Source organism: Rhineura floridana, chromosome 4 (genome assembly GCF_030035675.1).
Source record: "Rhineura floridana isolate rRhiFlo1 chromosome 4, rRhiFlo1.hap2, whole genome shotgun sequence".
NCBI lineage: Eukaryota > Metazoa > Chordata > Lepidosauria > Squamata > Rhineuridae > Rhineura > Rhineura floridana.
Window position 1 is genome coordinate 32,901,210 of NC_084483.1, and position 72,089 is coordinate 32,973,298.

A 72,089-nucleotide genomic window follows, 5' to 3' on the forward strand; every position below is an offset into this window, starting at 1 on the left:
AATGTGTCAAAAACACCAAAGCAGTTTACAATGAAATAGCAGTACACAAATATTTTGTATAAATAAATAAAAGGTAAGCTACACGTCAGCCTTAGTGAATCAGTACCAGGTGATGGGAGAAAAAAAGAGAAAGCTTGGGAGATGTTTGTATCAGGAAAAGAGCCTATGTCTGATAGCCAACAGATTACACAATAATGCTCAGTTTCTCATGTGCATGCACTTTACTACACAGAGTGTGATGTGAATTGTTAGCTCTGTAGACAAGATATACATATGTATGTATATCTCATCTACAGAGCTAACAGTTCACATCACACTCTGCATAGTAAAGTGCACGCACATTAGAAATTGGGCATCATTGTGTATTCTGTTGGCTATCAGCCATAGACTATATTTTCCACCATTCATTTCTACATATATTTGTCAGAATCATACCATGTCTGATTAGACCTTGACCTTACGTGCTTTTTTGTATTTGGTCTTTGGTCAAGGATTATTTTCTCCATGTTAGGTTTTTGTATCAGAAAAACAACAAAAGGACCAGGAGATCAGCAGCAGCAGTCTTACACCAGAATCTGCTGTTTGTGCAATAGGTAGGTGATAGGTGCGGGACCATGGCTTGAAGCTCAGTTTTAAGCTTAGCCATAGATGGGATTAATAAGTAATAATTGCATTTACAATACACCCATCCTCTAAGGCAGCCTTTCCCAACCAGTGTGCCTCCAGATGTTGTTGGACCACAACTCCCATCAGCCTCAGCCAGCATTGCCAATGATCAGGAAAGATGGGAATTGTGGTCCAACAACATTTGGAGGCACACTGGTTGGGAAAGGCTGCTCTAAGGAGCTCAGAGCAACCAATCACTGGGTGACCTTGGGCCAGTCACTGCCTCTCAGCCTCAGAGAAAAGCAATGGTAAAACCACCTCTAAATACGGCTTACCATGAAAACCCTATTCATAGGGTCGCCATAAGTCGGGATCGACTTGAAGGCAGTCCATTTACATTTTATCAATATTTTTAAAGGAACTATCGATAAATTATTATTGTTAAAATTGATTTTTCAGAGGCAGATTTTTTAAAAAAAAGTATATTTCAAAATTGGCCACGGAAATTCGCTACATTAAAATCCAATCCTCACCTATTGAAAATAAGCAAATTAATGAAAAAATCGGTACCAAATCTGAATTGGGCAGAATTCTAGCACATACCTACCTTACAGCCCTGTATGTTAGGCCAACATTATCCCCATCTTTCAGAGACTGAGACAGAGAACAGTAGCCTACCTTAGGCCAGGAAGCAGATTTATGGTGAGAAGAGATCTGAATTTGGGACTTCACAGCTCACATGCTTAACCAGTAATAATAATAAGCCAGTGTGCTTATATCATCACCAAAAGCTTCTACACGTCATCTGTGTTTAAAGGAGTATGTCTGTAGAAACATTTGCCTTTCAAGTCTAGTAAGACCAGTTCCAAGCAGAAGTCTTTTCAAAACACTTTTGTAGCAGTTATCACCGCTATTAAATTCGCCAATCCTCTGCTAGCTTTACAGATGACCTGCAAACGTTGACCACCATAATGCAAAATGAAGTTCTTGACCTCAGATACTAGCACTGTGGTTGCTGAACAGCACTGGGCAGTGGACCAGCAAGCATAAAAAAGTCACAGAAGAGGCTATAGGATGGGCTTGTGAGAATGAGTCCTAAATTAATTAGATGGGTGACAGAAATAAGATTCCCCCACTCTGTTACTACTGGGGCTAGCTCAGGGGTGTGCGTCCTGTGGTGCTCGAGATTTTGCTGGACTACAATTCTCATCATCCCTGATCACTGGCTATGCAGGACGGGGCTGATGGGAGTTGGGAGTCCAAAAAACTTCTGGAGAGCCACAGGTTCCTCATTCTTGGGCTAGGAGATCAAAGTATGTCATGTAGATGGCTTGGGCCCTCTTCAACCTATCATCTGCCTGCCATGCTCCAACAGCAAGAGACACCCAGAAAGGTGCTACTGGTTGCTGCTCCTAACTTGGATTCCCTTCACTTGGAGAATGGTTAGATCTAGGGGCCTTCTCATTTCTTAGTACCAGGAAAGCTGCTTCTCTTTGCCAAGATGCCACACTTCTGCAATCAAATCAGTGCCCCAGAAACATGTGAGCAAGGCCCATCCCGTGGTTCTTTTCCACCCAATTATAAGCTGGTGGGGAAGGAGGACAACAACAGAGACGGCAAAGACCCATATGATGGGCCCCACCTCACCATAGTTCCAGAATATCAACACTAATGGCAACAGAAATCTTGCCGCTGAGGGAATGAAAAGGATCTCTCAGCCTATGTCTGTTTCAGGACTCTTGACCACTACACGACCTTCTTATCTGCTTTGGCTTCCAATGGTGAGGGTTAGAGCAGATATGAAGTAAATTAATTTGCATTCAAAGCCATTGGTTGCATCAGGTTCTTTTAAACCTTACTACGTGTCCCAGATTCTATGAATGTAATGGGTTGAGAACTGGAATAATATATCTGCCTCTAGTTGCCTAAATGCATTTGTATGCATCAGTTATAGAGAAACCTTTGGACCTCCAGATGTTGCTGCCATCAGCACCAGCAAGGATGGCCAATGTCCAGGGATGATGGGAGTTGTAGTTCAACAACATCTGGAGGGCCAAAAGTTCCCCACACTTGCTATATACACCACTGTAGACGTTACCACCAATTTGTGACTTAGTGCAGCATCATGCATGCAAGAATTTCTGAAAGATCCTGGAGCAAAACCATAAGCATTCACCAGTATTGTCACATTACCGTTATGTATAACTATATGACGTATATATGTCTGAAAAAAGTGCAGAAACCCAGCTGTCCTTACTGTGTCAAGTAGGAAAGTTCAGGCCTACATAAGGGCAAGGCTTTTATAAATCTGCCTCATATTCAGAAACTGTCTCCTTTAGCCAAAAGGTTTTCTTCACACCAGCCTGAAGCAGTCCTCAGTGTTTAATATAATTCACTGCAAATGAGCAACCATTAGTCAGCCACATTTTTATATAATTATTGGCAGTGCAAAGGAAACATGCACACTTCTAACTATTTCCACCCAAATAGAACAGAAGCTGCTCTCACAGACTCCAAAAGAAGGAGGTGGACTGAAGTAAGAGGAGCCGGGGTGGTGGGGAATTCAATTCCTCTCGCCCAAGCTGCTTTTTGTTGAAAGGAGAAAAGGAATCACAGTCTGCTTTTAAAAAACAAAGCACATTTATTGTAGGAGTTTAACTGGAAAGAGTTTCCAGCAATTTAAAACTCTGGCTGCATTTACAAACTAATTTCTCTCCAAGTTTACATATTAATGATTTTTTTTCTCTGCTGCCATTCTGATGAACAATATGAAACTGTAAAACAACAACAGTTGAGGCGGCAATAATTATGCCAAAAGTCACAAGAAAAGGAAGCACTGTGGGAGAAAGCTAATCTGCCAGATTGTTAGCGATGTGGGGTATACCTGTGAGACTTGATAGACTTTTTTAAAAAAAACCTGAGGAACAGTGGCAATTGGGTGTTCTGGCCATGACCAGTCCCTCAGAGTAGTGGAACTGATAGAATCTGAAAACTCTTAAAAAACTTACTTCCATGTTGCCTAGAAATTGCCCTCTGTTAGGCAACTATCAAACAAAATGGATGAACAAACAATTATTCAAAAAATTAATCTCAGTTATCAACCTTTGGTGTCAAAATATTTAACACATTTTGCTACGTGTATCTTGAACCTCCAACTAAAATGTGTCAAGATTAAAATCTGCCAAACAGCAGTTTCTTGGGTGGCGGGTGGCAGCATCTGGCCCGATGAAGCTTAATTCTGAATTGCACCCTGCATAAGCAGGATTGTTGTATTTTAAAATGTACTGAATACGCTCTAAAATAAAAGGAACGTTCTTAAATCAGCATCTAAGCAAATCAAGCTTGAATATTGTACAAGAAGAGTTAAAATTCAACGTTTTCAACTGGGACTCTAATTCAGATTTGCTCTAGTATTCAAGTCTGACTCATTTATTTATTTTTTTAAAAGTTCATAGGCAATGTCCTTATTTGGATTCAGACCACTGGTCCATCTAGTTTAGTATTGCTTTGTCTACACCACCTGGCACAGACTCTTCAAAAAGTGTCCTTCCTAGCCTTACCTGTAGATTCTAAGGAGTAAACTTCAGGCCTTCTGTGCGCCAACCATGTGCTCAAACCATGTGGGCCTTTCTCCTTTATACTTTCAGAATCTTGCGTATCTACACCTCCAAGTCATGGCTTAAGGCTGCTTCCTGCAAAGTATTGTTATCCCCAGCTGAGAAAGGTCCTAAATTCAGACTGCAGTATGGAGACAGAGGACTATATTGCTAAGAACACAATCCAGCCAAAGCTGAGCACTTTTAAATCCCACTGAAGAATTATAGTGAACATCTATGCTTGGCTACTCAGAAGCCAGCTCCCCTAAGTTCAATCGGACTTACTCCCAGGTGTGCTTTAAAGATATGCTTAAGGGTCCAGTCCCTAGCCAGTCTTACAGAACTAAGAGTGCAGTCCTAACCCTGGCCACCGCTTGACGGGGCGTAACAGAGCAACAGGGCCACTACTGCATCTGCCGTCCTGCTGTGCCTGCCAGCCAGAAGTTGGGGGCCATGCAAATCCCAATGGGAAAGGAGCCATAGCTCAGGGGCAGAGCATTTGCCTTGCATGCAGAAGGTCCCAGGTTCAATCCCCGGCCTCTCCAGGAAGGGCTGAGACTCCTGCCTGAAACCCTGGAGAGCGGCTGCCAGTCAGTGTAGACAATATTAAGCTGGATGGACTAATGGTCTGACTCAATATAAGGCAGCTTCCTATGTTTCAGTGCCAACATGGAGCTGGCAGAGCAAACAGGCCCAATGCTAGCATGTTATATTCACCCCATCCCCCAGAATGTTTTGTTTGGGGGCTTTCTACTGGCTGCTGCTGGTGGTGATGCCTCTGCCTGCAGCACTTCTGCCCATCTGCTGGAATGGAAAGCTCCATGCTGGGTTGAGTGGCATTGCTGTCCCATCACAGGGGGAGGCTAGCAGGGCTGGCCAAAGAGACACCTTCACTCAATCAAAAAGTCCTGCATAGCCCAGCACAAAGGGAGTTTGGGTTGCATTCCAAGACTCAGTGATAACGTACTTCAGGTAAACATGCATAGGACCGGACTTTACATCCTTCCCACTGGCAAAGAGTGCTCAATTTTTGCCAGATGATGCCTCAAGGCTACAAGGCTAAACACACAGACTAGGAAATGGCTGACTCAAATGGGGCCAATATCCAGGTAAAGACGTTTATGCTGCAAATAAGCAAAGAAAAATCTTACCACAACAGTTAGGTTTTGGGGTTGTGGTTTTTTTGTTTTTTTAAGAAAATAGCCTTCACAAGTCGAATTTAGTTAAATAAGCACTATTTTGTTTATTGAAGAGATTAGGACAAAAAACATTAAACCAAATACAAGACAAAGCACCAGAGGCAGTAAAATCCCACCATGCACATCACCAATCTTTCCTCCTACAAGTTTATAAAATAATAAACGTTTTTTAAAAAGTCCCTCAACACAGCACCATCTTCAGAGCGTAAAAACATTACTCCTTTATATTCTTAGATACCAAAATAGAACCAAGGCAGGTCAGCTGCAGCTTTGTCTCTTGATAAGGAACTGTGGAACTATCATCTTGACAGTGGGATCGAAAACTTCCTGCAGGGCAGGCAAATAGCATCCATACGTCAAATGCCAAGTAGCTGTACGCACATGCCACATAACTATAATTAAGCACAAAATTCAAGTAACATTTACATACTACATAGTCCACATGTACCTATCCAAAAACATGACCACTTCACAAAAAACGCATACAGGCAGTAACATCAGAACGACTGAGGTACTGGAAACACAAATATTTATGCCAGGAGATTTTCATTTTGTTTGTTTGTTTTTTGTCATCCGCTCCCCCAAATATACAGCAATATAAAAGCAGTAATAAAAAAATCATTTGCCAGTCTAAATCAAAATGAAAGCTCTCTAAGGAAGGTGGTGGCGATGGGGGCTAAAATAATGGTAAAAATAAAAGTATTATCATTCAGGGACAGCAATACCTGAAGAGAAAAATAGAAGTGTGTTAACTACAACATGTAACATGTCACCCCCAAGTCAACCCGTAATTGAAGTACTGGCTTTATTCATCACAACTGTGACAGTTTCATCAATAAATAAGTCTTGACAATACAAAAAGGTGCATATTACTGTGTACTTTTTAGGAGACAGATCTGTGTCCTAGTAATGTTCAGCTTATTAACAGATCAATGAGAAGAAAAGTAAAAACCGCATCTTTTTTAGAAAATAAAAACAAGAAAACCCAAGGCATGCCTCTCCACAAAGTAAGGGGGGGCAGGGGAAGAGAAATGCCATTTTTCTCTCTCTTCAGTAAGAAAGAGCTCCCCTGATCATGTTCGGGGATGTCAAGAGAAAAAGTTGGTTTCAAGGTTAGGGTTTCTTTTCTCCCTTTCCTTCTTTAAGTGATCTTCCCCAAATAATGTGGTCAAAATGTATTTGCGGTATGGTAAAGTGGAAGCCAGGATTTCCAACCCTGTTTTTTAAAAAACCCGAAACACAACCAAAAGTAGAGACAAGTGTTCTTTTGTCTTGTTAGTAAAACAATCAAACACAACTGAAAGTCTGATTTGTAACTGCTTCCTGCCACAAAACCATTTGACCAGGAAAAAGGAAATCAAACCAACCAAGAACTTGTGAAGGGACAAGCCCTTCCCACTTTCAAGTGATGAAAAGGTCATTTTATGTGTCATTTCTCCTGACCGAAACAAAAAGTAGTTTTATTTAAGAGAACCGTGAATTTAAAAACTAGCTATCAAAAGACATGAACTAAAACCTGGTTTAGCACCCACTTGTCATGTCTTCCTTCGTGCACTTCCCACCCACCCTGCTGAAAACGAATCCCACTGTAACTATTAAACATTAGATTTAAAAAAAAAAACAGGAGAATAAAGAATGACATAATAGCTAATTGTACCTTCCCTGAATAATGGCTGAAGTTAAATATTTAACAGTGCGATGCCAAGATGCAAGTTGAGGCAAAAGTTTTTATTCACTGGGAACTGTAAATATATCAAACGAAACGGAATCAGGAGTGGATTCGTGGCTGCACTGTAGCTTGGATGTACAGTGTCCTTGGCTCCATAAAGATGAGAAGCTACAGTTGCTCCATGCTGCCTCCTCCTTTTTCTGTCAATCCAACTTAATAGCAACAATTCCTCCCATCTAACCATCCACATGCTACATCTGTTGTGTTAGCTCATTTCTTGGGCATTCCTTCTCCAACCAAAAAAAAAAAAAAAAGAGCTCCAGGTTGTCTTTTTTTGCTATCAAGCCAGGCTGAGACAAAGATATAATTCTGCATGATCAGAAAGGATTCTCTTCATGTTGTCCTTTCCAGACCATGCACCACCCAAACTCTAGTCCCAATGCTCAGTTAAAGAACGGGTCCGAGTCCTCTTCCATATTGACGTCAGGCACCAGCTGATCTGTTACTTCCTTAGCACCGTATCCTGAATTAGACACATTAAAATCTGTAGAAAACCAAGGATGGTCCAGAATTTCCTGTGAAGTCAGCCTTTCTGAGGGCTCCCGGCGCAGGATGCTACGTATAAGGCATTTTGCCTTGGGGGATAAAGTCTCTGGAATGCTGAACTGCCCACGGCGGATCTTGCTGAAGAGAGAACTAGGCTCAATGTCATGAAAAGGATAGCGTCCAACTAGCATTGTGTAAAGCATGACTCCTAGACTCCACACATCTGCTGCCTTGCCAGAGTAGCTGCCATTTGTGTTCAAGATCTCTGGGCTTACATAGGCTGGGCACCCATGTTTATCAGAAAGCGAGTCGTCATTTCCACGCAAAATGTAAGCATCTTCAAGGCTCTCCAACTTAACTCTAGTCCTGTAGGGCAAGAAAAAAGAGGCAACGATTAGACTCATTGACAATTACCCATGCAGTTGTCATTTTGTGGCAAGACAAAGGAAATGCAAGAATGCTCAGAATCTTTTTGATGTCTTGGCCCATCAGAGAGGTAAAGTATACAGGGACATGCAGAGCATCTTCCATCCAATAAGCAGGGGTGGCAAACCTCAGGCCCAGAGGCCAAATTCAGCCCTCCAGATTTCTCTAACTCGCCCTCGGAACTGTCTGCAGACCTTGACCCTCACTGGCCCATTCTTCGCATCTCAAGTATTTTTGCCTAACTGGAATGTGCTTTGAACTCTGATAATGCCCCTTGCTTATCCAGATGGATGATGGAGATGGGTGTGTGAGTGTGCAGAAACTAGCCTACAGTACAAAGGTATTACATTCGCTGCTTCATCCTCTTCTGCCTCTGGCCCTGCACTTGCCCAGAAGGGAAAGCAGTCCTTGGGCTGGAAAAGGTTCCCTACCCCTGCAATACAGCTGGGGACAGAGTAGTTTTTAAGAGAGCTGAAAGTAGCTTGAGAGAGGCTTTGCTTCCCCTGGTGTGCATATGTTTCTTTTGCCTCAATGTCACCTTTGCTCAGATAGGAGTTACTCAAAGGCAGAACAAATGTGCATGCAGGATGCGCATTCAACTCTGAAAAACATTGCCTTTCTGCAGCCTTAAAAAACCATCCCTTGCCATGTGGTATGCAAGGACATTTCCGAGTTACTCTGCCTTTGGGTCCACAAATCTGGGCTGGCCTTGGCAGCCAGCTATTATCTGTGGTTGTACTAGCTCCATCCCTCCTGCAAGCCCTTTACTGCGCAAAGAGGATTCGGGGATTGGAGGGAGGTGAGCTCAATCTCTCCATTTCACACAGGGATGCAAAAATGTCCCCAAGCCAAGAGAGAATCTCTTTCATTTTGAAAGGATAGTGCAAGACAGATGACACTACCCTTTCCTTAAGTTCAAGAGGCCTTGGGAAAGGAGAAAGGCCATCCTCCCACTTCATAATGGGCTTTGGGAGTCATCAGCAGATACAAACAGCTTCTGGCTCAGTGCAATGAGCACACAACTCCCCCAAGCTCAGAGTTCTCTGCAAAGCAATGCTTCTCTGATATCCTGCTTATCTATAAATATGGTTACCAGGAAGATCTCTGGTTCTTGGTGGCAACCATCTTTAGAAAGTCTTGACTTCCCACCCATATGTTAAATCAAGTGAAAGGAAGTAAACCAAAAGAGACATGAAAACAGTAAACTGAGAATTAGCCACTGTTCTTGCCAAAATGCCAGAAGCTGGTCAGGCAAATGAATATCTAGGGAGTGAAGGCATGAACTGACTATTTCAGAAGTTTCCTTTCGAACCTCTCAAGAGACTTGTTGGAAAGCAGCGTACAATACAGGTTGAAAAAAGCATCATAAAGCAATTATATGCAACCCAGCAAGTTTAGAACACTGATTGCTTGCAGAAATCCATACAAGCCAAACCAACGATGATCCTTTCCATTATTTACTTTTACACTCTTTTTTAAAAAAGAAAATCAACACCACCACATATATTCAAAAGATATCAGCGTAGCCAATATCCTAACACACTTTCCCTCCAGGGCATTTTTACCCGTTAGTCATAATCCACATTGCTCAGGTTTATTCTGGATTTTACTTAAGGAATTTATTTTAAAACTGGGAGGAGGCTGAGCTCCATAGACTAGGTGCCAGGAATTAGGAAACCTGATCTGCTGTAGTCAATGACAACCTGAGCAAATTGGGCAGATTCATATGGGAGCAAATGGCCCACATTTAGAGGGTCAAAGATAGGCACTTTAATTGGCCCTAAGAACTAATTAGGAGTCAATGAAGATTTGGAATACCAGAGTAATATACTTCTTGCCAACAGCACCAGTTAAAACCCTTGCTCTTGTATTTTGGACCAGTTATAACTACTGAAACGTTCAGCAGCCCCACATGGAGGGCACTGCAGTAGTCTAACACAGATGTTACCAGGGCATGAATGACAGTGCCCCAAACGTTCCTGCCCATGACAGCATACAGCTGGCATACCAGCCCAAGCTAGTAAGAAGCACCTCCTCCACCACCTGCGTATCCAGGAATAAGGTGTAACCACGAACACTCCCAATATGATCTTTAATGGGGAGCACAACCACATCCAGAACACCTACCCCAAGATCATCCGATCCACTTAACCAACAATATTTTAGTCTTGCCTGATTTTCAGTTTACATGCTCTCATCCGGTTCATCTCTGAGTCCAGACACCTATTCAGAACCTCCAGTTTCGATCAAATCATCATTCCAACCAGTTTGCTGATAAAACCCAGAGATAAATGTGCACCTACAAAAAAGGTGTTTCCTTCATATCTTGTGTGAAAGAGACATAACTCCAATAACTTCCATTAGAGAGCTCCCCATCCATTAAATTACTTTCCTTCAGAAATAAAATATTCAGTTAAAAGTTTCCAAGCAATGGAGAAAATCCACAGCTGCATAGAAGTGTTGCAGAGTCCTCCCCTCCCCCCAAAACTAATGTTTGTATTGAAAAACAGGAAATTTGTTTTAAAGGGAGGAAGACCCTGAAGATGATTCCCAGGCAGTCACACTCTATTCCCTAGTCCAGAATTTTCTGGAACTCTATGCAACAGCTTACTGTGACGATCAAAAAGCTTAAAGAAAAATATGAGTGAATTGCAAAGAAGGGGCTGGAATAATAATGCAGTAACAATCTTTAGTCTTCCTGGCCCCTAGGAACACTAGTAACAGAAGTGGCTGGCATCCAAATAGACAGGGGTGAGGGAAGGGAGGGGAGAAGCCCCAAGATGCCAGGAAAAAAAGGAACGCAGGTAATAAAATTCCAAATGAATTTATTGAAAAAATAAGCCCAACGCATTTCGACCACATAAAACTCGGCCTTCGTCAGGGGCGAACGTGGAATCTGTATCGTTGGGCTTATTTTTTCAATAAATTCATTCGGAATTTTATTACCTGCGTTCCTTTTTTTCCTGGCATCTTGGGGCTTCTCCCCTCCCTTCCCTCACCCCTAGGAACACTAACCAACTTTCTTTTTTTCTGCTCATAATATTGGTGGAATCTAAGCTTTTTGTTGAATGCTGCTTAAAGCAGGGCTTAGAGTGGATCCACCGTAGGTTCTGTTTGGTTTTGGAAGGTCTACTGATCCAAGGAGAGCAGACAATTCACAAGTTAGACCAAATAACTTTAGATCATGGTCACTCACATGGGCATTTTCACTTGTGCAAAGCAAAACAAAACATTTATATACCAATGTGCCTTAGTGGTCAACCTAGCCTCATAGACCTAAGTGCAGAAAACGAACACAAAAGAGTTGCAATGCCATCTACTTGTTTAAGTAGCAACTGGCCTCTGCAATGGCCTAGCAAACTCCAGGTAAAGGCAGAATCTGGACAGGGCACTGGAAATATCGCAGAAATCTAGCCCCTGCAATACAGGGACGCTTGACTTATTTTATTAATTGACTTTTTCCTCTAGCTTTCACCAACACCGACTTATATCTACAGACAACTGAGCGCTGGCTCAGAATTCTACCATCAGAATGTTAGGTAGCTTAGAATACAGATAATGAGAAAAAGTCTAGTTGCACCAGGTCATATCTGCACCATTCATTTAAAGCGCATACCCCTCCCTCCAAGAATCCTGGGAACTGTAGTTTATTCCTCACAGAGCTATAATTCTTAGCACACTTAACAAAGTACAGTTCCCAGAATTCTTGAAGTGCGCTAAGAATTATAGCTCTGTGAGGAATAAACTACAGTTCCCAGGATTCGGGGGGGGGGAGAAGAGAGAAATTGGTCAGCTATGTGTTTAATAGGACCAAGAAAAAGAATCTGACAAGATTTTGCTATTCTTAGAAGCCTACCCTAAAACATCCAGACACACATCAAACTTAAAAAACAAACAAACATTCAGCCATATTTACTAGCAAATCCTTTTGGCAAAGATCCCTTGGATATGGGAGTCATAAATACATTAATTTACAACAACTGTCTCCTAGCTAACAGGATGGAAGCTAGCATTTCCGCTATCCAAAGCAGCTATTGTTGATGTCTCCCTCAGAGTATGTGCAGTAAATTTTTCTGCATCCCCAAACCTGCTCACAAGCAGTAATAACTGATACCGCATGGCACTAGAAGTCAACCTCTGGCTCTCAGTATCAGTCAGGAAGCAATAAACTTGATGTGATACTGTCCCAGCTAGTAAATCATCATAAAAGTGTGGGGAAAGCCAGTGGTAAGGAACACGGCCCATCAGCTTTCATAGGGCCTATTAGCTTATCATGCTACTTGTCCTATTACATCATAAAGGAGGACCTCTACGTTTGAAGAACCTTGCACATGCGTATGTGACAAACCAGTCTTTGGAAACTTACAGATGCATTTGTGCAGTGCTGAGGTTGCCTATGTCCTGATTCCAGATAAGGTGGCAAACCTACCACCACAACAGATGGCGGTCACATGACTGAACGCTCATGCATTCAACAGAATTTCTTCCACACAGGGAAACTAGAATATCAGCATGGCAACTAATATTACTTTTGTTTTAGTTTTGTGCCATTCTTACAAAACACAAATTCCAGAAATGACTTTTTTTAAATAAAAAAAAATAACCTCCAGGAAAAGCTTCTTTGATTGCTTTGGTCTTCCTACCCCCAAAGGGCTCGTTCACGTTTACCATCTGGAAATACTATGTGAACAAAGGGCACCTAGTCCACATGCGTCATTTACCCTGAGGAAGACACAAAGTATCAGGTAAAGCACATGGCCTATTTCTATTGCTTGCCCACTTCCAAAACGAGGTGGAAGGTTTGCAGAAATCCAAGTGCGGCTGTAGTGACATGTGTCACACATTTTATTAGATGCAGAAGGAAGGGCCGCCAGCCTGCTGTGAATTTCCAGATGGTAAACACACAAACCAGCTCCAAGTGAAAAGAAAAAAAAGGAAATAAACACAGAAGTAAACTATTACTGGGCCCAGCCACCGTCCATTTAGCCACTGCCAGGTATTGCTTACCCCAAGGATAGCCAAGTGGTGACACGCAGGATCTGAAGCAAATTGACCTGGCTCTACCGAATTTTAATCAAGGCGTACTTAAAAACTTGTTTTCAGCTTCACTTGTAAGGCTGTCTCCTTTACTGATGGTTTTGCAGATGGAAGCTTAACACACATCTGTTCACAGAGGCATTCGAAGGAGGATTGTGTATTAATATGGCCGTTTCAGCTGATACTGCTGAATTATTCTCAATAGTTGTTATTAGTCTAGTGTGATTCTAATTATGTTTAAATTAATTGTTTTATTATCTATGTTCACCGCCCTGGGATCCTCCGGGATAAGGAGCGCTTTATAAATGTAAACAACAAAACAAGCAAATAAGACAAAGGAACGACACTCCATGTGTTTTTCGTAGAAGCACAACTATTTGTATATCTCACATACAATCTGGAAAGCAAACAGGCCACTGCCTATCTGTCCTTAAGAACGTAGGAAGCTGCCTTATACCAAGCCAGACCATTGCTCTATCTAGCTCTGTTTTGTCGGCACTGACTGGCAGCAGCTCTCCAAGGTTTCAGGGACAAATCCTTTCCAGCTCATGCAGCAGATTCTGGGAACAGACCCAGGGTTTCAGACAGGCCTTTCCCAACCCCACCTGGAGACACCAGAGATTGACCCTGGGACCTGTGCTCTCCCACTGAGCTACACTTCTTCTCCACGCTTGAGATCTCAGGCACAGATGATGTCCCCATATAATTCAAGCATGTGAGGCCAGTCTCTTTGAAATCCCCACCACTGGATGACACCAACTTCACAATGGTCAGTCCCATCCCAACAATGGTCACTGCAGACAGGTCGATTGTCTCGGTCCCCGGACTAAACTATTATTTACATGCCCTTTAAATTAAGCATGTATCACACCAAACACGCTAGCAGGAGATTTGCTTTATTCTGTTTATCTCCAGGCAGTTTATGTATTCATTTTTGCGCCCCCTTTGCCAGCCTCCCCCAATTCATGTCTGCTGCTGTCAATCAACATGGAATGCCCATTATTGCCAGAGAAAAGAGACGAGAAAGCAGAGTGCTGTTCATCCTAGCCTTGATTACCTTTCCATAAGGTTTATGAACTTTACATGCCTTTCTATCCTTCAGTATAAATCTGACATTGGAAGATCAGAAACCCTCCCCTTCGCAGCTCTCCTCGTCCTCTTGCCTGAAATATCTGATGCGCCAGATTAATGTACTCCAGGTTTGCTGAATAAAAGTGTGCTCCTTTGTTACATTTCTGACTCCTGCCACAAAGCAGACTGGAATACCAAACTTGACTCCATTTGATTCTTAACACACAGACACACAGACACAGACACACACACACACACACACACACACACACACAGAGAGAAAAAGACAGGGGGAAACCGCTCCATACTGTACTGAAGACTCAAGGACCTGCTTTCACAGGAAAGCAGTTTTTGTTTAAACCAGGCCACTGAATAACAGATAAACTGGCCTTTATCTGCTTGTTCCACCATCATGCCTCACAGGAGGAGCAGCCATGTTTTCATCCTGCTGAATGGATTAGGCCAGAGGAAATACCATGAGGATCAACGTTTGGGTAGCTTTCTTTCTTTCTTTCTTTCTTTCTTTCTTTCTTTCTTTCTTTCTTTCTTTCCATATGTACACACACACACACACACACTTCATTCGACATCAAAATGGTTACAGAGAGAGTCCAAAAAGTACCAGGACCCGGCCTTGTGTTATTTAGTAAATAGACAACTGCTGCCCTACTTCACCCAAAGAGTAAGAAAAAACAAAATGCATTATATGATATGATTAGGAGTTGCAGTCAACATGCCACTGTCCACAATTTTGGCTGGCTTGGCACCTCCCTGATGCCGGAAGAGGCTTCATGCAAGACGGTGGGGAAGGTGGAAAGCAATGACCTTCTCTAAAGCCCAGCACAACTGAATCACCACCTCTCTCCAAAGTTGCATATGCACAGAAAAGTGCATGCCTGAGGCCTCAAAGAGGGGGTAGACATTAGTTTCTAACGCTTGGCAAAAAGTGGAGGGGGGAAAGCCAAACCTCTGCACCCTTCAAAATTATCTGCAATGCATAAAGAATAATCTACTTTGTGCCAAGCATCCCGGATAGGTGAAGGCAGTAGTGACTAGGGTTAAATTTATGGCACCACCTGCAATTGTTTTTCTGAACTACTGCCAAACACGTTGGAATAGGCAGGGCTGACACAAGTAATATTTCAAGCAGCTAGTCCTCAGCACCACATTTTAGATTACAATCTAAATTTAGAATATATTTTTTTTCGGGGGGGGGGGGGAGAAATCAGATTCCCCTAACCTGAACTTCAGTTTTTCAAGACATCCCAGCAGCCAGTTGTTTGCAGTTCTCCATCCAACTCTGGCCATAGAAATAGTTGCACTAAAATTAGTCAGATAAATACGGGCTTCCACAGCTAGATAAGATCAGCTTTATAAAACTTACTCTATAATTGCAAAGCTTTCTGTCAAGGCCAGTGTAATTAGAGTATATCATTTCAATTCGGAAGTGGAGATGGAAGAGGCACTTGGAAGGACAGCATTATGCAGCTCTCAGATCACTGATAGAACCCTGCATTAGTCTAATGCTTTAAAAAAAAAAGAAGCAAGCTTGAATCATTGCTATTTAAAAAGGGGAAGCTATTCTGCCTATGAATGCTTTCCCATTACTGGTGAATGAAACCACAGAAGTGCAATCAGAGGGCAGCAAATAGCACTCAGACGGGAAATGCGTCTTTGTCCCCATAGAAACCGTCAGGGAAGCCCATGAAAAACAATACTATTCTGAATTTCTTATCAATATGCCATTCATTACTTGAGTGCATTCAGACTTGGCCCTTTAGCAATGAAACAAAACCTGATCAATTAAGCATTTTCCAAAAGGACTTTCAAAGTAAACTCCTGAGTTAGCATCCGTTTCTGGAAAACAATCAGCATGTCCTAGACATTTTTTTCTCCCTACAGTGGTTCACATTATTTTTCCCTGATGAATTTGAGGGTTACAAAAAAGATTCTGACTCACAGGGAAGTCCTATCCTTGAATTATACCCACTGAGCACAATATAATTACCCCAAACTCCCACCATATTGGCAGAACACTTATGTGACACTAGTTTGGGGCAGGGGTGGTGGTGGGGAATCACACAATCATAACAATGCAGTTGATCTGGAAAAAGGCTACCACAGGAGACTCTGGCAGTGCTAAGGGAAAATCATGGTGACTTTGCAGGCATGACAAGGAAAGAAGAAAACGGGTTAAGAACCTGTGGCCCTCTAGATGTTGTTGGATTCCATCCCCAATCTGTCCCAGTCAGCATGGCCAATGGTCAGGGATGATGGGAGCTGTAGTCCAACATCATCTGGAGAGCCACAAGTTCCCTCATCCCTGGGATACAAGTCAAGTCAGAATTCGATGGTGGTTCATGGTTGGCTCCATGATGATAGTCTTTTAACATTCTGCTTTCAAACTATAGCAGCATAACTTTACACACTTCTCCGTAAGTCAATAATAAATAAATTAAATAATAAATAAGTCAATGGGGCCCTTCCCAGCCACCACAATGAGACAACAGGATTCTAACTAAGGACCCAATCACAGCACTGCACCAGGGGTACATGGAATGTAGAAAGAGATATCCTATCAAGATCCACAGCATGGGACTACATCATTCTCATCACCATATGCATTCATATCTCTCTAGACAAATGCGTTTTTGGCAATGGGGCACTTCAGGAAAAAAACCCACTCAACAGAAGGGAGTTAAAAAATGTATCAAGGACAGATGAAAAACTCGTTTCCTCCAAACCCTTAACATGCATCATGCCTCAGGACTCCAGACACCAACAATCACAGCTCCATTGCAGCCAACTGAAGGTGAAAGGGCACAGACAAGCCTAGGGCCAGAGTCATGGTCAGGCAACTGCCAAGAGCCCACATTCTACCAAGGGGCCCACTGACCTGCAGCAGTGAGCAGGGGGAGCGTTCCCAGAGGGTGCCTTGCCTATGGGCCCTCCAAAATCTCCTGGTATGCCAGGAGGCGAGGCAAGATCATGCCCTCAAATATTTCCCCACACCTCCTATATTCAATTCCACCAAGCCTCCCAATGCCACTCTTGTTTCTTGTTTCACTTATGCTTAAATTTTCAGGGTCTTATAAAAACAAATGGCTGGGAATGAAATAAAGAGGAAGTGTAATTCTACCCTGAAATCTATCTTACTTATAATGCAAGGACCAAGCTGGTGTTTACAGAGCAGATACAGCCAAGCTCCTCAGAATGTAAGTCAAGAAGTCACTATTCATAGCTTTCCTCAGCCATGAACCCGCTTGTTGGCCTTAGGGAAAACCACGATTTTCCTCAACTATAGCTCCCCAAGTGGCAACATGTGGCAAAACAACAATGCCCTATTTTAGAGGGGCTTTTTAAAGATGACTGAAAGTACGAATGTGATGCATGTTACACACTGGAAGTGTGCTACCAAAGGTTTTCATCAGGCACTCCTGAAAGGCCCAGTCATCCATAGCGTCTCGGCAGATGGCTCAACTAATTTTTCGATGGCAATTCCATGTGATGGGGTTACTCAGCTGCCACAGCAGATAGATGCCAGAAAGGCCCTAGTATAGCACAATGCGGTAAAATGATAGGCAATGCTCTTGTCTAATGGTTTGCAGTTGCAAGAGTAGAGCTGGAAAAACTAAAAAAAAAGAGAGACAAGGGCAACCCTCTTTTACATATATTTTATTCTTAAATATTGTGAGCCCTGCTTTGCACCCAGGATTAGGAAGCAGGTTCTGAACAAACAGGCAGTTGGTGGACAACCTTAGCAAACACACAAAACAAGACACCAATTTTTACAATAGGAAAGAAATTGCTGTGAACCTTTGTCACAATCACACAACTCCTTTGTTTAAGTTACTGACACAGAGAATGCGATTCTCTAGGGCTCAGCGCAAGTGCCAGGGAAAAAGCAGATAAAACCTTAGTTCCTTGAACTTCCAGGAGCACTAAACCAAGTGAAAATGTATTTTTAAAGCATTCTATTATTTCCAGGTATATAGGGCTGGATCCAGACTTGCTCCTGCATGAACAGGGAACTGGGATTCAGGGGAAGCTCCCTATAGGAGGAAGGGGCCAGAATGGTGATTTTCACAGATTCCCCTTTCCCCGTGAAGCCCCCAGTGCCATTTCCCATGCTATTCCGGAGGGTCTCACAATCCCTCAGGAGCAGCTTTTGGGGGGGGGGGGCAGACAAGAGGCTGCAAAGGAAAGGAGAAATTAGCAAAAAATTGCAGCACTGCCCCCTTTCTCCAGAGGAAGTGGAATTCTGCTGGCTGCAAGTCAGGATCCAACCCACCGTGCTCAGCAATTTCTGTATCAGCCTTACACACAGGTATAAAAAAAAGTTAACCAGGTAAGAAAAATGTACTGGACCTGGAGTAGCTTAATGGGCTGGGCTGGCAAAATAAACCCATGCAGGTGGGGAGGCTTTCCTTATATAATGTATATATGACATAAATACAGGTGGAGAAGGCATTGTTTTAAGAAGTGTGAGGAAGGGAAACTAAATATGCTGAAAATATACGCATACACACACACACACACACACAATCCATGACGGGATGTTAGAATCCAACAGGAAATCTGTTCATTGAAAAAGTACTCTAAACTTCGATGCCAAATGACGTTGCCTAACTATTCCACTTTCTGTCATTTGATAAATGAGATTTACTGCCTGAGGAGGACAAAAAGAAAGTCTTCCCACTCACTGAAGACTTCAAAAATAATTAGGAAAAGCGGATGTTTCCAATATGAAATCTGTTCTGCGCTTTTACCTTCCACAGCTAAGAAGCTACTCTATTTGACTTTGAAACTTTTTTCTCAGTTCTGAGTTAATAAGGACTAGTCATTTTTTATTTTTATATAACCATGCCTTCTCAACATGTGTACAAACAAGGATGAATGCTATCAAAGAACTAATGAATGCCACTTAATTGTCACTGGAGATATCTGCAGTACTATACAAACAAGTAAAGTGGTCTTGCAGAAGGTATTTGATAAAGCTGTAACAAGATTCAGTTTGATTTAAAACAAACTACAGATGTTTTATTTATTGTTCCCTCATCTTACATTCTATTCATGCTCAAGGTTGCAATTAAACATGCCTTCCAAATGGAGAAGGTTTCCCTGATATGCTGAGTCAGCCAAACCCACAAGCCATCAATGGCTGTGCTAACCCCGGCAGTCCACACAGCAAATCAGAGAGTACCAGAATCAGGTCCCATCTGCACTATACATTTGAAGCACTATTATACCACTTCAAACAATCATGGCTTTCCACAAAGAATCCTGGGAAGTGTAGTTAGTGAAGGGTGCCAAGAATTGTTAGGAGTCCCCTGTTCCCCTCACAGAGCTACAATCCCCTGGGAAAAGGGATTGACTGTTAAGCCACTCTCAGAAGTATAGCTCTGTGAGGGGAACAGGGGACTCGTAACAACTCTCAGCACCCTTAAACTACATTTTCCAAGTTTCCTTGGGGGAAGCTATGATTGTTAAATTGGTATCATTTCAATGTATAGTGCAGATGGAGCCTCAGTGGAGGTGGCACAGCCTATTGGGGTAACTGCTGCACAAAATACCATACTAGTTGATATCCCCCTTCCTCCACACCAGCCTTTCCCAACCAGTATGCCTCCAGATGTTGTTGGACCACAACTCCCATCAGCCTCAGCCAGCATTGCCAATGGTCAGGAAAGATGGGGATTGTGGTCCAACAACATCTGGAGGCGCACTGGTTGGGAAAGGCTGCTCACACACACACACACACACACACACACACACAATTCCAGTTTAAACCCAGCCATAGAGGAGCTGCTGACTAGGCAATGTTGTATGCCCCGTAGACTTAGATAAACCTCCTCTCTTGCTGTGATCTCAATAAACAATCCCTCCCTCCTGCCTCTAATTAATCAAAATAAAAAATGGAGATGTAGTGGCACTCTACAAATTAAGCATAACGTGTCATTTGATCACCAGATCCCTGGTTGCCTCTGCATCTAAAAATGTGACATTAGTATCTAAGACTGGGATAGCCAACATGGTGCCCTCCTGGTGTTGTCTGACTGCAACTCCCATCAGCCCCAGCTAGCATGGCCAATGGTCAGGGATGATGAAAACTCTAGCCTGATAACACCTGGAGAGCATCATGTTGGCTATCCCCAATCTAAGAATTTGTAATATGTGCTCAATCCTCTGTTGGTCTGGCACTCATCATGGTGAATGCTGTCACCTGATGTTGACACCTAGGACTAATTCAGCAAGTACTGGACTTTTAGCAGAGATCCCTGTGAATTAGGTGCCTGTTAAATCGCAAACTCTCCAGAGTGGTCTTTGGCAAGAAACTGCTAGCTTCTGTTCCTCAACAGTAAAGGAGCAGCCTACCACCCAAGGTTTCTGAGAGGGGGCACAATATAAGAAGTATTTTGTGGCAGAACATTACTGCAGAAATTCTGAACAAATTTCAATTAACAGCCTTAAGACCCATCTTAAGACAATCCTACAGAACCTCCCATAGTTCCTCGAAGGCCTTCACACATTTTTTGCTCTTTCCCAAAGCACTGCTAAAAAGGTTACTAGCTCTAACTGCAAATCACTGTAAATCAGGAGGCTGCAATAAAGGGCAACAGGCGGTTAAAACCAGAGTCATTCATTGCTGTGAGAAATCTTACTACTTTACTTGGCAACTAGTAAGAAATGTAACAGCTTGCATCTCTGGTCACATTTTTGTGGGCTGTTTCCTTTCACTGAATTTTCCAAAAACAAACAAACCCTCGAATGATCTTAAAACTATGCAAGCAACTGCAAGATGCTGGTATATAGAGAGAGTGGGGCTGTACATACACCATCAGTCAAGACTTAGGCCCTAAGGGGAAGGGCTGTAACTCAGTGGTACAGCATCTGTATTGCATGCAGAAGATTCTAGGCTCAATCCCCAGCATCTCCAGGTAGGGCTGGGAATATCCTCTGCCCGGCACCATGGAGAGCTGCTGCCAGTCAGTGCAGACAATACTGAGCTATGTGGACCATAGTGGCACTGGGGCTAAATTGCTGCAATCTAGTATTGCAATGGAAAAACCTGGTAGGCATGGAAAATTTCTATCCACTTGGTGTCCTCCCTGGAGGTCCAGATTCCACACGCATGGGAAGGAACCCCATCTGCATTATCCTTCCATCTAGTCATGGTGCTCCTATGCTACTGCGGTAATTTGTTAATTGGTCATCTTAGGTCTTGCTAAGACCGAAGTTCGAGACTCTTGTTGTCACAGAGATTTTGGTTCTAATGCAAATCCCAAGCAAGAGAGCAATTGGAACTAGCTAACCAAACTTGACAGACTAACACAACTAACCGCCATGTACAGCCCTAGTAAGCATTCATATGTGACACGGGTGCAACTGCATACTAGCAAATGCTTTTAAAACTATTGTACTGATGCTTTATTAGTATAAAACATAACAGCAGGTTAGATTCATTCTCAACTCCCACCTACAGACAGATTTCTTATATGCAAGAAAATTCAGCGGTAAATACAATGCTCCCCCCAAAAGACCTTCAGTCACAACAGACTAAAAAAATCTCAACCTTGTAAAGAAGGCTGACTAAGCTGCTCAAACTTTTCAAGTGTCAAATATCATGACAGCTAATATTTGAATATAATTGAAGATTTTATACTCTTCAGACATTAATAATTTGCTGGCAAGAAAAATACATCTATTACTCAAAGCAAGCTCTATATCGAGATAGTGTTGTAATTCTGACTCTTACTTTAAAACAACTTAAAAGTGATTGTATGCAAGACCAATAGCACAATCCTATCAACGAAGTTGAAAAACAAATGGGATCATGCCTGTGTGCTTTTGCATTCACATAAAATTATCAGCATCTATTTTGCTCTAGCACAGCCAACCACTCCACCCACACAAGAGATCTAGGTGTCACTGTTTCACACACACAATATTGTGGTCAAAGCTGTATATAATGTTCTTCAGCAAAGCTTCTAGGGAAGTTCAAAAAAACCCAGCATGAATTTAAAAAGCATGTAGGCCATATTGCACCACACACTAGATAACTGTTCAAACAGGCGCATCCAAGTTCCATACAGGTCATTCAGAAAAGTTTATTCTTGCATCATAAAATACCCAAAGTCTTACTCATAGCACAGACATGTCAAGATGGGGAACCAGACCCCCCAAACACAATGGATCACAATTCATTGTGCAAGGAATTGTAATACCCAGCTTCTGTTCTTTTGTTCTTTATTTCACGTTTATTGGCTTTTCAAAGAATAAAAAAGTATTAAATAAAAACTTGTGCAAGGAGAGCCTATGAACATCCAGCAGGATAGGGTTAAGGTTCATCTATAAACCAGCACGAGGCTGGACCTGCGCCATAACCAATGGCATCATTGCCAAAGACATGCACAGCTGCAGTGTAAGAACAGATCATGAACATCAAGACGGGCAGCAGCTAAAAATGAGGGAGAATCTATGGAGACAAGAACACTAACAACAAGCAACAATGAGCATACAAGAGCACTAAAGAGTGGAAAGGAAATGAGGGATGTGGAACAATAGTAGAAGCAAACCAAAATACCATATCACAAAGGGGAGTACTCTCTCATACACACACACAGCTAACAGACTCACTGGGAAGAAACTGGGGAAATGTCTGACTGGAAGGGTGGTGTTCATTTGTAAATATTTCACCTCAGGCCTTTGAACACCAACACCGACCAGGAGACTCAGCTTCATAGTTGTGACGAGGTGTGCAAAGAGACCTCTTGCAGTTGTTACGTGTAGGAAGTTGCACAGCAGCTGACCTGTCTCTATTAAGAATTAAGTCCTATGCTCCATTACAGTGGTAAAGAAAACACATTCAGAACCCCACACATTCCAGTCGCGCCAACTGGCAACTTTTCAGAATGCATGAATGCTAGCAACCGTGCTGAATGCCTCTCTCTCTCTGTCCCACGTTACAAGCACTGCATCCCCCATCCTTTTAAATCAAACAACCATTCAAGTTACAGAAGCTGAACAAGAACTATTGCCTAACCAACAACACAAACACAAATTATACCCCCCAACTTTACAGTTGTTTTGAGTTCTAAACCAACTGTATTTTAAATAAAAAAATAAAATGGTCCTCCCATATGACCCAGGGCCTTTTCACATATTCACAGCATGGAAAAGAACTATGCTGAAAAAACGCAGAAGTTGAGAAGGGGGGCACAGTACTAAGTTTGTGGTTAATACTTCCTATTGCCGCCACCAATTTCACTTGTCTATATTCATCTGGCCAGCCAGGAAGTTGGGATTTTGCCAGCATTTGCAAAATGGAAAGCAAAAAGCAACCACTTGCCTGTGTTTGCACAGGCACAAATATACGGGGGGGGGGGAGACAGGCAAATGTTTTGTCTACTCTTACAAGTGTCAGCATATTGGCAGGAGAAAATAGGCTGACCATCTCTGAAGTCTCCTTGGTGGTGAATCACCAAAAACTGTGTGAAAGCTACTGACAATTGCATGTTTTTACCATGTGGATACAAATGATTGGGGTGAAAGGAATGTACTGTTGGCATTTGAGAATACTTTATGAAACATACATTAAGGGGGAGGGGATTGGGGGCTAGAAGAAACACAGAGAATTTCGAATTCTTAAAAAAATATCTTGCAGTTCACCTTAAACCGTGATCAACCAACATACTGCTTCTGGTCCTCATTGTTATAGTACTGTTCAATGTTGTGTCTGCAATCACTGGCAATGGTATTTATCCTATATGAAGTAAATATCTTAGGAAACTGATAAGCAGAGAAAAGGAATTCTAATCTTCACTGACCAAAAACACACTGATCAGCCGGTGCTAGTCTATCACTCTTGCTTGCTTACTTACGCTGCAAAGAAAAAAAGTAAAACATCCCCTGTCTGATCCAAGCATCCTGAATATCTAAGAATTCTGTTGTTTTTAATGGGACATCAAACAAGAAAAAAAAGTGCCCTGTCCTTCCCTTCAACTGCCTCCTCTGGTCTCTCTACCTACACAGATATTATTAGGAATCCAGTTAAACGTGTTAATTCATTACATTAACAAAGAATTATAAAAGGTCCCTTCAAGTCAAGCTTAATGCAGTGTAAACTTGTGTGTGTGTGTGTGTAAAGGGCGAGGGGGGGGGTTAGAACCTCTAAATGCAGCCTCTACTCCAAAAATGACATTTCTAAACAAAATAATTTACTTGAAAAAGCAACACACATCACACATGTAATAATTAATAGAATCCAGACCTCCCAATGCTTGTTCCACTTAGAAAAGAAGTAGTGGCATCAGTCAAAACTTTACAGACCTGTAAGAGGTCTATTAGAGATTAAAGCCTTTGAGTCCACCAATTCAGAAGACACTTCCTTTAATTCTAGATTTCATGTTCCCTCCAATAACCTAATGGCGGCAGCCTGGTGGCCCATTTGGTGCAAGGTTCCTGCAAGACAATGACGAGTCCCGGCCAAACTTTTGGGCAGATAGATCAGGGTTTATGACATAGTGCAACAATGGTATATTGCACCAAAAAGCAGAATATGAGTTAAGCAGTTGCCAAATGGAAAAAAAACTGTTCATCCCTCTCCTTTTGTTATTTATTTCATAAACATCCCAGTCACCGTCCTACTAAAAAGCAAGTGCTCACAGTAACTTACAAACAAAAATAGAATGAGAAACATCAGAAGTATACAGGTGATAACTAAGAACAGCCCCCAAACTTCTAATTATTTAGGTTACAATCCTAACCTGACTTATCTGGGAACAAGCTTCACTGAATTCAGTAGGACTCACTTCTGAGTAGACATGATTAGTACTGCATTGCTAGTCACCAGGGAAAAAGCCTGGTGCATACAAGTCTTATCACTGGGTGGAAAGAAAAGTAAGGGAGGCAGTTCCCAGACACCAACCTCCTTGTTAGGACAGGTCTGACATCATGACTCACAAAATTAAGCACCCTCCCCCATGAATCAAATTAATGGTGGGAAATAAAACTGTAGCTCAAAAAGTATGTGTGCGAGTATAAGATTATGTGTGTGTGCAGGAATAACATGAACTTCAGTTTTAAAAGGAAAATATCACAAGATGAGCTTGGACAGATTCTAACTGTTGAGGAAATGTTACATTTTATTTATTTATTATTTTGTTACTTTATTACATTTAAATCCCACCTTTCTCCCATCATGCAACCCAAGACAGCCGTCATGGATTCCCACAAGGTCTCCCAGCCGGGCCCTGACCATATCTAGACCTCCTTAGCTTCAGCTAGGTGGTGGCTTCTTCCTCACCCCAAGGGTCAGCTTCTCTGGTGGGAAACAGAAGCCCAAAATGGATTAAGCACCACCCCCGCTTTTCTTGATCTCCGCTAAAAAAAAAAAGGCAGAAATATTTCCTCTACATCCACATGGTGGGCCGACTAACAATACAGTAGTACAATAACAGTACAGTAGCCTTAATGATCAGAAAACAACCCATTCAAAACTGCAATCCTGATATAGTCACTGGTGGAGTTCGACCAGAGGGGAGGGGAGGAGAGAAATTCCTTACCTTTCTTCATCCTTGAAGATGAATTTCCGCAGCTTGAGATCCCGCAGTACCAGTCCGCCATCGTGACAGTGTGCTACAGCAGATGCTATCTGATAGAACAGTTTGGCAGCTTCCTCCTCCTTCAGCTTCTTGCAGGTACGGACAAAGGAATGCATGTCGCCATAGCTCCTCTCAAAGAACACATATGCTTTGGTCTCCCCAAGAATTATTTCAGTAATCTGGTTGATGTTGTCGTGAGGAGGCAGGCAAAAACAGGGTGCGAGCAATTCTTGGTAACAGCCAATATCAAACACCTAGAGATCCAATTGGCAGTAGAGAGAAAGGGTCAGAGACAGAAAGGAATCGCGCTGTAGCAAGACACACACACGGTTTTAAAACAAATAAAGCCTCACAATATAGAAGCTGTTAAGATTACAACTTATTTCAGCAGACTATAGCCTGTGCAGCCTGGAAATGCTTTCCTCCTTGTGAAAACTATATTTTTTTCCTAAGCAGGCTAGGTAAAATATATTAGTTGTGGGAAGAGGAACCGATGGGTTAATTTCCTGTCTTCTCACAAGAGGAAAAAGAAATAGGAGTTTAACAAACAAGCACCAGCATTAGAAATCTATTCGGAATCTAAGAAAAGCCTGGTTCTGGATGGCCAGTACAGTAACATTAAAGGAAAAGGAGGTACTAGGCCTCAAAATATTGAAGGTTCTTCTCTTTTTCAAGTCTAGCATAGAGCAAGCAAATAGGTTTCTTAAAAAGGACCATACTACCTTGTAAACTGGGGGAGGGGGACCTGGTGTCCTCCAGATGTTGTTGGACTTCAGCTCCCATCAGCCCCAGCCAGCATGGCTAATGGTCAAACAGGATGGGAGGTGTAGTCCAACAACACCTGGAGGACCACATGTTCCCCACCCATTGTAAATATATTGCAAGCCAAGTTGTGCTACTACCACAGCCTGCACATGGTACCCTCCAGACAGTGTAGACTATAACTCCTATCACCCCTGACCTATGACCATTCTGGCTGGGGCTGATGGGAGTTGGGGCACAACAACATCTGGAGGGCATTATGTTGGGTACCCATGGATTGCCTATATCCTACCTTCCTTTATTGTCCGGCATTGAAAAGAATCAGGAAAGCCAGATTCACATTTAGATGATCAAGCAAAGCAAAATCTTAAGTGTCATGGGTCAGCAACTAATACACTGGCTCCATTCATCAGTTAAGTGGAAACGTAAGGCTAAAGGTTCTTGAATTACCTCCTCCCCAGTATGCTTCAGTGACACAACAAAAGAAAGCGTTCCAACAAAGGTCATTATGCTCACAGCTACTCTCCAAGATACAGGCAAAGGCCTCTTCCATCCCCTTTACCTCTCTTCTGTGAATGTCAACAGAGGTTGGCAGAATCTATCCCATTTCCCACGTCTTGTCTATCCCACGGTTCTTCAACCTTGTAGTCCAACAACATCTGTCAGGACCCAACTGGCTAAGCTGTCTGAGGATGATGGGAGGTATAGTCCAACAACATCTGGGGACCTAAGGTTGAAGAACACTGGCCTCTGTCACATAGGAATTTGAAGCTGAGATGCAGAAAAGACCCTTTGCCAAGACTCTCTTGCTTTTCCACACAAGAAAGGGGTTAAAGAGGCCTTTGCAGATGTCTCAGAGCTGAAATGCAAAATAAGGGAAGGACTCTGGAAAGGTTCTGTTGCTAAGTAACGGAAAACACCAGGTTTCTGTTGCTGTTCACACAGTGGCAATGGGGATGGGTGGGTAAGATAGGGCAAGATACAAAGTGCTTTTTTGTGATGGCTTGCATAACAGAAAACTGCTGGGAGGTGTATAACAGGGGTCCGTAGGAACAAAGGTGATATTGGTAGACAAATAGGAAGTTGGGTTGGATTGAGCCCCCTGGGCTGCCAATTGCCTACCCATAGAAGAAAATGTTCTAATGGCCTTGACCTTTTATTTTTTATTATTATTGAGTGCCTTTTTAAGCAGCTGAGTGCCTCTTTAACAGGCACATCACCTTGTGTTCTTGTGAATGAATGGTAAGAAATCATCAAGCATGCTGGGAAACTCAAAAATGTTACACTAATCCAGAGATTATGAATGAATCAGTGCTTGAGACATTTGAAAGACACACTAATTCGAGGCAATAGGAACATTTAATTGAGAGTAACGGGTGCACTCTCTGTAGTAAGAAGACATAACCAACGTGTGACAAAGACTTTCATTATTGATAAATTCTTATGATGCATTTGTCCCTCAGTAACGAAGGTCAGGAAGTTACAAAACCAGACTGACGCTGCTGCTGAACAACACAAGCTGACCATATTGCACAGTACAAGGATAAATAAATGTGGCTCACTGTTTGCTCTTTCTATAGCTTACAGCTTAACAATACTTAAAATTAATGTAAGACATGCAAAACTTGTCTTAAAACAATTATCTTACATCATCCTCAGACAGAACAGCACTTGCCTTGAAGACCTACAGCCTCATCCCAGGCATCAGTATTCAGAACTAAGTTTCATCTAATTCAATGGTCTTGTTGCTACATAAACATGCAAAGGATTGAAGCCCTCAGCCTTAAATCGGTTCAGTAATATTCTAGCAAGTTTCTAGAAATGTGCCAACTTTCATGAACTGCATCACCACAATAATAATCCTGTTGTTTCTGAAGAGTTTTAAAAAATGTGTTAAAAGGCAAGAGCTCTTTAACTCATGTAACAGGTCAACCAACTGGCCTATTTGAAAAAGGACAGAGCATTGCAGGAGGTGGGTTTGGGTTTTCCCCCCCCCCAATGCATACAGATTGTTCCAGGTGTAGCCATGTGAACGCATCAACAATATATTTGGGAATAAATACCCACTCCCACCGCTCCTGCAAGCCTCCTTTATTTACAGCATTATCCCAACCAAGTCTACGTAGAAATAAGTCCTATTGAATTCAGTGAGGCTTACTCTCAAGTAAGTGGAGTTAGAAGGCAATTATGACTGCAATTCTAAGTACTTTTAACATTTGGTTCTTGTTACAAGTAAATTTCCCCCCTATAACAGCTATTTCAAAAAGGTCATTTTGATAGACTGCCCAAAGGCTTATCTTTGTTGAACTTTGTTGTTCTTTAATGCAGAATCGGGACATGTCATTTTAAAGGCAGCCCCATTTAGTTCTTTCCAGCAATGAGAATTAAACAGAAATCATTTAGGTTGTAGAAGTACAGAATGCGCACTTGGGGGTTCCAGCCACATTAAATTAAGCTTCATCAACAGCCCTTTGTTATCCAGCCCTTAATGGGGGTGTGGGACAAAAATTCACAAACCTGTATTTAAAGAGATGCTGGGGTGTTTTTTAAAATTAACCCTATATGCAGGGACAATATTTATTCATGAGCAGCCAAGCCAGGAGACAGGTGTTTTTCAAGGCACACATTCATTATTACAAATTTGAAAGTGATGGCAGTTGAAATATTTCTTAGTATGGTATTCAGCTTAGTTATGAAAAATGGTTGCTGATATCCTCAAAACTTGAAGAACCCCAAATCCTACCCTACACTTGAAAAGACACTATAATGGACAAAGATGATCACTCTTATGGGAGCTATGCTTTTGTTACATATTTCATTTCCTAAGTCAAACAAACAGGATTGAAAGAGGTGGTTACACTGAAGGTTAATTACTAGATAGTTGAAAGTAAAGTTACTAGTTTCTGAAAAATTTTCAAGTAGAGAACCAGCCTTGCATTTTCATAAGTAAAGATCTCATCCTTTGCCATTCAACCGCTCTTCCCACAGCTGGAGGCTGAGATTCTGATTTGCAGTAATTTTGACTAATGCATGCATGTTAAACAACATGAACCATTACTCCAATGTCTGGCACCTTGCAGTGGAAGTCCTGCAAGGTCACAGGCTCCACTTGACATAATCAGGTATAAACTGCTGAGAAGTAAATCTTCATTAAGATTTAGGATTCACGATTCGTGGGTGGCCAGTAGATTTTATACTATCCTGAATAGCAAGCCCTTTACGAGCAACCACAGGGGGTGTACTTTAATTTTCCCACCAGATATGAATCTAAATAAAAGCATCCACTGGTCAACTGTGTCCAACCCCTTGAATTATTTAAGAGTGTCAACATGTCTACTTCACAGCCCACTAATTGAACCCCAAATTGTAGTTTGGGTTTTGTTGTTAAGCCCATCAATCACACATTTTGGGGACAATTCTAGAATGTGAAAGGTGGTGTAAGTGTGGCAATTTTCTCATGCAGTCATCACACAAGCTGCTCCAGGGATAGAGCTCAAATGGATGGAACACAAGTCTAGCCCGCACCAAGCACGCTGAAAGAGTAACCACAGCAGTTTAGGAACAAAGGAAATGGTATCGCCTCCAAGTGAATGGGAGCCAGTTCCCTGATAGAAGAGTATGCGGGCTTCCTTTTTCCACACAGTTTACCTTCAGGAGAGAGCTAAAAAGGCCAGATACTGAGATGGTAGCAACCTACCGTGCATGACCATTATGTTTTTATATGCCCTAACAAGCAAATAAAAACTTAATTGTGCAAGGAGATATATATACATATGTTAAGTTCTTGCTGGAACATGGGGGATGGTGTTTGCAAACAATCCATCAGGGTAAGGCTAGGTACAAAATTGAATTAAAACAAAATAAGCTCTGTAGCCCAATCCCACACATGTTGTCTTGGAAGCAAGTCCCTCTCTCTGTGATCAGGCTTATTACTAGGGAAAGTTTGTATAGAATTACAGCCTTAGCCGGAGACAAAAGGTGCCAGCCTGCAGTTTGCATCTAACAATGGTTTTTACCCTAAGAAAACACCACCCAGGGAAATCAAGGTATCCTCGAGACCAGGTTAAAATTAGCAGGGAATCCCCATTTTGAAAGTCAAAATGGAAAGAGAACACAAGTCACATTACACATACCCAGCCATCTATAGCCTTTAAAGCACAACTTTTCCCTTCCCCCAGGGTTTTGGCTCTAGGCCACGGGTATAACGTGGCCATTGTCTGGAAAGTTGCTGAGAGCTGTTTAAATTATGCAAGCCTTTTCTTTTTCTTTTGTTTTAATTAAACTTCACCGGGTGCTTATATCAATAGCTCACACACCCCACCAGACCACCCCCTTGAGCGCCTTCTAAAAATAAACTCGCTAGACCGAGAAAGGCTAAAAAACGGAGAGACAGAAAGAGGCAGGAAAGTTGTTACCTTGCAAACCAGCTCCTCCTCGCTGTGCAGATGTACAGCTCGAAAGATGTGGTCTCCTTCCAGAGGCTCCAACAATAAGTATTTCCCGATGCAAGAAACGCAATGCGACAAGTTGGGAGTCTCTGGCGGGCTCGGCGAGCCAAGGTTGGGGCTAAAACTCTGGCTGGACTCGGTGGGTCTTACAGACGAGAGCTCTTCAAAATCCTGGGTTTTATTCCGAGGTCTTCCATATCGTGCTATTGTGATTGGGGTTGACCTTTGTATGTTCATGGGGATGGAGAGCGCAACCCCTCCAAAAAGCCCCCAACGGACGCTCACGGCCAGACAGACAAACGGGGACCCACAGAACCCTTGGGGGCTTCTCCGAAGACCAGTAGCTTGCCACAGAGGAAGCCGCAACAATGCCTTTGTACTGTCGTCGAAAAGGGTGCTTGGAGGGCAGGCTTACGTGGGATTACAGTCCGCTTGATCGAGCACGGAGCGGGGGGCGGGGAGGCAGGAGAGCGCGCGATCAATCGAAAAGGATCTGTTCCCAGCGAAGCCCGGCACGTCGGGTAGCGTTTGCTCCAAGGACAAAGTGACACCAATTGGGGAACAAAACAAAACCGTGCGTGTGTGCAAAACGTGGCCTCTCAAGAAACACGACCGTATTTTTTATGGGGGGAAGAAACGGAAAAAGAGAACGACGATGAGATTTGTTATCGGTATTTGGTTTCCTAACCCCTCCTTCAAAACACTCGCGCGATTTGAAAAGTATTAAGTTTAGGTAATATGCTGCAACAAGACGAATGGCTCCCCCTCTTTCCTTGCCTTGCTTTTTCAATAAACGGGGGATTTTTCCCCCTACGTTTGAACTGTAGATGGCGTCTGAACCTTTTTCCTGACAGCAAGGGCTATCCAGAAATGAAAAAAAAATAGCGAGGGAGCATTTAACTTCAGAGGGTCAGCAAAAAGCTCCACCGCCAAAAAGAAAAAAGGGGACTTACATAATATATAGATATAGATACACACCTATGAATATATATATATATATATCCACACACACACAATTTGGTCATCGATTGTCCTCCTTCACCCAAATTCGTTTTTCTTTTTGCTGGAGGGAAAATGTTCTTAAAATGAAAGGCACAGTCACCACAGGGAAGAGAGATGCACAAAAATCCACGCGCAGCAACGATGGTTTGCGTGTGTGTGTGCTCCCTTTGATCAGACAAAAAGTGCAATCAAGGACAAGAACTGATCAATGCTCTTCCATTGCGCGTGGGGTGGATTTTCCCCCTTCCTTCCTTCGCTTTTTAGCAAATCTTTGAGTGCAATGCACAAGCAATAACAATAATGATTTTTAAAAGCAACATTTAAGACAAAAAAAAATAACAATGCTGCAGAAAGGAGCCCTCCTCTTGACGGTTTCCTCTTTGTTCCTCCTTAAGAGTCCTGAGATGCGAAGGACGAGAGCGAAGAGGGGAAATGCAGCCACTTTAAATATATATATGCGTATACATATATCTCTCTCTAATCAATTATTTCCGACGTCGATCTTTTTTCCTAGAGGTAGAAGGAGGGGGGGAGGAAAGGGATGGCCGAGCCAATCCCTTTCAGCAAGGCATCATCTCCCCACCATGTATCAATAGCTACTTACGTGGCTGGGATTCTCCCTTTCTCTTGCTGTGTCTCACTTACTCGGTGTCAGAAGCGGCAGCAACTCCAGCACATTTACACCAACCCCTCGCACAAAGGTAGGCAAGCTGACTGACTGACTGACTGACTGCCTGCCCTGTCCTCGCCGCCGCAGAGCAGCCTGGCTCAGAGGAGAAAGCCCGCCCCAAGCTGAGCTGCCTCTCATTGAGCCAAGGAAGCATCAATCACGGGAGCAGCCTGCCAACCCTCACCCCGTATCCCCCCCTCCCTCCGGTCTGTTTCCACTCACTCAATGAGCCGGTTGCAGGGTAAACAAGGTAAAATATCCTTCCGCAGCGCAAGCTGTGATATAGAAGCTTTGTGAGCGGTATCTAGCCGCTACTGCTGCTACTACCGCTGCTAGTGATAGTTTCATTGACCTCTAGTTGTTTCCGGTTGGCCCGAGTCCTTTCTGGGATGGTTTAAGGAGGGCTGCTGCTTCTTTTTTGGAGAAGAGTTTAAAACAAAGTGTCTCTGCATTTATGAGTATTTTGGCTTCTTTATGAATCACTTTTTGTATAAGTATAGCAATATTATAAATGAAAACCCTGGTTTGTTTTTTAGTTTAACTTTTTCAGATGAGTTTTCACAGGGCTCAACTTAAGATCAAAGTGTCTTTGATAGTTGTATGATGGGAGGAAGTTCACCAGGTAAACCTTTTGCCCCCAATAGTGGGTCAAGAAGCTGGGGAAAGCCTCACTTGCTCAGTTTCCTCTCTCGTGCTGCCACAGCAGTTTACATTGTGAAATGTGGGAGCTCATCTTGATGGAGTCCCCCACCCAAAAAAGTACTTGCCATTAAGAAAGGCCCTTAGCCATGCCTTCATGGAGAGTTCAGAAATTAAGGCAGCACCCTCTCACACCAAAGTGTAACACAGCACAATACACCATTTATTAGGATCAGCATGACTGCAATTCTGTATACATAGTTACCCCATCAAAGTAATGGAACTCCAGTCTCTTCTTGATTATTTTCCCCATTCTCTGACTTCTTCTATGCTAATCAGTCATAAGCTTGGAGGGCAGGCCTGGTTATCTCCTCATTCACTTGCCACAGCAAGGAGGGTCCATTAATCAATTGGGCAATCCTGACAAAAGCAGTGCTGAAAAGTCCCTGCACTGTGGTTAGGGTTGCCAGGTTCAGGGCCTGTGACTGATCCTGTATCTTTAGGAGAAGAGAACGTCAGCCAAGTGCAGGTGTTCTTGCCAGGCCCAGCCTCCAAGAGGTCTTCTGTATTTTTAAAAGTTGTGCAGGGGGAAGGGAGAATTCCACCTTGTGGTTTTTCCCATTACAGGGTTGCAAGAACACCTGCACTTGGCTGACTTTCTCTTCTCCTAAAGACACAGGATCAGTCTCAGGCCTTGAACCTGGCAACCCTAACTGCGGTCCCCAGCATTTCCCTTCCGCTACATGCAGCTGATAAAGGCTGCCAGGTAAAAAGTCTGGCCACATCATTGTAGAATGACTGTGAAAGCCCTGCTATTTCTAGGAGACATGGTCTTACAAGCACAATCCTAACTGTGTCTACTCAAAAGTAAGTCCTGTGGAATTCAGTGGAGCTTGCTCCCAGGTAAGTGAAGTTACGATTGCAGCTGTAATCTGTTGCTGCTTATTTTTAAGGAGCAACACTTTTCTTTGAAAAAGTAAAGTGGGTATAAGAAGAATTAATTAATAAAAAGAATGGGTCATCACTTTAGTCTAGACCATGGAATGCAATGAATGCCTCTCTTTGTAGATTACAGAAGTTCCATGAATAAAGGGAAGAATTTACTCAACCCCCCTCATGTTGAAAGAATAAATTATAGTGGAAATGGAATGATAAAGACAGAGAAGAACTTTACAGTTCCACTGAGCTTGTTTAGGGTAAGTGGGTGGTAGACTGGCTGTAAACCGAAGCACGCATACTTGGAATGAGTCCAGTTGAAACCAATGGGGCCAACTCTAAACTAAGCATACCCAAGATCATAAACTGGGGGTAGCCAATGTGGAACCATCCAGATGTTGCTAGATTGCAATGCCCCTAATCCCTGATCAATGGCCATGCTGGCTGGGACTGATGGGAGCTGTAGTCCAAAACACCTGGAGAGCACCATGTTGGGTGCTCTTAACAGCAATCTGACTCGGGGACAATAATTTGGTGTCAATTTTTTGGTGTCAATTTTTCTACCATTTATTTTCATTACTTGACTTTGCCTGTTTAGTCTGTGTGAGGGTGTCCTTAAAGAAGGGTCAATTTTTAAAAAAAGAACTCTAGCATATCTGAAGGAGGGAAAATAGTGAATATCAGAAACAATCTTTCTAAAATGATGTATCGTTTGAAGAATAATCTATTGTTGCTTCTTTATGAAAAAAAATGCATCCAGCAAACCAACACAAATCAAAGCTAGATGGGCGGCAAAATGAATTTTTGATTAGTTTTACAAAGTGTGAAAGCAATTTTCTTCCAAGTTGAAAGCCTAGATTGGAATCCCTTTGAAAAGTCTGCAAAACCACATGGTAGATCAAGAATGTTTGAAAATGCCATGGTGAAAAGGTCAATGTACTTGAGCAAATTTGAAAATGTACGTGGCTCAGGGTTCAGTGAGCCTGAATGTGTGTTAATACAATAGTGTTTATTTTCTTGTTTGTTTTATTAGAAAAAATGCTGGATATGGTAACCATCTTCTAAAATGCAGTTAAAATAAATCTCTGAAGAGATAATATGAGATGGTTTGATCACAATAACCTAAAAGACTCCGCCAACCCAAAGTTATTTCTTCAGTTAGATCAGTGGTGGGGAACTTGAGTTCTCCAGACGTGGCTGGAATGCCCAGCTCCCATCAACCTTAGCATAGTCAGATTATGGGAGTTGTAGTCCAGCAATACCTGAAGGGCCACAAGTTCCCCATCCATAATAGCAATATAGCCCTGTTACCAGCTTTATAATAGAAACTGGTTTGGCAACAGGTGTTTGACACACATGAGAACCCCCTTGTCTGCAGTTCATGACACTGATGGGATGCGACAGAAAATAATTACATGCAGTGCAGATGTTCTGCCTCTGAGCCGCAGCCATTCCCCAAACACTCCTTCCACCTGCCAGTTCTCACCTGCAACTGCCTTCCCACCCATGGCTAGGAACCTCCAGAGGAGATGCTGGTGAGCAACCCTATGCAGGGCTTTTGAGGAAACCATGCAGACAGCCACAGCATACTATCTAGCGAGAATTAAAATCTTGTGCACAGCTGAAGAATAAATAAACCCAGAGGGTGCTATTTTATAAAAATGCAAAATTTCCAACAGCATGCTGCATGACATAAACAAAAATGAGATGCACACAAAGCAGTCTGAGGGACTGCGGCTGATGAAATGTGGTGTAAAGTACAAGCCCAGCATTTCAGAACACTCTGCCTTTTGTTCATGTTGCATGGGGACTGCAAGGAAAAGAACGTGATGTACTGAAGTGACAAGGGATTGTTTCTGCCAATTATTTATCCTGCAAAGATAATTTCAGTGGGCAATAATAGTGTCTAAGGCAGCGTTGTTGGGTTCCAGCTCTCGTCAGCCTCAGCCAGGATGGCCAATGGTCAAGGATGATGGGAATTGTAAACCAGCAACATTGGGAAGGCACCACACTAGCTATCCCTGTAGTATCCCATCATCTGACCTTTTTTTTTCTCCAGCTGTCAGGACTTAGCAGCAGTCTAAAACTACCATACTCTGCAATAGATTCCACCTTGATGTAGCCGTAGAGAGCTTGCTCCAGCCAGGTTCGTACTGAGATGGAAAGCCAACATTGGTTGGAATGGGCATTCTCATTACAAATGTATCTCAATTTAAGGATAATACTCATTAAGACGCTTGAAGACTGAAGCCAAAGTCCACAGTCAGATTGCTCTGCCTACATGAGGCAAAGGTCTGTTGGAGGGCAGCATGACCCAGGAATGGGGAACCTGTGGCCCTTCAGATGTTGTTGGACTCCAACTCTCCCCTGCCTCAGCAAACAAGACCAATAATCAATGATGATGGGAGCTAGAGTCTTAACAACATCCAGAAGGCCAAAGGTTCCACACCCTAGGCCTAGCCTAACCATGATGCATTGCTGCCGGACCACCTCTCTGCATGTGCTGCATTGAGGGCAGAGATTTTGCATCAGGATGAGCCCCCACACCCCACAGTCAGCCCCTCTGCCCTGGGCTCCTGTTTTTCTACCTGGGAGAAAGATCATGCTAAAGGCACAAGGAAGGAGCCGGTTGCTGAATGCCTGAGAGAGCTTGCCTTAAAGCAAGTGTTCTGCCCCCAATGTAGCCTTTTGTTTTCTGCACATGGAGCAAGAATGATTATGACCAAAGATTGCTGTCCAAAGCACACTTACTATGAAGTCTCTTTGATATTAATTACTTTTGAGCAGTGATGGCTGGTGCCCCTTGGAACTTGGAGGGCAGAAGACAGGGAGATCAACAGTAGGCGGAGCTGGAGTCAATGACTGGCAGAGCCAACTGACCCTGGTTTTATGCCCATGCTTTCCCCTGCGGAGTTCTACAAGGCCAAGTTGGAGTAGGGAGGAGGAAACTGACAGGCAGTGCCATCAGCTGAGTGTAAGGAAGAACAGGCAGGTTGGCTGAGGGCAGACTGAGGTTGGTGGGATAGTATTCCATTCATCCCAATGGACTAGTCTCCAGTGCTTTTGAGTAAATACAAGATCGGACTGCAAGTGGTTTTTGTTTCTACACTCAAGTCCAATTGATGAGAGTGCATTTTTTAAAAAAAGATGTAAGGGATGCCCTCATGTTTTTATTTTATTTTACTTCAGTATACATTTTATTTTACTCCTACAGAACTTATGAGATTTGATACCTGCTTTGCTTCTGTTTCACCAGCATTTCCTGTTAGTATCATCTTTTTTTATTATCATTTCCAGACGTTATGCTGCAAATGGCCATCAATTCAGTATTCCCTTATAGGCAAAAAGGAATATGAAGGACGATCCATTGGATAAGGTTGTTCTGCTATCCTTCCCAAAGTTTGTCTCACTAAGGCTGCTATCGGATATTCTTGGGAGTAAGTCTCATTGAATGCAGTAGAATTTACTTCTGAGTAGACATGGATAAGATCGCACTATAAGTGTCCCTAAGTTGCTCAAGAGTCAAGAGAAAGAAATCCAGAGCTCCACAAAGGCAGCTGAAATAAAACAAAGCAATATAATAAATATGAAGTGATACATTTTGTTTTGCCAAAGTTTTTATGCTGGAGTAGTGGAAAAGATTAAATAGTAAAACCTACTTTTGCTGTTTAAATTGATATCATACAATTGCTTTATATGCTACAATGCAGTATTTGATCAGGATCCTGTTTGCCTGCTACTCGGCCTCTGTGATTCTATCCAGGGTGAAACTGGGAATTGTAACAAAAATAAAAATGAAGATGATGAAGTTAACACTTGACAATTCAGAGATTCACATATGTATCAGTAATCCTTACAACAACCTTGTAAGGTAAATCACTATTATTATCCCCATTATACATATGGGAGTTGAAGGCCAAGAAATAGTGACTTGCTTAAGACCACTTCATGGGTGAAGTGACACTTGAACCAGGAGTGTCTGCTCATGTTCTCCAATCAGTTTCCACTACACTAGCTTATACAGTGTTGTTGCCATGTTCATATTATTGCATTTTCATTGCATGTCAGTGTTTTGTTGTATGCAGAGTACAGTATTGCTGTGATCCGCCAAGGGAGATCCATACGCAGAAGCTGTTTCCATACAGCAGATCCCCTTTGTGAGAAAAGAAACTGTGTGCATATGGGGGTCCATCTACATATTCAGTGTCACTGGGATGCTCATTCAGACACCTAAGCTACGCATGTTTGCACTTCACAGTATGGATCAAGGAGTCCATACAATTCCATCCCAATTGCAGTACGGATGGGAACTACTTCACCAGCCTTTGCCTCTGAATTTATGTATGATGACTAGAAGTGGACAAGGGCTTTCAAATTCGGGCTGAGTGGAAATGGTTTCCCAAATTATTTTAGGGGAGGGGGTGAAATGAGGAAGGAATATTGACAAATATTGTTGCCCGGAGATGACATTCTCTAAGAGTTTTTATGTCTCAGAAAACTCTCTACTTAGAAACTTTGACTCATTTAATGTTGAATGAAACTCTGTTAGTTCATATTGGCAGATGAAAGAAGCCATGGGCATAGATAGGAAGGACTGAGAGGACGAGGGGCCAAGCCCATTTCTGACTTCAACAATCTTCAACAATATTAAAACTGGATCCAGAAAGAGTTCAAAAGAGAGCGAAAAGTTTTTAAAAGTCAGACAATTCTTTTCTGTGAAAATTTGGCTCAGTCCTACTTGAAATAAAAATGAGCAGGCTGCCATGTGTGACTGGGATACAGCAAATGAATATTGTAACTTTTTTATTTCTGCTTGTTCCAAAACTGACTAGTCTTTTACTGTGTGATTTCGGGCATAACCTACATGACAGTAGAGATATCATGGAGGGAGCCGGGAATTCAATTATCAAAATAATGAGATGTGCCAGATATTAAAATGTTTATTTTCAATGAATATGTCGTAAATACATCCTTTTCAAAAGGAAGAAGCCTTGTAATTAATGCTCTGCTGCCAGAATGATGCAACAGTTAGCTTAATAAAAAAAAAACCCTCTCTGAATAGCTAACTCTGCACTCCAAAGCTTGGCAAACTGTGATCCTGGCTGACTTCCAAAACAAGTAGGTTCCAGAACAGCAAAGATTCCACGAATGACCTGCTGCCAGCCCAAGAATTTTAACTCCAGGAGTTGACAACCACAGTGACCTAGCAGAATATAATGCAGATTAAAATAGTCAGAGAACTGGTCAAGCACATGCTTTGCATACAAAAGTTCCTAGGTTCAGTCTCCAGGTACAGCTGATAGAAACTTCCAGAGAACTGCTGCCAGTCAGTGCTAACAGAAGGCTGAGCCCAAAGCGTGGATTGGTGGGCGAGACACTATTTCCCCCCCCCTCAAATGTTGGGCGATGCAGCAATCGTTAGAGCCGTAGGAAGCTGCCTTATACCGAGTCAGCCCATTGGTCCATCTAGCTGAGCATCGTTTATTGACTGACAGTGGCTCTCCAGAGTTTCAGACAGGAGCCTTTCCCAGCCCTTTGACCTTCTCCACATTTCTGTTCCAGGCAGCCAGTTTTGAGAGGTCCTGAACAAAAGGATAGCACAGTTCACTTTAATACAGTTTACTTTTCTGTGTATACTTAAAAAAAAATTAGGTGTGCCCCTAAACATTTAATATGGGAATGAGACAAACACATATATCATAGCAAGGCACTTGGCAGAGAGGCAGGATTAGCTGCAGATTCCTGCCGAGTGTTCACTTGATGGGAAAACTGGGTTGGTTGGTTTATAATAACATTTATATCCCCCACCCCCGAAGGTGGAGTGCCAAAGTGTTGTGTGGGGATGGGGAAGTCTTGTAAGTTCACATTTAAAGGTGAACCTTCCTAATTCACACTTTCTGAAACAATATGCAAACCAAAAATGGGCATGCTTTGAAATTTGCTCTTCTCTGCATCCTGCAGTGCAGTTCTCTAGCAAGTAAATGTGTACCAAAATGCATATATTAACATAAAGATGACTTGCAAAAAATGTTTATATTAGGGGAAATTAGGTTAAGGAAATAGGGGAAATTGCTTTGCAAAAATGTTTCTATTAGGGCTAAATTGCATAGTAACTTATAAGGGGAAATTTGCACTAAGATGCGGATGAACTTTCAAGAGGATTTTTTTTTTAAATTGCAAATTGATGTGTAAATGTGGAGAACTGAACTTAAGTTTGGAAAAAGGAAAAACTAAGAGAAACAGAAATGGACAGATTCACTTGTTCCCAGGGTTGGGCTGTGCTGTAATTGCTCAGCTGACCTCTCTGCAGCTTGCTTTTGTCTGTAAAGTCTGCTCTGAGGCCCTGGTACATACGGCCCTGGAACATTTAGAACGGGTCTGAGAGGTGAGCTTCATTTGATGCCTCATTTTCCCATCAGTAGTCTTTGGCATTTGGTCTGGTGTCCTACAGCAAAGTTAAATCAAGTTTTTGTGCTATGTTCAGTCATAAGACACTGTGCTAAAGTTTCTGTTTGTCTGCTCTTTGGAAGATTTCTGTGGATAGGTGCAGTAATTTCCTAGTATGTATATTGAATGGGAGATTTCAGGCAAAAACTGGCTAGTTACAACAGTTCTGTTCCAACAGTGTTAAGGTCACAATGGCCTGGAGCTGTGACAAGATATGCCTCTGCAAAGCACAGTGTCAGGCTTCAGGGCAAGGGGTTATCTTCCTTTGCCTTCACCTGAAAACCTCCTCTGCCGACAATAGAAAACTGTGGTTGCAGGTCTCCCATAAGCATACACATCTGAAGAACAAGGCCATCCATCTGACTCCTGAGAATGGTCCCGAGTTGTTTTGCCACTGTCCATGCCCATGCTGCTCTAAAAAAGGTAAAGGTGTCCCCGCACTTGTAGTGCGAGTCGTTTCCGACTCTTAGGGTGACGTCTTGCGACATTTACTAGGCAGGCCGTATATATGGGGTGGGATTGCCAGTTCCTTCCCCGGCCTTTCTTTACCCCCCAGCATATGCCGGGTACTCATTCTACCGACCACGGATGGATGGAAGGCTGAATGGACCTCGACCCCTTTTACCGGAGATTCAACTTCCTCCTTCCGTTGGAATCGAACTCCGGCCGTGAGCAGAGCCTTCGGCTGCATAACTGTAAAAAGGAAATGGAGCCAGACGTGAAGCTTCCAAGGTATCAGCCCTGTTCATAAGACCATAAGAAGAGCCCTGCTGGATCCGACCAAAGTGCCATCTAGTCCAGTGTTCTGTTCTCATGGTGGCAAATCAGATGCCTTGTAGGAAGTTCACAAGCAGGACCTGAGCACAATAGCACTTTCCAACTTGTGTTTCCCAACAACTAGCATTCAGAAATGCTCTGTCTCTGGTGCTGGAGGTAGTACATAGCCATCAAGACTAGCTGCCATGGTTAACGTTATCCGTCATGAATGTGTCTAAGTTGGTGGACATCACTACATCTTGTGGTGGCAAGCTAGTGTGTGAAGAAGTGCTTTCTTTTGTCTGCCCTGAATCTCCAACCCTTCAGCTCTATTCTCCCACCATTCATGGATTTTCCCCTCATGGAATTACCATCATAGGAAAGGGAAAGCACTTTCTAGCTACCCCTTCCCCTGACCCTAGCTCTGTCTTCCACAACTGGAAGAGAAGATCTGAAATGAGGAGCCTCTTCTACCCATTACCCATGAACACTCTCTGCGCAATTTAGAACCCTCATCATGCAGAGTTCTAGATTGCGTGGAGAGCCTATTTGTGTCCCATCTCCTTGCTTCAGACCTTCCTAACTAGTGGGTGGACTTTGGGTGGCGAGGGGGGAGAACAGGAAGAGCCTTTCCCCCACAGTCCCTTCCTATATGCTTTGCCCCTTCCTATGAGTAGCAGGTCAAAGGGACTGTTGTCACTCTTACATTTGTATCCTTTCTTCTAGAGAGCTCATGGGGCATGCTTGAGAGTTATCTCATTTTCTCCTTCTGTGAGGCAAGTTAGGCTTAGAGAGGCTCCTTGTGTACCCATCTAATCTACCCCCTGAACCATAAGAACGTAAGAGCTGGATCAGACCAGATGGCTATCTAGCCTAGTGTCCTGTTTCCCTCATTGTCTAACCAGATGGAAGCTCACAAGCACGAGATGAAGGCAATAGTTCTCTCCCACTGCTGCTTTCCAAAATGAGGTATTCATCTGGGATTCAGCACGTGACCTCTGAACCTGAAGATGGCATTCAGCCACCGTGACTGGTAATCACAGACAGCCTTATCCTTCTTGAACTATTCCGGTGCAGGATAAGAACTTGAATCTGAATGGGAATCATCATGGTATATCCTCAAAGATTCATATGTGGCTTCTGGGGACATGTCTCCAGAACCTCACCTTTTCCTGATGAACTTGATACAACCCTTTGAATAGCAAGAGTTGAGATGTCCAAACGTTAAGGTTACCAGCCACCTTTTATCCTATGACGTTATGGGCAGCCTGTCCTTCACTGCATCAGTGAGGCAAAGCAAGAAAATAAAGCAGTCACTATCTACTCATGTCGTTGTTAATGCATTTTAATTATTAAACAAGGAGGTGAAAAATGGTTCCCTAATGCCCTTGGTTTGATCACCTTTGTTTCCCAACACCAAAATCACGGCTGGTTCCTGTGAGGGGGAGGAGCAAGGCATGGGGAGCAGCAAGCTGCTGGCATGGTAGCAGAGCCAAGCCAACCCTCCCATCGCTGCACCCCCACTGTGATGAGTTCCCCGCATGTCGTCCCGTCCCCTCGCCTTCTCCGCAACTGGCATTGATGCTCGGCACTGGGAAGGCAGGGGAGCAACACTGGCCTGCCCACCCTACCCCAACAGTTACTACTGCATGATGAGAAGGCTGCAAACTGGCAACACAATCCTATAGAGGTTTCCTTATTTCTGAGCAGACATGATTAGCATTGCAGTGTAAGCCATGATTTTTAAAGTCCCATTTATCTCAAAGGAGAGCCAGTGCGGTGTGGTGGTTAGAGTGTTGGACTACAACCTGGAAGACCAGGGTTCAAATCCTCACACAGCCATGAAGCTCCCTGGGTGACCTTGGGCCAGTCGCCGCTTCTCAGCCTCAGAGGAAGGCAATGGTAAACCACCTCTGAATACCACTTACCATGAAAACCCTATTTGTAAGTCAGAATCGACTTGAATGCTGCCCATTTCTATTTTTTATCTCAAAGAGAACTTAGTGCAACTAGTCTGGACTGGATCCAGCTCTTTATATCCACAGAACATCTAAGTCTTAATATGCTATTTCATGTAATTTGTTTATTTATTTTAAAAGAGCATACTTGATATTGCTCATTGCCTTCTCCAAAGGCACCCCTCACCCCCTAATACATTTTTTTTTCAAACTGAAGGCAGGACAAATTGAAGTTGGTCCTGCCTTCAGGGAAAAAATACTCCACGCACAAAATGTTTTCTGCATATTAATGACAGGTCTCCTGCTCTCTGAATTACGCACAGCAATGATGCACAGGTGACAACTCAAGCACAAATTTGCTTTTCTGGTCTTTTGGCAGATACATTGCAATACTCTTATTTGGGGTACCATGAAAAGGTACAATTGCTAGCTTTCTAATTAATTACACAGATGGACCATTCCCCAAGTTCTCTATTCCTCAAATAAATCTCAGTAAGAAAGGGTTGACTATAGTTTGGGGGGTTTTTTGGATCAGCAGGAAGCTTGATTTAGAAGGTAACATTACTTCTTTCCTTCCTTTCGGTTTTATGGCCTCTGCAGCTGATGTTCAAGAGATCATTTACTTCAGATATTCAGGGAATGCTGGAAAGAAAATAAACAATCAGGGACAAAAGAAACCTGACTTGCTTAGCTATTTGAAGAAGCAATATCAGCCCCGCCCCCAGAGATTAAACGCAAAAGGTCGCAAAGAAAAAAAATTAACATTTTAAAAATGCTCCACAGATGTCATGAAAGGTGGCTTTTATGCAACGATCGGACGTAAATATGAAGAAGCGACAACATTAGTGGGGAGGAAACAGGCTGTTTGCTTCAGAGTTTGAACAGCTCTGCCACCACCTACTTCTCAGCTGCTGTTTTATATAATGAATGGGTTTTCATTGCTAACAAAAACATTTGGTACTGTCATCAAAAGGCGAAAGGGAAAAAGTATTTCAAGGTAAGCTAATGCAGTCATTCTAGGCATCCAAACAAGTGATGCAGCCCAGCACAATGAATATTAATGGGAGCTCTGCAATCATCTTCAGTGGGATTTGGGTTAGACTCAATGCTGTTCAGACTTCAGGACATGTAGCACATTACATTTTTAAGTGCACACCTGTAATGTTTTAAGTGTACACATCAGGAGCTAAGATTGGCTGCAGCTCCTTGTTGACTATACACGCTGAAGCAAACAGGGTTTATTTCTGGAATTAGATGCCTGAGAAATGGAAAGCTTAACAGTTTTAGGATTTAAATGTGCCTACTTGCATGAGTACAGGGTTGTAATATGTTTACCATTCACTCCCATTTGATACCACATATGATGGCTAAATATATCTCAGCAGTGAGAAAATTAATAACTAGCAGATATAGATGGTAGCCACCAGGGCTTCTAGACATACCATCCACTTCTAGATTGGACAAGATACTACTTCCCCAATGCATGAAATATAGGAAGAGTGTGCCATTCACTGATAAAATGACGATGCCTAGATGGGCAAGATGAAAAAATATTTAGAACACCATTTGTGCTCTATAAGTGTGAAATAGTAGCAACATTTTCAACTCTTTCAACTCCTTAATTACAACAGGTATAACAAACGGCCTTGCACCAACCTAGGCAGACTGTTGGTCCAGTAGCAGCTGCTGTTGTGGGGAGCTGATGCTCCTTGTTTTAGGCAGAAGTCTTTACCAGACTGAATCCTGCTAGCTAGAAAAGACAAGAGGGTAACAAGAGGCATCGGGAGACTGGTCTTCTATATCTTTACTCATTGTGTGTGTATAACAGTGGGAGGAAGATGTCATGGCCCCATGGAGGACTTCTGGTGGAGTGATCAGAAAAAGGAGGACTGGGACCCTGGGGAGAGGCCCATTGGACTGCAGCAGGAAGGGGCTGAAACAGGAGAAGGCTTCAACAGTTTGACAGCAACTCCTCTGCCCATTTAGTTCCAGTTACAACTGAAGAAGTGCTCTCTGACAATGAGCTAGCCCTTGTCCTGTCTCTCAGCCCTGCCTTGTCACCTGAGCCACCACTCACAGAGTGGTGCCTTGTCACCACTCACCCAACCAGAGGCGTGTTAGAGGAGGATATGGCTGAACATGGACATGCTGGCTGATGCACAGGGGAGAGCAGATAGTGCCAGCTTTTCAACCTGTTGGTAATAATGCTTGTTAGATCACCCATTCCTGTTCAGAGAAACCTTCTCCATGCAAATAGGAAGCCCACCCCATGCTTATTTAAATGGTATCAAGAGGTGAGTATCATTGCTGTTATTTGAGTAGTCATACAGTACCCCATTCTGCTGTGCAGAGGTGCAGAGTTCTGTATAATCTGTAAGGCGATCTATGAAAAGCTCTAAGCTGAGATTTCACATTAAACATAATGGAGAAAAACACACCAGTGACTCTGAGTCTGAATTCAATGGGGTTTGCCTGGAAAGAGGAGGGACAAAAGCTTCATATGCTGAGGTTCCTTCTTCTACACAGCTATTTAAAGTAGAGGAACCAATTCCTCTTTCTCATCTGGTCATTATAGATGACTAGGAATTGAATCTGGGACTTTCTATGTGCAAGGCATGTGCTTTAGCAATGAATGATGTCCCTTTCCTTGAGGAGAGCCAATACCAGCTTGACTCACAAATAAGCCTGGCTCCCATCCAATTTCATACTGGTACATGTCTCATGCTATGCTGCACCCATCATTTATTTCTAGCAGAGCACGCCATCATCATCTCAAGGATAAAAAGATAACATGGGAAGACTGAAGTGAACAATATCGAAGCTAAAAAAATCTGTCTGACAGCCAGATCCACAAGCCACTTTAGATGTCATATCTGGAATTAAATACATATAAGTGGATGGTGCTAATATGACTTAAATCAAATCATGTCACTTCTGTGTATTGGGGATCAGACTGTATTATTTCCCAAGCACAAGAGAGAGAATATGACACAGAACTGCTAACTATAAAAGAGCTCTCTTCATGTAAAGCAGGGTGAGGAACCTTTGGCCCTCCAGACGTCATTGGACTACAACTCCCGTCATCCCTGACCGCTGGCCTTGCTGGCTGGGGCCTATGGCAGCTGGAGTCCAACAACATCTGGAGGGCCACAGATTGCAAAGGACTGGCTACCAGAAATTCATGAGAGGACAAGATGCCAAGTCAGGTTGATAGAACCTATTGGCAAGTTCAGAGTTTCAAAATAGTTATTATTTGGATTTTCTTCTGCATTTTGTTTACATAATGAACTCCAGATGTCTTTCGGCAGTCACTGCATCCTGTGATAAAAACTGACCATCCTTTCATTACCCATCATTCCATTATCCATGTGAAAAAAGAACATGCTGAAAGTAACAAACATGATAACTGTGAAACAGGAAATGTTCTCATACTATTTCCCATGAGAAATTTTGCTCCAAGACTGGGTTATCATTCCTTTATATGCAAAAGACATTTTCAACATGTTTTCCCTACAGCAGGGATGGGGAACCTGTGGCCTTCCAGATGTCGTTGGACTCCAGCTCCCATCAGTCCCAACCAGCACAGTCAAGGATCAAGGGTGCTTGGAGTTGTAGTCCAACAACGTCTGGAAGGCCACAATTTTCCCCATCCATGATCTACAGTCTTCTGTCTTACACTAGCTCAGGGATGGGAAACCTGTGACCCTCCAGATGTTGTTGAACACCAACTTCCATCAGTCCCAGCCAGCATGGCCAGTGGTCAAGGATGATGGGAGTTGTAGTGCAACAACATCTGGAAGGCCACAGGTTCTCCACCCCTGTACTAACTGTATGAGAATTAGAGGGCTACCAAATCTCTTGCATTCATGCACCTACTATGCATTCACTCAGGCATAGCTATGCCATTAAAAGAGTAAAGTCAAAGCTGAAACAGTCACAGCATTGCTTGAACAACCTCAGTTGTGACATGAGCACTGAGCATCACAGAAGAATGAGGATTGGTAAACAAAGAGTGGTTTATCAGTCAATCTCCCCTCCAAGGGAACTCTGTAAATTGTAGCTCCGTGAAGGCAATAGGGGTCTGCTAGCAATTCTCAACACACTTAGCAAACTACAGTTTTCAGGATTCTTTGGGGGAAGCCATGCCTATTAAAAGTGATATGATACTGCTTTAAATGTATAGTGCAGATGGGGCTTAGCTGTTCTGTTGCTTTGTGCCCTGGTTCTTATTCTGCAAGGAAGAACATATCACAAATGTTTGGTCAGCACTAGAAATCAAGAACAGTGGTGTAGTCATCCAGGGTTGTGAGCGGTCATGAACCCATTACTTTTTTGGGAGCAGGGTCCCTGCCAGGTCCCTATGTATTAGCCAATCAACATGAAAAGGGAGCATGTTAGCCACTAAGAAGAGTCCTTGTCCTTCATGCTGATTGGAGCCAATCAGAATGAAAGGAGGTGAGTCAGCCACTGAGAAGACTCTTCTCCCATTTCATGCTGATTGGCTCCTAGAGACGTCTGGACTCAGAGACAACATGGAGAGCAAGGGACATGAGGGAAAGTGGAAAAGGGAGTGTGGCTGTGAGAGGATGTGGTGTGACTATCATAAAGGAACCCTGCACTCCTGAATTTGCCACTGCACTGCTGGAGAATGATGTTTGTGTTCCACCTTGTCTTTCTCAGTACACGGTGAGACGTCACCTCGTATTGCAGACAACAGCCCTTTCCCGTGTAGTGCATACTTCATCTGTGTGCACTCTTGGTGGAAGATACTAGTACTATCTATTGCATGAGGTAGGACTGTTTGGCAGTGAAAGCTTGGAAGTGGCTTTCATGGTTATAACATTGCCTCTTTGTCTGTTGCTATTATTGCACGGTTTAAATTACTGCTGTGTGGGCATAGGATCCCAGCTAGTTATACTGGTGTTAGCCATAGCAGCAGCCCTCTTAACTGGACCATAGAGATGCTCTGCCCCTCTGATGAACACATCCAAAGACCATAGGAAGCTGCCTTATAGCAAGTCAGACCGTTGGTCCACCTAACTTGGTCTTGTTAATCTTGATTGGCAACAGCTCTCTGGTGTTTCAGACCCAGGTCTTTCCCAGCCCTACCTGGAGATGCTGGACACTAAACCTGAGACCTTCTGCATGCAAAGCGTGTGCTCCACCACTCAGCAAGGCCTCTCTTTTGTGAAGCTATACTTTCAGCTTTAGTCAATGGACAGACCAGGATTTCCTCTAGCAATATATTTAATTATTGTGTAGACTCTTCCAAATTCAGGGACAGTAATCCATTCCCTGGAATTATCATGCTCAATGGCTAGTCTGAGAAAAGTTAGAGGCAAGACTCTGATGGGAGCAATCAATCTCTTGTTATACCAGTGGCTGAAACTGGCTTGTGCTTGTGAAAGAGGAGTACCCTTTACAGCTTCTGCTGGCAAGTCCTTGCATTGATATGCTGCCAGTCATCCTGCCTCCCTCAGTTCAATATAACCTTCAGCAAGTGTCTAAGGAAGATGCACACATGTGTGCCCCACGGTCTCCCATGCGGCAGTGCTTGCAACGCTCAACAGCCCAGCTCCTTAGTGAGAGTGTGTATAGGCTACGCAGTTCCAGCATATGCACTAAAGCAGGGCTGGGGAACCTACGCACCTCCAGATGTTGCTGGACTCCAACTCCCACAATCTCTGACCATTGGCCATGCTGGCTGGGGCTGAGTCCAGTGACAGCTGGAAGTTCCCCATCCCTGCACTAAGTGAAAAAGATGCTGATGGCTTTTCTACCCCCTCCCTGCCAAATTCAGCTTTACTCAACATTATGGCAGCTAGCCACAAAGTCTGCCTTGATACATGCACACATAATTCTAGCAACTGGTCCAGAGGGAATGGTCCAAATGGTCAGGCTCAGAGCTTGGAAAAGTTACTTTTTTAAAATACAACTCCCATCAGCCCCAGCTGGCATGGCCACTGGATTGGACTGATGGGAGTTGTAGTTCAAAAAAGTAACTTTTCCAAGCTCTGGTCAGGCTGGTATGTTTTCTTATCAATTGGCAATCCTTAAGTGCCAGGCACAGGAGCAGAAGGAAAGCCCCACTGAACCAGAGCAAGTCCAGGATCCTGCTGTCAACAGTGGCTGGCCAGATGCCTCCAAGAAGCCAGCAGCCAAAGCCTGAAAACAAGAGCTCTCCTCTGATGTTTGCATTAGGTATTGACTGTATTGCCATAATTGTACACAGATTGCAGCCAATTATAAGCCAAACTCACCAATGACAGTATGCCTCAGTATAATGGAGCAAGTTGCCCTGCAAGATATCACATCTAGGGTTGCCAGGTTCATGGCCTGAGACTGATCCTGTATCTTTAGGAGAAGAGAAAGTCAGCCAAGTGCAGGTGTTCTTGCAACTCTGTAATGGGAAAAACCACAAGGTGGAATTCTCCCTTCCCCCTGCACAACTTTTAAAGATACAGAAGACCTCTTGGAGGCTGGGCCTGGCAACCAAGAGGTCTTCTGCATCTTTAAAGGTTGTGGAGGGGGAAGGGAGAATTCCACCTTGTGGCTTTTCTCATTACAGAGTTGCAAGAACACCTGCACTTGGCTGACTTTTTCTTCTCCTAAAGATACAGGATCAGTCTCAGGCCATGAACCTGGCAACCCTAATTACATCCATTGTAGAATCAATATTAATTGACAAGCAAGCTGCTTTTTGTCATGGCCGCAGGCCGTAGGATCTAGCTGTGCTTATTCAAAGGTAGTATCCCCACTGCCACCCCACTGATGTAACTATCTCATAGGGCATAGGGGGCTTGTGAGGTCTTACGGAAGTATTTGCTTTGCTGGATATATTGGGCTGCCTGTATTTGTGTTCTCTGACTGTTCTGCAATGATTCCCTGACTTCCTGATAACAGCATTCATGGTCACAGGCCAGCCACCACAGGGTAACTATTGCAGTACAAATAAAATCCGAACACACCTACTTCAAGGGATGGAGTTAGTACAATCTGCTCATTTGCAATAAAAACCACGCTATGCACATTGAGCCACACAAGAAGGTCATAGAGGGCTCAAGCTCTGTTTCTGCCTTTTGTATTTCTACGATGTCTGCTCATAATGTAATATTTAATACACAAATAAAAGCGTAGCCTTCTTTGCAATGGCCTAGCTAGAACAAAAGGCTTTCTTCTTGGGTTGGCATTTAATAACCATTGCCTTTGCTTACTGGCTAATCGTAGCATGTGCTTTGCAACACAATCTTGTAGATGGGTACTCAGAAGTTTCGTTGAGTGCAATGGGACTTACTCCCAGGCAGGGGTGGAATGATCAGTACATTTCGGTTCTTTCCCTTTCTCATTTTTCCAGTCTTAAATTTGGTTCTCCACATTGGTACAGCAATTTGCCATTTAAAAAAATTCCTATGAAAATTCTTCAGCATCTTAGTGTGAATTTCTCATAATAAATTTTTGTTTGCAGTTTTGACTCACGTACTCATTTTGGCAAGCATTTTCTACCAGCATAGTGCATTTTTGTATATTTTTCACTAATATATTCATTTTTATGCACACTTTCCCCTGATATATGCCTTTTTGTAACTATTGCTGGGTTGGAAAACTGCATTGCTAAATTCAGGTAAGTGCCAATTGCAAAGGATGGCTCTGCTTGGGTTCTTATATTAGTCCAGGAAGTGACAATTTGATAAATTCAGCTTTAAATGAGAACTGTATCAAATTCTCCCCCATCCCTGCTCCCAGGCAAGCATTATAGGAGCATGGAGGGGAAAAGATCTATAGACCTGATGATTACATGATCAGTTATCTTGGGATAACAACATCTGAACTCAGTTCACCCCCTGTGTTAGATTCTGTGTGCTTACACACTCAAAGGATGAATCAGAAGCTGTATTTGAGAGCCTCAGGAATTCCAGGCAAGAGCAGGGGCTGCTAACTTGCCTCCATGCTGAGCTGTGATCACAAAAACAAGAGTAGGACTGTGTTTTTGAGTTCACGGAGTTCATCGCTTCACTGAGGGGAAAAAGTAACCTCTGAAAGTTCCAGTTGAAAGAATCAGAAACTGCCTTTGAATCAAAGTGCTTACCTTTTTTTCTGTGCCTATGACAAGCAAAAGTTCTACAAATTCAGCTTTTCCCTACCATGGAGAAGCAACTGTTGTGCAATTGTTTAAGTAAGGGGAAGAGGAAAGAAGGTGGCAGCCCTACCTTTTTCATTATATTAAAAAGAGAGCTATGTAGAATGATGGGGGGATTGTAGATGTGACATGAGCACACTTTTTTGATTCATCTATAACCTAAGTTGCCAGTGGAGACTGATGGCTCTGATGTCAGTGGGACAGTGAATCTGCTCCGGGTTTTAGTCTCTGCTGTAATTTATTATGGATATTTAATATGGTCTTCCAACTGCCCACCCATGCCCATGCTTTACAACAGGTAGGGAATTTTTCTTTTTCAGCCTGAGCACTGCATTCCTTTCTGGGCAACCTTTGGGGGTGAGGGGTTGCATGTCAGTGGTGAGTGGGGCCAGAGACGAAAGTGTGTGGAGCAATGGATGTGACTCTTACCTTTGTAAACACACAGAAGTTTCTGCACACACAGAGTCATAGTGCTGTGAGGCTCCATTGCTCTCCTAGCTTCCTATCACCATGGGTTGCTGCTGCTCACCGAGAGGGGTAGAACTCAAGGTCCAGATAGAGAGGTCTGGAGGTCATATTCAGGCCCTGGGGTCAGAGATACCCTGCCACTACTTTACAAGGACAGAGGAGTCAATGGCAGGACCTTGTCCTATATCTTGGCCTATAGCTCCCCAAACTTCTGGCCTCAAGATCTTTAGGTTTAGGGAATAATTGGGCATAACTGGGCACCATCAATATTCAAAGGGAAAAAGAAAGAGGGGAAAGGGAACACAAACAAGGCCCTAGGACACAAACACAGGGCAAAAAAGAGGGTCAACATTTGACAGCAAAATGTGTCCCTCAGACACAGTTTTGCTCTTCTGTGATTTCCTTTCCTCTGCACGCAAGAAATGATATGACAAGCTGTTGAAAAGCTGGCTTTAATAACCTTTGGCACTCTGGAATCTGTGGATGAGAAAATGGTTGTGCCAGGCAAGGTTCGAGGATTGCTTTCCCTCTTTTTTCAGCTTGGACTAAAGCAGAACAAATCCTTAGTCAACATCCAAGCAGCCACTCAGACACTGGTGCCTGTGGCCTTTACCAGGAGAAAAACTAGCTTTATGAGACAGAGAATCATAGACCACAGGGGGTTGCGTCTTGTAGTTCATCTGATATTCCAACTACCTGCTCAGTGCAGGAAATCCAATGCTAGAACATCTTCAACAGATGGCTGCTCCATTGCTGCTCAACAACCTCCAGTGAGGGGCAGCACCTCTGGGTCATTGGCTCTTTTCTCAAGCCACTCTTCCCATCTAGATGCTCCTCCCAACATTCAGCCAAAACCCCTCCAGCAACTCAAACCCATCCATTAAATCTAGTTCTGCCCTCTGAGGCACCAGAGAAGAAGGGAGTGGGGGATGCCAGTTCAGACCCTCCCAGTAGTGGCCCATGTGATTTTGCAGAGCCACTCTTTGGATACTGGCATCACTGCAGCGTCCCTAGATGGGCCAGGTTAGGGCAGCAGCACGGTCAAAGCTGCGTGGGTACACCAGTGGAGACACCTCAGCGCTCCTACCAATTTCCCCTTTCTAGCCTCAACCTCACCACTACCCTCTCATGCCCTAGCACCACTCAGTTAAGCTGCAGTGACACACGTGTCAAGAAGGTGGCTCCAACCCACCACAATGGCCGCTACTGGTCCCTGCTGAGACACTTTCTTTCTTGCCAAGATTTTATTTAACTTTCTGTTCGTACAGCATTTTAAACCAGCCTTTCCCAACCTTTAGGTCTCCAGATGTTGCTGGGACTACAGTTGCCATAATTCTTGACTATTGTACATGCTGGCTGGGGCTGATGGGAGTTGTAGTCCAGAAATATCTGGGGACCCAAGGGTTGGGAAAGGCTGTTTTAAACCATCCCTCCCCTCAAGGCCTCTCCAGATGTAATACAGATGGAGACAGCAACAACAAAACATATAATTAAAGCATATGCGTAAAATAAACAGGAAACAAAATCTACAACACAGACAATAAAATCAGTATCGTACCTGTAAAAAAAGTTGGCTATTGGTCAATGATAGATGAAGCATGGCCTGATGGACCTTCTAGTGGATGCAAAGGAGAGCACCCAGCATTTAGACTACTGGAAGGTGACCAAGAGGGAGCAATAAGAATAATGCACAGAAGAAGTAGCAACAGCTGTGAAAAAGGATGTCATTTTAGCAGTGTCCTACCAAAGGCTATGGTTATTATGACATTCCCCAAAACCAGGAATACAAGTTTGAAAGGCACCTCCTGTAGTCTTGCCTAATTAATAGAGTTCACCCAGAGACTAGCTTCGAGCTAAGTTTCTCAGCACCAAGTTGCATCCGTGAAAGCATTTCACGTGGGAGGACTTGAGACTGCACAATCAGCCTGTAGGAAAGGAGTGCTGGAGTCCCTGGTTGCAACAATCCACCTCCGACAATGTAAAGAAAGAATGTATTCCCCATGGGGAGAGTTCATGCTACTCTGCACAAACAAGGGATAAGTAATGAGAGGTTGTATATATGTGTTTGGAAACCAGAAGTGTAATGTGTAATGGAATCTACACAAATATTCAGACGGGTTGTTAAACAATCCCACCATTGTGGAAAGCAGGGGTGGCCAAGAGGTAAGGAGAGGCAGGTGGGAGGAGCAGGGATCATTATTTCAGAGCATTCCCCCCTCCAATAAAATAAAATCCTTAGCTCCACAGTACATACATTTTCTTTATTTAGTTTTATGTGAAGGAGGAGATCTAAACAATGATAGAACAGACATTGTTAATTCCTGTAAAATAGATTGTTCTAAAAGTTACCTCCACGGTGGACAATGACTCACAATTTTAAGCAGATTCAATACGCATCATTTCAGGGAGTGACCTGGTAAATATTACAGCCATTCTTTGAGAGTTGCTTTTCTGCAGCCATCCCAAAATGTGGCTGTAAAGCTCAAAATATACCTGTCTGTTTCTCATTTACCGCACATTCCTGTCTATAGCCTGGTTTGCATGACACAGTAAGCCAAACTATGATTTACCCAGACCGCACAAATGTGCTGTCTTCCAGAGCCTTAACCTTGGCTACTGCTCATGATTCAGGAGGAGAAAACTTAACCATGAGTCCAAGTTTGGACAACGCAGTATGTCAAACCTTGCAAAACCTGTGCTAAAAGAACCAAGGAAGAGCAAATCAGTTGCAACCTGCAATTGCGTCCCCTGGAACCTGCACATTTACACATTTATGGTTTGGCTTAGCATTATGTGTGAACGCAGCCTAGGTCTACCCAGACATAAATCTAATTGAATTCAGTGGGGCTTACCCCCAGCTAAGTGGGCTGCAGTCTCAGAGAGCTAAATTTCATCCCTCCTCTCAATCTCCAGGAACTGAGGTTATACGCATGAGAGATTATAGGTTGCCCAAGAATCAATGGTGCAGTTAACTAATTTTAGATCACAGATTTATGCTCTCCACCCCTTTAGAGGGCCATTTATATTACTTAGGTTGTGAAGCACACAATTAACATTTCTAGCCCAACCCCATGCTGGCCCCTGCTTCCAGGTTCCTGTTATGTTAAAAAAAAATCAAACACAAGCAGTTTGCCAGCCCTGATAAAGAAAAAGAAATACTTTTAGCACATGCTGTTTCACACTTAAATGATAGCACCATCATGGCAGATTCCAGGAATACACTGGAGTTTGCTTAAGCTGCCCTAACGCTAAACACACCTACTTGGGAATTAAGTATCATTTACATTAGAAAGTAATAATGTATGTTAAAAATAAAAATAAGATGATCATTTGAATTGTGGACATGCCCGGAAAGAAAAAGAAATAGTGCAGGAGTTGGCAGCAGTTGGCATCAGTTCTGCTGTGCTCACGATGCTCATGCCATCCCAGGTGCTGAGGCAGGGCCTGTTTGCTGCTACCTCTGTCATCCCAGGCTATGGTCTGAAGGCACATAAGGCCAGCTCCTTGCTGAAGCTAAGCAGGGTCAGGACTGGTCAGTGCCTGGATGGGAGACTGCCGGGAGACCGCCTGGGAACCATTTGTAAGCCGCCTTGGATTTCTTTCAATAATGAAAAGAAAGGCGGGGTAAAAATGCAATAAATAAATCATCATCATCTATTTGTATGCCGTCTTTCCAAAGGTAAGCCATGCTCAAGGCTGCTTACAAAGTCTGAAAACTACATAATTCATTCTAACAGTTACAAAAACAAAACAAAATATAAATAGTCAGATTAACAGTCATAAACCACACACTAATGAAAACATTTCATTAAATAGACAATAAAGTTAAGCAATCCCCACATACTGCATAATTATGTCCAATGACAAAAATACAAAGCCACAATCCCAATAACAGCAAAAATCCATTTCTAAAAGGACTCCTACATAACACTCCACCCGGATAGCCTACAGACATCCCTACCCACAGCTCTTTCAGGACTAATAGCAAGATGGATCTTCACCCCTTCAACAGTTGCTGCTTTTGTAGGTGGAATGAGACAGGGCCCACCCTCCCAAACTAGGTGGAAGTTTGCCAGCAATGCAGGGAGCAGGTCTTGCAGGCCTCATACAGGTTAAGATGGTCTCCTGTCCATTTAAGTTTTGTCCAGGAAGAATTGATTCCATATCTCCTGCTGGTCCCACCTTCGTCTTAACTTGTGAGAGCTGGAGGCAGGGGCGAAGAAGAACCTAGATGCTTAGGAAGGTATATGGGGTCACCTGGGGCTCCAGGAGAAGTGTCTGAGTGATCAGGGGAGTTGGACTGCTTCAAGAGTGCTTTGAATGTGCTGGGGATTCTTGCAGGGTCCCAACCTCTTTCTTAGATAATGCACATGAGTGGATTATGACTAATTCATCTTCTCCTAAAATCAAAGCAACTGTGGAAGAGACTTCCTATAGTTGTCTCCATGCTTTAGTACACAATATCACAGCTTCCCGCAAATGAACTGTGTGGAGTATAGGTGGTCCAGTATTCCCCACATATTTCCTCATGAGCTTTCCTTTCTTATGGTCAAAATGGCTCTGTGGGAACTAAGAAAAAGTTGGACATTATTTATTTATTAAATTTATATCCCTCCCTTCATCCCAGAAGGAGTCCAGGGTGGCAAACAAAACCTTAAAAACACTCTAAAACATTGTTAAAACAGACTTTAAAATATATTGCAACAAAGCATCTTTAAAAGCATCTTTAAAAAAAAAAGCTTTAAAAACAGTTCCATCACAGATTGGGATAAAGTCTCTATTTAAAAGGCTTGTTGAAAGTCTTTAGTAGGCACCAAAAAAGTAACAGAGATGGTGCCTGTCTAATATTGAAGGGGAGGGAATTCCAAAGGGTAGGTGCCCAACACTAAAGGTCTGCCTCCTACGTTGTGCAGAACGGACCTCCTGATATGATGGTATATGCAGGAGGTCCTCACTTATAGGGTGCAGTGATCAACTGGGTATATGAGACATCTTGTTGTCTATCTCCTGGTAGGAGGCATTTTCCATCACAGAGTCAATTTGCTGGCTGTTCAGCTCCTTGCCAAGGAAATGATCATTTACCACTCTTTGGATAGTTATTTGGGAGACTCCTGGGCTATGGAGCCCCAAGATCCAGTCCTAGCTGCACCACTGCCAAAAATGCTTAAAGGGTAGGGAAGATTCTACTACAAACTTCTTATGTAAGGCGGGCATGAGTAACCTGTGGTTCTCTGAATGTCATTGAACTACAGTTCCAACCATTCCTAGCAATTGGCCATACTGGATGGGGATGGTGAGAGATGGACCCCAACAGCATCTGAAGGGTCACAGGTCACAGGTCAAAGCCAGGACCTTGAACTGGGCCCAGAAACAAACTGGCAAACAGTGAAGATGGAACAGAATCAGAGCATACTTTTCTAGATGATATGCTTCAGCTACCATTCTAAGTTGCTGCAGTTTTAACCAGCCGTTGTTTCCATACACTTTTTAAAGGCAAATGCAAGTTGGGTGCATTACATCTAATCTGGATGTTACCAAGGCATGAGTGATAATAGCCAAATCACTTCTGAATCCTGTGAATTCCAGACCCTTTCCACAGTCAGTCTTTCCTGAAATTTCAATTGCCTAAGAGCCAGCATGATGAGGTAGTTAGGGTATCAGACTAGAGCCCGTAAGACCAAGGTTCAAATCCCTACTAATCTGTGAAACTCACTGGGTGACCTTGGGCCAGTCATTCAGTCTCAGACTAACCAACCTTGCAAGGTTGTTGGGAAGATAAAACTGGGCATGAATGGAGAACTGGCATGCACACAGTTCTGAGCTTCTCAAAAGAAAGGCAGAATAAATGTAGCACATAAAATAAAACAAAATAGATATATTCAAGATCAAACATTGAGGAAATTACTTGGTGCTGCTAAACTGCATACAAACTTGGATTTTTGCTTAGGAAGAAATTCAGGCCTTTTTCTTTTGCATGTAAGTACGACATGCTACAGTTGTTTATGCTCTAAGGAGAAAAATATTTTTAGCTTCCGTACTCAGAGCATTGTGGTGTACTGAAAACTTTTTGATTAAACTGCAATAAAAGCTCAGTCTGTTACCAATTTTAGGCAGTTACCATGCCAACATGATAGGATGATGTACAGAATAAATAATGGAAGGGTTATGAAACAGAGTTTGAAATGACAGAGTTAGGTATGCTCTACACTTTTGGGGAATCTTATTCAACTGTTCAAAGCTCACAAAAGGATAGTCTCCTGGGATCAACTTTATATAGCCGTACCTGTCTATGAAATTACATCTTTGCAAGAATTTGGGCTTGTCAGATAGGATGGGCTTTTGGATATCTTGACATTTTCAGCTGTGGACAAGGCAGGAGATGCCTGTACGGCACATGGCCCATGGGCGGCCAGTTGGCATATTTGTTTCCTGGTTGAATTCCTGGGCCTTTAATAACTGCAGGATAAGCAGAAATTCAGCAGGTGAAACTCTTTCTTCACTGCCTTTCCATGCTGTGTCTGTTGAAAATCTTCCTGTCATACAACTGTCAACAGTTTTGTTTGGGCCCTCTCCAAGCAAAAAAGGTAACAACTCTATAGGCTACATGTTCCTAGTTTTTGATGCGACAGACATCCCAGTGAAATGGCAAACTGGACAGCAACAAAGAAACAAACTTGGCCTGCTCTTGTGACTTTAAAAGCAGCTCGATCTGCAAAATTCAGATCAAGATGATCTACCACTGAGCTATGCTCCTTCCCATGTATAGGATTGCAGCCTTATTTGGCTTTTGCTTCTAGCAAGATTTCTAAGGATAGAATTGTGTGCTATTGCCAAAGGTGTATCTTGAATTCTGCATTTATCAAGATCATGAGGGAGCAGCAGGCATCCTTCCAGGGCAGAAAGGGTGCTTAACTCTTCTCACACTTGGCAGTTTCCCTTCCCTTACAAAAAATGACAACATACAGCTTTCGGCTGTAGACAAGCCTGTTTTAAATATGGAGAGGACATAGGTTGCATTGGTTACTTGCAACCTAATCCCAACCATGTTAATTTAGAAGTAACAGCGTAATCTGAACCATGTCTACTCAGAAGTAAGCCCTATTGAATTCAATGGGGCTTTCTCCCAGGTAAGTGGGTTTAGGGCTGCAGAATTTATTTCTGGGTATACATAGTTAGGATTGCACTGGAGGTCTCATTCCTTTCAACAGGGTTTGATTTCCAGCAGTTCCTCTAGGATGACAGTTGATAGGATCAGAGGAACTTTATACTGAACCGAGGAACTGGAGAATTTGTCCATTTCAGTTTCTCATTTTTGCAGTCTTAGTTCAGGTCTCCCTGCTTCCATTTTTTAAAAAAGTCCTTATGAAAATTCTCCAGCATTTTTACACGTATTTTTACTAATGTACACATTTTGTGTGCAATTTTGCCTAATGTACACATTTTTGCAAAGGAATGTTCCCGAGCAGAATACATTTTTGTATGTTGTTGCCACTAATGTGCATTTTTATGCACACTTTACCAGAGTAAACACATTTTTCTACACATTACTTGACTGGAGAACTGCATTGCAAAATTTGGAGAAGAGTGAATTTTGAGCAAAGCAATTTCCCCGAAGATAACACATTTTTGTTTGTCATTATTTTTTGCGAATATATGCAGTTCAGGCACATTTTACCCTCGCATATGCATTTTTGTAACACATTACTTGACTGGAGAACTGTGCTGAAAAATTGGGAGTGGGAATTTCTACAGGTGGCTGCGTTTTGGTTTGTGTAACGTTTTACAAAGTGTGAATTAGGTAGCTCCACCTTTGCATGCAAACTGAATCGAATTTCTCCCCCATTGCCAACTGACTCAGACTGGTATTGTCTGGACTAACTGTCAGTGGCTCAGCAGGGTTGCCTAGAGGTGTCATTCTCATCCCTTCTTGGAGATTCTGGGAAGGCGAGGCAGATGCTCTGCCCCTGAGCTGCGGCCTTCCCTGTTAAAGCCTTTTTCATCCTGCTTGGCATTATTTCCCAGCGCTGTTGCTTTTTGTCAGCAAGCTCATGTTGCTTTACATAAGCTGAAGCAGCCGCTGGTGGACAAGGACTCAGGAAGAGAGATTCAGAGGAAAGGTATGCAAGTTGTTGAATCAGTAATATGACACCCAAACACCAACTGCCTTTCTTTATTCATCATTTGAGGTGAAGCCAGAGGAAGAGGAGGAGGAGGTAGGTGGAGGACACTGAATTGTGCAATGCATCTAGGCAGAAGGCCAACATGAAGAGGGGAAAACATGTGGAGAACAGCCTGCTTACAGGCTACTTTACACAGGCCAGATCAATGTTCAACTGTGTCTTGCCTGGACCATCTAATATAGGAACAAGGGTGACATTTTCAGCCCCGCTTAAGTGGGAATATAAAGTATGTCCTAGGAATTCAAAAAATATGTGATGAGTGTCAGGCTCTCCATTTAAACATCTTTTTACCTAAACCTATCTGTAAGGTTTAGAAGTCCAGTCCACGTTTTCCTAGCAGTTCATGCCAGAATCTGGAGTCACTGCACCCTGGGTTTTACTTAAACTTCAACGTCTGACTCTTTTCAACTTGCTAAATCTCGTCAGCCAGTCGTGAAAGATTTTGGAAGGTCTAACTCAGAGCTTGGAAGTAACTAGTTACAAGTAATGAATTACTTGTAATTTATTACTTTTTTGAGTAACGAGTGGGTAACTTCATTACATTTTGCTGGTAATAGAACGAGTAGTAACTTCATTACTTTTGAGGAGTAATTGTAATGTTTCCAGCATTACTTTTGTGCATTACTTGGGGGGGGAGCAGGGGAAGTCTTCTGCTCCTCTGATTTGTGAATAAAAATCATGTGCTTCAAATTGGGCTTCTGTACAGCATTGTTCTTCCTTCATGCTCTATGGGTGCTTAAGAGGCAATGAGAGAGGAGGTGGAGAGCGAGACGGCGTGGAGAAAACAATTGTTTAAAAATTGACAGGAGTGGAAGGCAAAAAGAGCTGGAGGCAATATATATATACAAAAAATGTGTGTTGGGGTATCATCATTGCTGGGGGTGGGGTGAGGGGATGTAAGATTCTGTTATGCCATTCTGTTAATCTTATGGATAAAAAAAATATTCTACTACCCTCTCTGTGTGTGTGCTTATTTTTAATGTTGTTTTAGGCTACTTAGATGTGCAGCAGCCAAGGCCAGCACCTTGTAGGCAATTTTTTTTTAAAGTAACTAAAATGTAATTGTAGCAATTACTTTTGAGTAAAAGTAAAGTAATCAGTTACTTTCAGAGCAATTGTAATTGTAACAGTAATTACTACTTTTTGGGGCCATGTAACTGTAACTGTAATTTATTACTTTTTAAAAGTAATATTCCAAGCTCTGGTCTAACTCTAAGTCCTTGTTGATACCAAAGTTGTTTTAATAAAACCATACTCTGCTATGTATTTTCCTGGGTCCCTGAACTACCTTACACTATCTCTTTTCTCTTTTTGTCTCTCCAGTAAGCGAAATCTTTAGCAAAACCATGTTTCGTAGAGTCTTTTGTGTTTTACAGGTGTCCACACTAATAATTACTCTTTAGATTTGAAAAGAGAAGCTATATTGGGCTCCTTTTCTACCCATTACAGCCCAATCCTAACTATGTTTACACAAAAGTAAGTTCTACAGATTTCAATGCGATGTCAAGGCAAGGTGCTTGGGATTGCATCCCTTCCTTCCTGCCTTCCTTCCTTATTTATTTATATACTAACATTTATATCCCACCTTTCTTTCACCATGGAACCCAAGGCAGCATAAATGTGATTCCCAGGCGGTCTCCCATCCAAGCACTGGCCAGACCCAGACCTGCTTAGCTTCAGCAAGGTGGTGGCTTCATGGTGGTTGGTTTCAGATGATAGCCTCCCAGTGAATCTGGCAGCATGACCAGATGCAAAGGAGGAAAGGACCCTGATGCCTTTCACAGTGTTTTTTGCAGCTGGCATCGAGTCCTTACTGTGGATGGTGCAAACAGAAAACAGAGGTAAAAACAGCATCTTCAGCACAAAGTTATGCTCCCATGTGGATAAGCCCACATACACACACACACACTGCGGTTTTGCCAGCACTGCCGATTTCCCACCCTACCACCAGGAGAAGGAGGAGTGGCTGCTGCCAGCCTCACCCAATCACTCACCCACCCACCCACCCACCTTGTTCCCTGACAGGCATGGCAGGGCCATGGGAGGGATAAGGAGGAGGAAGGAGAGGGGGCACTGCTGGTGCTGCTGTTGCCACCTAAGCCAAGCCCTCCCTGCCTCTCCCCATAAAGGCAGATCAGAAGAGGGATGGCACCCCTGCTCCTCTGCCGCCACCACCCAGGCATAGCCCGCCAACCAAGATGGAAGGGCTTTGGAATAGATGTAAGTCTCTCCTTGCCTTGCCCACCCCGCGCTGTCCCCAGAACACCCCTTTTGGGGGACTTATGCCTGTGTATACCCAGCTCAGCCAGGTGAGGGACTTATACCAGCATAGCCCTGGCTGGAAAGCCCAAGACCCACCAAATCCAAACTCTTTCATCCCAGCGGATCTTGGCTTTGGACTGTACTATTAGAGTCTTTATTGTCTTCTGCTGCCTCAGAGACAATTGTTTCACAACTGCGCCAAGCCAGAAGGATGTGCATTCATTTCAGACCAATTAAATACTGAACTGAATAGTGCCCATTGAGTTCAGTTTCCATTCAGTCTAAAATGAAGGCTTAGATGCAGAGCTTGGAAAAGTTACTTTTTTGAACTACAGCTCCCATCAGCCCCAGCCAGCATGGCCACTGGCTGGGGCTGATGGGAGTTGTAGTTCAAAAAACTAACTTTTCCAAGCTCTGCTTAGATGTATGAATGGGATGCTATTCATACAAAAAGATCTTACCTGTCTCCAGTGGCAAAAGAGCTGACTTTAGTGATTGCTCTTGTGGGCTGTCAGCTGCCATTTCACCCCCATCCCCAATGCTACAGATCTGCATCACTCTGGAGCATTATGGAGAAAAAATGGCAGCCAACGGGATCCCCTATTGTTTTCTCACAGATGTTTTGTAACAATACACCATCCAGGGCATTGTGGGAAAACATAGCATGGTAGCCATTGAGAAGACCTCAATGTGGCAGGCAAAGCTGAAGAATACACAACCAAAGCAACATAAATGTGAGTAATGAAATGAATTTATTCATAACAAATAAATAACAAAATAAATGTGATGCCCACAAGTAAATAAACAAAAATGCTCTTTAAAAATGAATGGCATAATGAAATGAACAACTTTCCTGTGCGCTCCTACCAAGCTATGCTTATAGAGCATCATCACATGTCCAAATAGACTAGGGTATATCTGATGGGTGAAATCCAGAGGAAGTCGGGGTGCCTAGATTCTATTGAGATCAATGAGAACAAAGCACTTAATTATTTGGTCAAGTCAAATGGTTTCAATGTTGTTTGAGTGCACATATTGTGGACTCTACCTAGTGGTCATGAGCTCATCCCAGTGCTCAGCATGCTTTGTCGTTGTTATGTGCCTTCAAGCTGATTTTGGCTTATGGCGACCCTATGAATCAGCAACCTCCAAGTATGCTTCAGCCTATTGATTTTAGAAAGCTTAAATGTGCTTAACTCTTTGCTGGGTTGTAGCCAATATTTTTGGAAGACCATATAATAAATAGTAACATTATTGGCCCTATACAGAGGATAGGGCTGTGCACAGCCCCCCCCAATTGTCCCTGTGGCTCTGATCCGAGGGTGAGTTGGTGTTCTGGCTGACCCTGTTGGATTCAGACTCACTGGTGTATTTTTCTCCATTGCATTTAATGTGAAATCTCAGCTTAGAGTATACAGATAATACAGGATTATACAGGACTCTGCATCACTACGCAACATAACTAGGCATGACTACACAAGATAACACATTGTTGCAGCAATTAAACACGTCCCTTGAGACCCTTTAAGAAGGCTTGGGGTGGGTTTTCTGTTTGTGTGAGGAAGCTTTCTCTGAATGGGACTGCGGGAGCAAGCAAGCACTCCTACCAACCGGTTGAAAAATTGGTGCTATCTGAGTGCCGGTGCATGTGCCAGCACATCCTGGGTGACAGCAGTGGTGGAACTTCATCCAGATCTTCCTCTGAGACTACTTCTAGTTGAACCTTTGATTCCTTCCCCTCGGGAGGAGGCACAAGTGGCAGTTCAGGTGATAAAGCAGGGCTGAGAGGCAGGACAAGGGCGAGCTCATTGTCAGACAACACTTTTTCAACTGGAACTGGAACTAAGGGGGCAGTGCTGTCACTGTCTAAACTGCTGAAGCACCCCCCTCCTGTTTCAGCCCCCTCCCTCTGCAGTCCACTGGGCCCCTCCCCAGGGTCCCATTTCTCCTCTCCTCCTGATCACTTTGCCGGGAGTCCTCCACGGGGCCCATGACAGGGGAACCATCAGGTGTAGACATGGCTCATTAGAGCACTGAAAAATTGCATATGTGTGTCTAAATCACACTTGGAGTCACTGAGAATTAATCACCAAAGTGACACCTTTGTGTTTGACAAGGCTGCTTCCAGATAGTCAGTTTTGCGTTTGTACCTAAAAATCATGAGGCACTTCAATTTTCTGTCAACAGATGTAATAATTGCTTCCATTGAAATGTTTAGAGATGGCTGTGATGTCTCACATGTTTCCCACTGATAGACTGAACTGAATAAAACTTGGCAATCACTGTAAAAAATACAAGGGCTGTAGATTTGAAATCCTGATGAAGAAGGCCTTCCCTGTTGTAAAGGGTACTTTTGATCTCTGACTGAATGGTTAATCTATATTTCATAACTCAGAAAGTAAGCATTTCCTTTACGTAATTGCACCAGGAGGAAGTACATAAGGCCTTTGTGGAACCTGAAAAGTCTATTGCCTTGGGCCATTTTTAATGTGCAATAAATTATTCAGCAACAAGGCACTCTCCTTTCTATTTACAGTAAGTTTGAGCTCTGTGTGCGTGCAGGATACATAACTAACACGAAGCCGCACTCACTGGAGCTGCCAGGGCTGAAGTGATTGCAGGAGTCATTAGTCTTGTATTATGCTCAGTGGGGCAGACCCTCCCAGTTGTATAAATCAGCGGAACTCCATTGACCTCAGTGCAGCTATGTTGATTTACACCTCCTGTGGATCAGGGAGGTCATTTTAAAGGGCTCAGCACCATAGTAACTTTAGATGTATGTAATTAAGCACATCCTTAAATTTCTTGTGTCTTGGAGAATTTAGTGCCCATGTGCGGTCTCATGTTAGCTTCTCTTTCCGATGAATTTCGGTGTATTTCCCTCCGAGCATATAGCACACATAGAAACTCTTAGTGATTATGTGTGAGAGAGTGGGGTTGGGAGGAAGCGAATAAGTTTTTCCAAGGATGTCACTGCTAGGGCTGAATATATCTGTCAATTTCATTTTACCTCAGTTTCGCCTTTTCCCAATATTAAGGGAAACTTGACACTGACATTTCTGTGTTAGTTTGTCAATTATTTAAAAAAGTGCCCTCATGAAAATTCATCAGCTTTTTTTGCCCATTTCTCCCCATCTATACATTTTTGTACACAATTTTGCCTAATGTACACATTTTTGCAAATGTTTCTTGTATTATTTTTTCACTTGGTATGTTCTTTTTGTACATTATAATTTTACTTATATATGCATTTTTGTACAAATATTTTGTTTGGAGAACTGCATTGCAAAATTTGGAGAAGTGGGAATTTTGAAGGGTAGTTGTGTTTCAGTTCAAATTAGGTCGGTTCATATTAAAATGTGAACCAACCTGAATCTCTCTCCCATCTTGAGCCACTGTAGTGATTCAGTCTTCGGAGCTGATCATCTTCTGCACTCAGGCTGGCCTGCTTCTATCTTAAGAAGTGCTTTTTATGTCTGGAACTTTTGCTTTTCTTTAATGTTGGAACATAAATGGAGAAAGCAGCTTTGCTGCATAAAAGATTCCAAGCGGTTGTTGGACATAAATAAATGTTTCTTCATTAAATAAATATAAAACAGCTACACTTAAACCAACCAGGGGAGTGCTTTTCAAGAAGCTTCCTTCCATCTTACACTGGCCATATGGTGAATTCTACACTTTCAGGACTTCTTGCCCTCCCTAAAGCCAGAGAGCCTCAAAAGAAACATTGTGTCACTGTTTATTAAACTGTGGATACCCTTTCCACTTGAGGAGTGCAAGTGACCTTTGGGTAGGCATGAAGTAGACCTGCCATTTGTCACTTGTTTTAGAATTATTATTTATGGATCTTATTTTAATGAATACATTACTAGGATGGTATATTCTAGGGGTGTGCATCAACATTGTGTGTTCCCCAAATTATGAGGCAAATTGGGTGATTTAGAAAGATTCTCATGTTTTTGAGTTGGATTGTGCCATTAACAAGGCATCTCAATCAGATCAGGAACTTCTTGTCGTTTTGTGGGTTTGGCTGTGGAAAAAATGCATGACCAGGGGGCGCTGAAACAAAACCCATCTAGTTGAGGAAACACCCAGAGCTCGAGAAGGGGTGGTGAAGAGGTAATGGGTAATCTTTCATTCTGCTGGAGAGGCCTAGCTTTTAACCACAATGACTTATTTTGCCAGGGCACTCTAATCACAATGATTGAGGGGTGGGGAACAGACCTGTTTGTTTTTCATGGATTCTATGCCTTCCCCTGTGAAAGTCATTGGAGATATTCATTGTATCCCCCAAAATCCATGACCCTTGGGATAACAGAGTCCTTGCAGGGGTGTGTGTGACATTTATACAATTTCAGTCTTCCATTATGCAAATCAAAACAAAGGGGAAAAGAGGCTGTATTCCCAAAAACTCCATGGTGGGGAGTAGAAGCCCATACACCACTGATCCTTGGGGTAATATGATCCTTGCTGGAGGTGCCTTTTTTCCGCCAATACCCTCCCCCCATGACCTCTATTGTAACTGCCCCAAAATGGTAAAGGTGCCCTTAAAGGAGAACCTCTAAAGTAATCATTCTAAAACTTTGAAGGCTTCATCCTCTCAGAAGGGCTCATCATGCCTGCAGGTTGCATCCAGTTCTGGCAGAAAATGAAAAAGTCCAAGACTTCCTTTGTTTAAAAAATCATATTTAAAAGTGCCCTGCACAAAACCCCTTATGTGCATATGCCTACAATTTGGCAGGTTAAATCCACTCTAGAGTGGCTGCTGTACCTGCAAATTCTATCCACTTCTGTGGAAAGGAAAACAAGTTATAGCCCTTTTTAGATTCCTTATTATAGTGAATGGGGAAGGGGAACAGAACTTCATTTTAAACAAATTGAATCCAGTCCAGAATAACGAGTTGAATCAGAGAGGAACAGAATGGCTCTGAAAGGGATCAGGCTGCTTCCCAAAGCTACGGATACAAGTCAAATCTTGTGGCCAATGAACACCCCTGATCTGTTTATGTTTATGTTCTGACACACACAATATGTCATTTTTGTACAGTTTCACAATGTGTTCCTTATTTTAGAGCTTTTGGGGAGTTAGGAAGAAGTTGCAGTTTTCCTCTACTGAGAGGTTAATTGGGGACACACCTGCCTGTCTAACTTGAATAGCAACAGAGAGAAGGCAACGTTCCTTGGGCAGCCACCAGCCTTCCTCTACTGCAGGGGAGGGGAATCTGTGGCCTTCTGGATGCTACATAAGAACATAAGAAGAGCCTGCTGGATCAGGCCAGTGGCCCATCTAGTCCAGCATCCTGTTCTCACAGTGGCCAACCAGGTGCCTGGGGGATGCTGTTGAACTAGAGCTCCGATCATTCCTTTCTGTTGACTATGCTAGCTGGGGTTGATGGGAGCTGGAGTTCAGTGACATCTGGAGGGGCCACAGGTTCCCTAGGCCTTCTCTGCTGATTCTTCCAGTATTGTATGACTGCCTGTCATCTACCTCTACAAGACTCCAGTCTTGCAACAGGCCAAATAGAAGCAGCAGTTTTCTGGATTGGCTCAAGGACCAGCAGAGGGAAGGTCCTTAGAAGACAAGGTGGACTTATGGAGCTTTGGTTTCTGTTCTTTGGTTTCAACCATTTATGGGAATCCCCAGAAAGTAACATACATTCAAAGGCGGGGGACTAAGTTCAAAAGGTTTTGAGAAATTCTGGGTTTTGGTTGTTAAATTGGATTGGATTGCGATATGATTCTCGCCTGTTTTGTGCTGTTCATCTTGAAGCAGGGCTGGTAGGATTTGCCCTTTTTATTTATTTATTTATTGTATTTATATACCGCCCCATAGCCGAAGCTCTCTGGGCGGTTTACAGTACCTAAAAACACATATACAAACTTAAAACACATCTTTTAAAAACAATTTAAAACACAATTTAAACATTTAAAACAATTTAAAATTGTATAATTATTGATGGATGCTCCCTTTCTGGGTATTTTGTTTTATTGTCATTTTTATATATTTGGTTTTAATGTTATTATCCTAATTGTATTTTATGAATTGTAAGGCACTTTGAGACAACTTTTTGGGAAAACCAATGAATAAATATAATAAATAATTAAAAAATAGTATGTGACGCATGGCATTATCTTTAGGCTACTGTCGGGTACAGTCAGTTCTGCTTTCATTGGTTGGAAATCTCATCTACCGGTTTTACAGTTTAAGGCTGCATACATACCATACATATAAAGCATATGGCTTTCCCCCAAAGAATCCTGAGAACTCTAATTTGTTAAGGATACTGGGAACTGTAGTTCTGTGAGGGGTAAACTACAGTTCCCAGGTTTCTATGGGGGAAGTAATGTGCTTTAAATGTATGGTGTGCACACAGCTTTAATGTGGCTGACAAGGGTTTATATCTCCATGTGTCACTCCTGCGATCAGAGGATGTCATTCACTGGATTTTCCCAATCCCATCACTTCTTGCACAGCACAACTGTGTCAAGTAAAGAGCAGGTGGCAGCTTCCTCTGCATGGGAGGTCATAGGATTGACCAGGGGTGGGGAGCTTTATGGAGTTTCAAAAGTAGGTGGTAAACCCATCTATGTATTAAAACACAAATCTTTCGTGTGTACAGGGGCAAGGAACACAGCTGGTGTTGTGTTATTTACTATGGAGGTCTGGATCAAAAGCTGGGTTGTAAAGATTGTCTAATTCTTTGCTCCCATGCCAAATACATTCAGTTATGAACACTGTTGAAACAGGCATTTGTACACTTGTGATTTCCTCCAGAGCGATAAATCCTATTTTATGTTCTCCAGATGTATGGTCTCTGCAATTCCTCTGCTGGGCTTTTTTATTGGAATTCCAGGAACCTCACAGAAAGAAAATCTAAAACCTATTATTATTATTTTTTTAAACCGCTATTTCTGGCTAAAAAACCCAGACTCGCTTTCCACTAAATTGTCTCCACACAGCTTTTTTTATATAACCATCACTCATTTTCTTTAACATCCCTTTACGTTCACATGTTTAACATTAGCAAAAAATGCAGCCAGCCAAGATGACCTATAATTTTGTAATATACACTTTATTACATCCTTAATACTTTAATAAGTTTCCAGATTGCTGATTCTCAAAGTGTGAGGTGGGTCTCTCTAAAGAGGCATGAACATTCTGAGGCTTGTTTTTGTAGATGTTATTCAACAGGGCCAGGAGAAAGAGTGTGAACACACCCAGTCCAACTGGAAGGTGGCCTGCCCTGTAAGAGGATTGCTCATTCACTAATTGACTGTAGTCAGTCAGACCCCATAAAGTAACTCCCAGGCTTTAGTGTAAAGGCACATGAGGCCAGCAGCAGGGTCAGGTCTGGTGAGTTCCTGGATGGGAGACTGCCTGAGAACCATATGTAAGCCGCCTTGGGTTTCTATCATGAAAAGAAAGGCAGGGTATAAATGTAATAAATAAATAATAACTCCTTATTTTTCAGGGCTTTGTTTCTTTAAAGTTTAGTGATTCTATACGGCTCTAGTCCCTGGTTTTTCATTTAACCAGCCTTTTTATGGGCCTGTGACAAGAATGAATCTTAGGAGCTAAATCCCCACAAGGAAGCAGGAACAGGTTTGTTTAGGTAAGAGTTACTTACCATAACAGACTTTGAGAACATCTGATTTTTCTTTTTTCATGATTGCCCGGATTGTATTGTTCTGTTTTGTATTTGTTTATAACAACAACAAAGAGCACATCTGATTTTGACAATGCCAGAAAGAGATCAAATATTATACTGCTGGTTTCACAAAGCTCAGCTGTCATTCGACCTTCTGAATGATAAATGGTATATCTGAATGGAACAGGGGTAATCCAGACAAGAAAGAGGTGCTCCCAGTCAGTTGGAAGGCAGAGCAAGGAACTGAGCCAGGCCTCTCTCTCTCTGACTGTCAGAACTCTCCCCAGGCCATGGCCCCTCACCAGCCTTACTTCAGACCCCAAGTGTATTTGCCTGGCTGGAATGTGCCCTTTAATTCTGCTAACACCTTTTGCCTGTCTGGATGGAAGATGGAGGGTGTGTGTGTAGAAGCTAGTGTATTGTACAAAAGTAAAACTTATATCCATTTTTGCCTCTGGCAATGCCCACCATGGGCATATGACTCTCTGAAGGTTACCAGAAGGGAATGTGGCCCCAGGCTGAAAAAAGTTCCCCACCCCTGAAACAAGTTCAGCATGTCTTGGATGGGGTTGCACTCCCCTTGAAGATTCAGGTATGCAGACTGAGTGTGCCCCTGGATTCAGCTCTGAACCTGGTGGCTCAGATTTCAACAGTAGCCTGTGGATTTTTGCACAGCTAAGGCTAATGTGCCAACCTCACCTGTTTCTGAAATGTCACATCTGACCCAGTAACCCATGCCTTGGTTACCTCTCATTTGGACAACTGTCATGTTCTGTGGGTCTGTCTTGGATGACAGTTTGGAAATTTCAGCTGGTTCAGAATGCTGCAAGCAGACTACTGATTATAGGGAGGGTGTGATGCCCCACATTACCCCTTTACTAGCTACCAGTCAATATTCAGACACAATTCAGTGATGTTATGATCTGCAAATCCCTATACAACCTGAGACCAGATTATCTTTTTTTTAAAAACAAAATTCCATACCAGCCTGTCTGGGTTTTTAAGATCCTTCTGTCTGTCCTACCAATGAAGCACATTTGAAGGGAACTCAAGAGAGGGTCTTCTTGGTGGTTGCTTCCAGCTTCTGGAACTCCTCAACAAGCTGACAAGGGAGGCCCAGCCAGACCTATATTTAATGACCTTCCACCAGCAGGCAAAGTTATTTTTCTTTAGACAGGCCCATAAGCTGACTTGTAAATATGTTTAACTGGTTGTTTTTATTGAAAATTTAGCTGTTTACTTTTTTATTTTTGTGTTTTTGATGTCTCATATATATATATACACATGCACATACATATAAACAAATAAACAAAAAAAGTAAATTGTTCCTTAAGCAGTCTGTTGTTGTTGGATGCTCTGTGATGCCTACTACCAACAGGTAAGAACAAATCCCACAGTTCCAAGGAACATCATCATCATTGGGAGGAGGAGGAAGAGCAGTAGTAGTTCAATTTCTTACCTACCCTTCACTATCAGGTCTCAGAATGGATTACAACAATTTAAAAAAAATCATAAAAACAGGTTGAAACAAATTACAGGCCATATCTTGGGTGTCAAAAGCCAGGGTAAAGAAGTGCATCTTCAGCATAGGATGGAAATGAAGGTGGCAGGCACTCTACAGACAAAGAAACATAGGAAAATACCTTATACCGAGATAGACCCTTGATCTGCCTAGCTCAGTATTAGAATGACTGACAGGGATTCATCAGGGTTTCAGACAGGGAGTCTCTTGCAGCTCCATCTAGAGATGCTGGGGACTGACCTTGGAACCTTCTGCATGCAAAACAGATACTCTGCCACTGAGGTAAGGCCCTTCCGAGACTTTGGCTGCTGGGAATGGATGAGAAGTTTGATTCAGTTCACATTTCAAGCCGAATCTATCAAATTTGCACTTTCTGAAACAATCTGAGAACCGAAACACAGCCATCCTTTGAAATTCGCACTTAGTCAAATGTTGCAATGCCATTCGCCGACCAATGTTTACAAAAATGTATATGTGAGAGGAAAGTGTGCATAAAAACA

At 42.9% G+C, this 72,089-nt stretch overlaps 1 protein-coding gene across 2 annotated transcripts; it reads right to left on the reverse strand.

The window, feature by feature from the left end:
- Positions 1-5,420: 5,420 nt before the first annotated feature.
- Positions 5,421-32,827, reverse strand: TRIB2 (tribbles pseudokinase 2). 2 transcript variants are annotated; one of them, XM_061622745.1, is made up of 3 exons: positions 32,570-32,827; positions 25,715-26,007; positions 5,421-7,982 (listed from the first exon to the last, which is right to left on the reverse strand). In XM_061622745.1, exons 2-3 carry the CDS (start codon positions 25,867-25,869, stop codon positions 7,514-7,516), a joined length of 624 nt encoding a protein of 207 aa, XP_061478729.1. In that variant the 5' UTR covers positions 25,870-26,007; positions 32,570-32,827; the 3' UTR covers positions 5,421-7,513. The 2 variants fall into 2 exon arrangements, with proteins under 2 accessions (XP_061478729.1, XP_061478728.1); XM_061622744.1 differs by having other exon boundaries at positions 30,931-32,826.
- Between the last annotated feature and the right edge of the window lie 39,262 nt (positions 32,828-72,089).

Coding starts and splice junctions, on each gene's coding strand:
- TRIB2 (XM_061622744.1), bottom strand. CDS start 31,200: ATGAACATACAAAGGTCAACCCCAATCACAATAGCACGATATGGAAGA. Junction 26,008..30,930: donor AGGAGGAGCTGGTTTGCAAG/GTAACAACTTTC, acceptor TTGGATCTCTAG/GTGTTTGATATTGGCTGTTA. Junction 7,983..25,714: donor ATCTTCAAGGATGAAGAAAG/GTAAGGAATTTC, acceptor CTTGCCCTACAG/GACTAGAGTTAAGTTGGAGA.